A 72,089-nucleotide genomic window follows, 5' to 3' on the forward strand; every position below is an offset into this window, starting at 1 on the left:
CTCCATGCAGGAAACACATGACTGAGCACTTATTAATATTTTTAATAAAATATTTATTGGGGGGGGGGAAAATATATTAATAAATAATAAGTGATAAAAATTCTCATACTAGGGTTACCAGATTTTAGTTAAATAAAATCTACACCCATAGGCCCAACCCAAAGCCTGTTCAATTCTGCCCCATTCTACCCACATCATGCCCCAGCCCTTCCCCCCCCCAACCTGTTCTTGTTGGTCGGTCGGGCATCCGCATATATGCGGACGCAACACAATGATGTCATCAGCAAAAAGAAGTGTTTTCAGGTCTGCCTTGAACTTATCGATGGAGGTTAATGATTGTAGCAATAGAGGTAATAAATTCCACAACTATGGACCATGAACTGCAAAAATAGTAGCCCTAACGAGCTCTTGAACTATTTCCCCATAGGATGGAACGGTAAGGAGTTGTACAAGACGACAAAACCTGCAGTTCCATGTGAAAAACTGACAATAGATCACCTCCTGCAAACCCTCAACGCGGCCCCCTGAGCTGATGAAAACCTTTTAGCGTTACAGGTCAACATTTCCTTCTGCGCATTGCAGCGCTTCCGTCTGAGCATTGCGAAGGAGTATTTACTGACTTGCTAGCGTAGGAACGTAGGAACGTAGAGAGATGGGGGACATGACTGAGACATTTAAATATATCACAGGCCGCATCGAGGTGGAAGACGATATCTTCTTTCTTAAAGGACCTTCAACCACAAGAGGTCATCCGCTGAAAATCAAAGACGGGCAATTCCATGGCGACGCCAGGAAGTATTTCTTCACCGAAAAGGTAGTCGATCATTGGAATGAACTTCCATTGCAGGTGATTAACACCAGCAGCGTGCTCGATTTTAAAAAGAAATGGGATATGTATGTGGGATCTCTAGCCGGGTGAAGTCTGGGGGTGGGTCACTGGCGTGGGCAGACTAGATGGGCTACAGCCCTTTTCTGCCGTCATATTCTGTTTCTATGTTTCTATGTTTCTATGTTAATTGACATAACATAACATAAAATTGGGCTTGTTTACCGCTAACCATAGAGTTCCAAGCGGTTCACACAAGATTAATTAGAGAACAAAATAGAGGAATCGGAGAAAGACGAATTGGGCATAAATTTTGAAAAACGGTAAGTTTTTAATTGACTTCTGAAATTTAAATAAGAAGGTGATGTAAGAAGAAGACAACAGAAGACCTTATTGTGAGATGCCGCTTGAAAGGAGAGTGTACGATCGTGATATTTCTTACTTTTACAGTCCTTAACAGGTGGAAATGTGGAAAGGGCATGAGATCTGCTATTCCTCTGGGAAGTCATAAGAATATTTTAGCTTTTTTAATCTGCATATGCTGAGGAAGGTCAGACATCTCTTTCATCTTTGCCACTTCTCTATTGGAGCTCAGCCAATCATATTATCACATCTCGATTATTGTAATGTTATCTATCTCAGTATTTCAAAAACTTGCCTTCATAGATTACAACTGGTCCAGAATACTGCTGCAAAATTGATTTTCGGGAAACGCAAGTTTGATCACATGACACCGTTGCTTCAAAGTCTTCATTGGCTCCTTGTTTTCTTCAGAGTTCAATTTAAATGTGCTTGTGTCATTTTTAAAATTCTTTATGGTATCTTCACTCCTCTAGTTCCTTTATCCTGGAATTTCTATCGATTCTCTTTTGCAAGAGGCGACCAACAACTTAAACTAGAAAAGGAATTAAAGGAGTTAAGATATTTGCTCAATCCTTGATTTTTAAGTTTTCCCAACTTTGGAATAATCTCCCGTTTCTTCTAAGAAGCTCCAGTTCTCTCCCATCCTTCCGTAAGCTTTTGAAAACCACTTTATTCATTAAGCACTTTGGAAATTAACTTTTTTTCTTATTCTTTCTTCATATGGTTCTTATCTGTTTAAGTCAACTATTGTAAACCGAGTTGAGCTTTCCTAGGTATATAAAGCTAAGCATTAGATTAGCCAAATATAAAGGAACCTGACCAAAAGTGACATTAGAATATATACAGCCCAGTTTAAAAATGATACGGGCCTTTATCGGAAGTCAATGCAGCTCCCGACAGAAGGGAGTTACATGGTCAAATTTCTTTAATCCGTAAATAAGTCTTATGCAGTGTTCTGAATGACACCTCAATACAATGCAGCGATCTTTAGTACATGTGTTAACATCCTCTGATTATTCAGTACAGAATAACATACGTCATACGTGCATATCTGGTACTGACCACTTTTGAACACTGGTATTCTCAGCATCAGCTCCTGAGTGCAGACGCTTCGCTAGCCGTGGCTTCCTCCCGTGCTAGCTCTTTGCATGGACCTGGTGGCAGTCCTGGAGCAGAAAATGCAGACTAAATCCCAGCAAAGACCGACAACCACAAAGGAGACAGTCTCCTTTGTGGTTGTTGGTCTTTGCTGGGATTTAGCCAAGGCCTTCAAACCCTGGGACAATGTCTTGAGTTTTGCAGAAAATGCAGGAACACGAGACACAACTTCCAACAAAAGGCTGACTGAAAGACTTGCTCCAAGCCAGGGAAATTAAGTCTTGGTGAGTCAATGCAAAAGCTGCAAAACAAAAAAGGCCTAATCAGGTAATTTGGGAAGAATAATGACACTAATTATAGAAGCTGACACATATGTGTCTGAGTAGAAAAGCACCAGGAGTGACGACTGTCCCTTCTTCCTCCTCCTTTCAATGTCACTGCTGTTGTAAATTACCTCGATTCAGACTTCAGGTCGCTTTATTTCCGAAGCTACCAGCTGCTGTTTTGCCAGGGAAGGAAGGGAATGTCAACGGCAGTCGGTAGAATGAAATCGCATTGGTGCCCACTCTGTTTGGGATTGCCAGAACCGAGTTTAACCCATCAGATTTAGTTACTTGGACATTGATAAAGTAGGCTGTCTTGGTCTCCCCCCCTTGGCGTGGAGCTTGTTACAACTGTCCAGAGAAGAGGTTTCTATTCTGATTAACAGAGTAACCCTGCTCCTGGCCATCAGGACTTACGCAGGTCTCCACCCTTAACCAAGAAAATCACCCCCTCCCCCAAGAAGAGAGGCCCTTCTGGGAGCACCCATTATCACTGGTTCTACTGAGTGCCACAAAAATGCCAGTAGAGGTCATGACAGCCATTTTGAGGCCTCAGCAGGCAAGGACAGAAATGAGTGGGCATCGCTCCTGCTTCCAAATCACTAGGCCGCCATGGAATATGAAAGTGAGCCCAGGGGGGCTTCTCAGGATGAGATTGGGTGCTACCATAAAGGCCGCTCTGTTTAGTGGGTGCCGGAGGTCATTTTCTTGGGGGGGGGGGGGGAGACAGAGTGCCAGCTGTTAACAGGGTAGGAGGAAGCAGAGCATATAGAAGCATGACAGCAGATAAAGGCCAAATGGCCCATCCGCAGCATTTATTTATCTATTTAAAAAAGTTATCAACCGCCTATATCTAGGCAGCATTACAGTAATAACATGCACAAAATATGACAAACAGGACTTTTACAAACATGAATATCCGATAACGCATCCGCTATCTCCTCCTCTTCCTAAGAGATCCCACATGCCTGTACCACGCCTTCTTGAATTCAGAGTCTTTGTCTCCACTACCTCTACCAGGAGACTATGCTACACATCTACCACCCTTTCTCTACATAAGAACATAAAATTTGCCGCTGCTGGGTCAGACCAGTGGTCCATCATACCCTACAGTCCACTCACGCGGCGGCCCTTACCTGCGTATGTTCTGTTCCAGTAGGAACTTATCCAACCTTGTCTTCAATCCCTGGAGGGTGTTTCCCCCTATAAAAGCCTCCGGAAGAGCGTTCCAGTTTTCTACCACTCTCTGGGTGTAGAAGAACTCCATACGTTTGTACAGAATCTTTTCCCTTCCAACTTTAGCGAGTGCTCTCTCGTTCTCTTCACCTTGGAGAGGGTGAACAATCTCTCTTTCTCTACTAAGTCTATTCCCTTCAATATCTTGAATGTTTCAATCATGTCCCCTCTCAGTCTTCTCTTTTCAAGGGAGAAGAGGCCCAGTTTATCTAGCCTCTCGTTGTAAGGCAACTCCCCCAGTCTCTTAACCATTTTTGTTGCTCTTCTCTGGACCCTTTCGAGTAGTACTATGTCCTTTTTCATGTACGGCGACCAGTCTTGGACACAGTATTCCAGGTGGGGGCGTATAACGGCATGATAACCTTTTCAGATCTGTTTGTGATCCCCTTTTTAATCATTCCTAGCATTCTGTTTCCCCTTTCACCGCCGCCACACATTGCATGGACAGTTTCATTGACTTGTCTACAAGTACTCCCAAGTCTCTTTCCTGGGGGCTCTCTCCGAGTATAGCACCAGACATCCTGTATTCGTGCATGTATCACCTTGCACTTATCCACGTTGAACCTTATTTGCCATTTTGCAGTCCATTCCTCGAGCATATTTATGTCTCTTTGTAGGTCTTCGCAATCCTTCTGTGTCCTCACTACTCTGAATAACTTTGTATCGTCTGCAAATTTAATCACCTCACTCGTCGTGTCAATTTCTAGGTCATTTATAAATATGTTGAAGAGTACAGGCCCGAGCACCAAACCCTGCGACACTCCACTCGTGATGCTTTTCCAGTCTGAGTATTGTCCATTCACTCCCACTCTATGTTTCCTGTCTGCCAACCAGTTTTTAATCCATGGCTTGCAATTTTTCAAAGTAGACGTTCATGCGGAACCTTGTCGAATGCCTTCTGAAAATCTAAATATACGATGTCGACTGGGTCACTCTTGTCTATCTGCCCATTTACTCCTTCGAAGAAGTGCAATAAGTTTGTCAAGCAAGATCTTCCTTTGCTGAAGTCATGCTGGCTGGTCCTCATCAGTTCGTGTCTGTCAAGGTGATTGATGATGCGGTCCTTTATCAGCACCTCTACCATCTTTCCTGGTACCGAAGTCAGACTCACTGGTCTGTAGTTTCCCAGATCTCCCTTCGAACCTTTCTTGAAGATCGGCATAACATTCTTCACTTTCCAGTCTTCCAGAATCTTTCCTGATTTAGAACATAAGAACATAAGAATTGCCACTGCTGGGTCAGACCAGTGGTCCATCATGCCCAGCAGTCCACTCACGCGGCGGTCCTCTGGTCAAAGACCAGCACCCTAACTGAGACTAGTCCTACCAGCATACGTCTTTGTTCATTTTGATCAACAGATTGGCTATTAGTTGGAGCAGTTCAGCTATAACCCCTTTCAGTTCCTTGATTACCCTCGGGTGGATGCTGTCTGGTCCCGGGGATTTATAGTTTTTAAGCCTATCAATCTGTCTGCATACCTCTTCTAGACTGACCGTCATCCCTGTCAGTTTCCCATTTTCATTACCTGTCGGCTTCTGGTATATTGGATATATCCTCTTCGGTAAATACAGATGCAAAAAAGTGTTCAGTTTGTTAGTGATGGCTTTGTCTTCCTTTAGTACTACCTTTATTCCATGGTCATCTAATGGCCCCACCGCTTCCTTCGTGGGTCGTTTCCCCTTAATATATTGAAAGAACAGCTTAAAGTTTTTGGCCTCCTTGGCTATTTTTTCTTTTGACCCCTCTTACCGTCTTATGGCACTTGCTTTGATGTTGTTTGTGCTTTTTCCAGTTTTCGTCCGTTTTTGTCCTTTTCCATTCCTTAAACGAAGTCTTCTCGTCTCTGATTGCTTCCTTCACTGCTACATTGAGCTATGCCAGTTCCTTGTTCTTCTTCCTCTTGGAACCCTTGTTGATACGCAGTATATATAAATTTTGCGCCTCTGTGACTGTGTCCTTTAAAAGGGACCATATTTATTCCTCACCATGACTCTCATCCTTTCGTAATTCCATTTTCGGAAGTTCAGTTCCACGACTGTCATTCTGGATCAATTTTTTGTTCGTGTGTCTAGGTTGTAGTGGATCATGTTGTGATCACTATTTCCCAGTGTCCCTTCTACTTCTATACCTTGTGCTGGTCCTCATAGTCATTTAGAATTAAGTCTAGAATTGCATTTCCTCTCGTATTTTCCATGACAAGTTGTTCCAGGAAGCAATCGCCTACTCTGGAATTTCCTTTTAATTGAAAGAGACTCATCTCATGTGTATGTATGTCATGTAGGTATTTAAACATCTCTATCATACAAGCCCTCTCCCACTTTTCCTCTAAAGTATACATATTGAGATATTTGAGTCTTCCCCATATGACTTATGACATAGACCACCATAAGAAAATAAGAATTGCCATTTTGGGACAGACTTAAAGTCCATCAAGCCCAGTATCCTGTTTTCAACAGTGGCCAACCCAGGTCACAGGTATCTGGCAAGACCCCAAAGAGTATAATAGACTTTATGCTGCTTATCCTAGGAATAAGCAGTGGATTTCTCCAAGCCATCCAATAATGGTGTTTTCATGTCTCCTCGTGCTTTACAATCCAACAGTAGAAAACGACCAGCATGGTTTAAAGCTTTCCAAAACTCGGCATTCTTAAGCCATTTCTCCCGGCTTAAGAACGCCGAGATTTGGAAAGCTATAAACCACGCTGGTTGTTTTGCAACGTTGGATTTTGTAGCTTGGAACCCCCTTGGAAGTGATAATTCTCTGGATTTCCCAAGCCCTTCATGACTCAGGGTGCGTTCTAGACTATTCTTCAGTCAAGTACAGGCAGTCCCCGGGTTAAGAATGAGTTCCATTTTTTAAACCATTCTTAAGTTGAATTTGTATGTTACTCAGATTCTGTACATTACACAGTCTATAAAAACATTAAAGAACATTAAACATTAAAGCAACAGTCCTCAAAATAAAGTACTGTAGTTTAAATAGAAAGAAAAGAGAGGAGGTTTACACTTACTTTTATTCTTCAACCGTCCCACTGTTCCCTCTCCACCACCACATCCAATAGTTCTCCCTCTCATCTCTCTTCCCACCACTAGTCCAATATTTCTCTCTCCCTCCATAGGCCCAACAATTCACCTATTTCTTCATTTCCCGATATGTACCATCTCTCTTTCCCTCTCACTCAGACACCCATGTCAGAGGGAAGTCTTCTGGGTCAACCACTTGCAGGAGCCGCTGTTCACGGCTTAGCGAAGAGAAGTGTGGCTGGGAGGAGGGAGCCAGTCAGAGGAGGTAAACACCACCAGGAGGGAGGGAGGCACAAATTTGGGATGCAGAATTGAGGGAAGAATGACGAGGGGTGCATTAGGACATGGAAGGGAGGAAGAGGGTCACGTTTGGACAGGAAGGGAGGAAGAAAGGATTTGTTGGCACAGGAAAAGAGAGGCAGGACCCCAGTTCGTAAATACGAGTCTGATGTAAGTCAGATGTTCTTAATCCGGGGACTGCCTGTATGTCTTATAAGCAGTGTGAAAGTGAGAGGCTGAGATCCAGGGGGACAAATCCCCAGGCCACTGGAGCATGTTGGTCAAACAGGCTCGAAGTGTGGGAAACAAGATTCTGGCTCTAGAAGCTGTGATGGAAGAAGATGAGTTGGATATAGTGGCGATCCCAGACATGTGGTTCACGGAGAACCATGACTGGGATGTAGTTATACCGGGCTATAATCTGTTCAGGAAAGACAGGGTAGGAAGAAAAGGTGGAGGAGTAGCGTTATATGTTAAAGAACATATTAAAGCCACACAATTGCAGGATCTGCAGGGCAAGGAAGATGCACTATGGATCAATTTGGTAAGAGGGAATGGTGAATATATTTACATTGATGTGATAATCAGGCCTCCTTCACAGACGGAAGAAGTAGATAGAGATTTAATAGTAGACGTTCAGAATATATCTAAAAAAGGGGAAGTCTTGCTAATAGGTGATTTTAAATTGCCGAATGTTGATTGGGGTATCCCTATTGCGGGGTCTTCTAGAAGTAGGGAGATCCTGGATTCTCTACAAGGAGAACTGTTCCAGCAGTTGGTAATGGATCCCAAGCGGGATGGAGTCATACTGGACTTAGTGCTTAGAAATGGGGAAAGTGTTTCTGATGTTACAGTGGGTGATCATCTGGCATCAACACATCAAAAACGAAAAAGATATCCCTTCTTTTAAAAAAATCCTTGAAAACACACTTTTTTAAAGATGCTTTTAACATTTAAACCTTTTTTGACTTTTATGATATTTTTTTTATTTATTTTTAACTACCCAATTTCCTTTTGTTTTTTCCCTTATTTGTCTTTCTCGATATAACAGATGTACCTTTTACCCTCCTCCCCTTCCAACTAATGTTTGTCCTGTCTTAATCTTAATGTTCATGTATTTTGTATTTTTTTTAACTCTATCCTATTTTATTATTATGTACATTGCTTTGTAAACAGATTCAGCGATTCATCAAATATTTAATAAACCTTGAACCTTGATATTAAGATGGGTATAGAGAGGTTCTAGACTTTAAAAAAACTACTTTGTTCGGATGGGGTATATGTCAAGGAATAATTGTCTGGATGGGAACGTCTGGAAGGAATAGAAATGGAGTGGGCAAAACTGAAAGGAGCAATTGTAAAAGCGACAAACCTTTTTGTGAGGCAACTAAGTAAAAGTAAGAGGAAAAGGTCGCTTTGGTTCTCAAAAGTAGTAGCTGAGAAGGTAAAGAATAAGAGGTTAGTTTTCATAAACTACAAAAGATCACAGAAAGAGGAAAACAGGCAAAAATATCTGGAAAAGTTAAGAGAGGCTGGTCGTGTAGTCAGGAAAGCAAAGATACAAATGGAAGAAAAAATAGCTGACACGGTAAAACGGAGAGACAAGAAATTTTTTAGATATATTAGTGATAGGAAGAAGTGCAAAAGTGGCATTTCAAGACACAAAACTTGAAGGGGAGGAATATGTAGACGTTCTTCTTCACCCAGAGAGTGGTGGAAAACTGGAACGCTCTTCCAAAGTCTGTTATAGGGGGGAAAACACCCTCCAAGAATTCAAGACAAAGTTAGACAAGTTCCTGCTGAACCGGAACGTATGCAGGTAAGGCTAGTCTCAGTTAGGGCACTGGTCTTTGACCTAAGGGCCACTGCGAGAGCGGACTGCTGGGCACGATGGACCACTGGTCTGACCCAGCAGCAGCAATTCTTATGTTCTGATAAAGAAAAGGCTGAATTACTTTAAAAATATTTCTGTTCTGTGTTCACAGCTGAAGCACCAGGAGCGGGACCACAGAAGACAAATGTGAATAGGGATGGAGGAGTGGTAGCCAGATTCATCTGAGGGCGCTGAAGGAACTTAAGGAAGTTCTCATGGCTCCGCTGGCTGACCTTTTCAATGCTTCTCCAGAGTCTGGAGTGGTAACGGAGAAATGGAGAAGGGTGGATGTGGTGCAGAAAGCTTTTTAAGGAGCGCTTGAATTTTTCTAAGGAAGGTTCATTACTTAGCTATAATGGTAAATTGTTCCAAGAAGATAGTAGATCTCCTGGTCCCTATTATTTTTAGAGAAGGGATAGCTAATAAATGTCGTTGTGTTGACCTGAGTACCCTAAATGAGGAATATGGTATCAAAAGACGATCCAGAAATATCGGCGCATATGATTGTTGAATTTTAAAAGTTAACAGTAAGATTTTAAAAGGTATTCTATGTGTGATTGGTAGCCAATGTGCAGCTTGTAAAAGTGGTGTAACGTGGTCATATTTTTTTGAATTTGTAATCATTTTTATTGCTGTATTTTGTATTATCTGTAGCCTTCTTATTTCTTTATTGGTTATGCCATGGTATAAAGTATTGCAATAATCTAGCCTAGAAATGATTAAAATGTTGAGAGCTTCAGGTTTTAGAACTTTTGATAATGATCTGATGAGACGTAGCTTATAAAAATAATTCATTGTGGATATTCTGAAAACATGACTGGCGAGGGGGTATCTCCAGGACCGAGTTGAGAAGCACTGCTTTAACTGATCGAAAGATGTTAATCCCTGCTGCTTCAGCCAGCAAATTGCTGTGGCCGCCATGTTAGAAATCAGAGTCGTGAAAACAAACCTTAGGTCAAACGTTTTATTAAATTAACTTACCATCTCTGTGATTAGCGTTGGAGGCTCCTGCTCCCTTCTTCAGTTACACTGGCTGCCTGAACTCGGCTGACCTTTGTGTTATACATAATCTATGCTTTGGATTGACAGAAACATGCTTCTGTGACCATAATTTATAAAACCGTGGTGAGTTTCTCAATCCGTCCTTCCCCTGTAATGTTCTGTGGATTGGAGCCAATGCAATTTGCTATATAATTGTCAATTGCAGACATTTTGCAAATTGCTACAACCCCAGGCTGGCATTGAAAAATACTTCTCCCAGCAGGTTCTGCTCTTCATTAAGCAATTACACTTCATTGGTGGTGATAATTAATTTAATTGCCCTTGTATAATACAGTAATTTAGTTATTCAGAATCTGTGATGTGTGCCATCAACCCTGCACAGTTCCCTCTGAGTACTATGGAGCTAAAGGCCTCATAAGTACATAACCCAAGGTCCATCCATTCCAGTATCCTATTTCCAACAATGGCCAGTCCAGAATTGACTTGATTTGATGCTGCTTATATAATACCAGGTCCTATTGAGTGGTCTTCTGGTTCCATACTCTCCACAAAGAACCCTACGCTCTTCACAACAGCCATTATTAGTCGTTCCTTCATTCCGACCATAGGAATTCTTCATTCTCTGTCGTGGCTCCTACTCTCTGGAATTCTTTGCGTTTTTATCTCCGTTCAGAAAAATCATTGGCGACCTTCAAGGTACAATTAAAGGCCTACGACTTCTCCTTGGCCTTCAGCTCTTAATTGACTTCCTGTTGAGGGCTACTTCTCTCAAAAGTTGCCTTCCTGGCTTTATGAAATTTGTGTGGGCAGAACCCAATTCTTTGTTTCCTCCCTTTCCTCAACCTTTTTATTTTTATTGTCATCCACTGATTCCCCCTTTCCTCATGTTCTCAGTTGTATTTTACATTTTGTTTTACTTTTTTGTTTCTTACCCTATTTAATTTTTTTATTGTAAACCGCTTAGATTTACCTCCTGGTTTTATATTTGCGTCATATTAAATAAATTGAACTTCAACTTGAATAAGCAGATCATTTTTTCATGTCTACCTTAATAATGGCTCATGGATATTTCTTGGGAACTTCGCCAAATCATTTTTTTAAACACTGCTAAGCTAACTGCTTTTACCACATTCTCTGGCAATGAATTTCAGAGTTTAATTGCACATTGAGTGAATAAATATTTTCTCTGATTTCTTTTAAATGTTCTACTTAATAACTTCATTGTGTACTTTTGAAAAGAGTAAACAAGTGAGGCACTCTTACCTGTTCCATGCCATTCAGTATTTTATAGACTGATATCATATCTCCCCTCAGCAGTCACTTCTCCAAGCAGAACAACCCTAGACTCTTTAGCCTTTCCTCACAGGGAAGTCATCCTATTCCCGTTATCATTTTGGTCACTCCTGTCTATTCCTGTTCTAATTCTGCTATATCTTTTTTGAGATGCAATAACCAGAATTGCACACAACATATACATATTAGAATACTCTCAATTTAGTTCTCCATTCAATTCCTAACATTCTATTTGCTTTCTTAGCTGCCGCTGCACACTGAGCTGAGGATTTCAACTTATCATCGACAATGACACTTCAATTCATTTCCTGAGAGTGACTTCCAATAAGAAAAATTGCATTATGTAGCTATAGTTCGGGTTACTCTTTCCCATATGCATCGCTTTGCCCTTGATCACATGAAATGCCCAGTCTTGTAAGATCCTATTGCAATTTTTCACAATTCTCTTGTTAAGAGCCACTTATATAGGAAAGTAGTTCATTATTCCCTTGGAAAGGGTTAATTACAAGCAATGGAAGTATGACTTTGAAACCTCCACTCTTCCAACCAAACTCCACTCCAAGCTCCCACACTAGCAGCTAAATGACCTAGAAACTTAGAACATAAGACTTACCATACTGGGACAGATCGAAGGTCCATCAAGCCCAGTATCCTGTTTCTAACAGTGGCCAACCCAGGTCCCAAGTACCAGGTAGAAACCCAAAGAGTAGCAACATTCCAGAGCTAAGATTGTGATGTCATAATGCCTCATTCCACCAATGCCTAAGAGTTGAACTCATCAGTGATGTCACAATGGCTTGACTTTCCTATATTTGACTCATGTAAGAACTGATGTACTGGGACAAACCAAAGGTCCATCAAGACCAGCATCCAAAAGTGGCCAACCCAAGTCACAAGTACCTGACAAGATCCCAAGGAGTAGAACAGATTTTATGCTGCTTGTCCCAGTGGTTTAGTCCCAGTAGAAACGTTTCAATAATGGTGAAAGAAAGCCAGGAGGGTTTAAGAGGAAGGCAGAGTAAAAGACTCACATTTTTCCTGTCTTCTCAGCAGCCTGTAGTTGCAAGGAAAAAACACAATTTGAAGTGTCTGTATGCAAATGCTAGAAGAACTGAATGATGAGGTAGATAAAATAGGCATCTCGGAGCCCTGGTGGAAGAAGGACAATTAATGGGACACTGTGTTACCTGGGTACAAATTATATCGCAAGGATAGAGTAGATCAAATTGGAGGTGGGGGGGGTTTGCGCTATATGTAAAAGAGGGAATTGAATCAAATCAAATAAACATTCTGCATGAACCCTTATGGACAGAAATTCCATGTGTGAAGGGAAGGAATAGAAAGGTTGGGTTATCCTACCGTCCCCCGGGACAAAATGAACAGACAGATGAAGAAATGTTTTCAGAGATCAGGAAAGCTGGAGAATTGGGCAACAGTATTATAATGGATGATTTCAATGACACACTGATATGCACAATAAAGATGGTACATGAGACCTACTGGAACGACTCCAAAATAACAAAAAGATCCCACTGTTCAAAGCATAAGGTGTACAAAAGGGGAGGAAAAGGGAATAAACCTCAGGCAAGTCTGACAAGGTCCTACATTTCATTCATAGATCCTAAAAAACCTCCCCCTTCCTTTTGTATTCTATTTCTTTTATATCTATTATGATTGTTTCTTCTCCACTGAGTCTTCTCATAAAACTATATTCCTTTGAATTGCTGTTCAATGTATCTTCAAATTGACTTATCTCAAATGTTGCTGGCAGCCCCGGCCCGACAGGACCCGTTTCGGCAGAATTGCTGGCTTTCTCAAGGGTTCACATAGGCCGCTGCATGTTTATTCAGCAGCATTTAATCTTATGGCTTCATGTTGAATGGCAGCGTTTATGTACACCTTATAAGAACATAAGAACATAAGCATTGCCTCTGTCGAGTCAGACCATAGGTCCATCATGCCCAGCAGTCTGCTCCTGCAGCGGCCCCCCAGGTCAATGACCTGTAGTGATCTATTACTCTAAAGCGTTTTGTACTGTATAGTAACCCTCTAATTGTACCCCTGGATCCCCTTTTCCTTCAGGAACTCGTCCAGTCCCTTTTTGAAACCCAAAATCGTACCCTGCTCAACCACCCCCTCTGGAAGCGCATTCCAGGTGTCCACCACCCTCTGAGTGAAGAAAAACTTCCTAGCATTTGTTCTGAATCTGTCTCCCTTCAATTTTTTTTGAGTGCCCTCTAGTTTTTGTTGCCCCAGCCAGTCTGAAGAATCTGTCCTTCTCTACCTTCTCTATACTCTTCATGTTCTTATAAGTTTCTATCATGTCCCCTCTAAGTCTCCACTTTTCCAGGGAAAAGAGCCCCAGCTTCTCAGCATATGGAAGGTTCTCCATGCCCTTTATCATTTTTGTTGCTCTTCTCTGGACCCTCTCGAGTATCGCCATATCCTTCTTAAGGTACGGCGACCAGAACTGAACGCAGGACTCCAGATGCGGTCACACCATCGCCCTGTACAGCGGGAGGATAATTTCCTTGATTCTGACAGTGATACCTTTTTTGATAATGCCCAACATTCTGTTCGCCTTTTTTGAGGCTGCTGCGCATTGTGCCGCTGGTTTCACTGTTTTATCCACCAAAACCCCCAAGTCCTTTTCTAGGTTGCCTTCCCCCAATATCATCCCCCCCATCATGTAGTTATACATCGGGTTTCCTTTCCCTATGTGCATGACTTTACATTTTTCTATGATTTGAATTGTGGGATCTTTTTGTTATTTTGGAGTGATTTCAATTACCCCAACATTGACTGGTTAAATGTTACATCGGGGAGTGCTAAGGAGGTAACATTCCTAGAGATCACAAATGACTGCTTCTTGGAACAACTGGTCCAGGAACCGAAAAGAGTAGGAGCTATTTTAGATTTGGTCCTTAGTGGAATGCAAGGCATAGTACCGGAGTTAACTGTGTTGAGTCCACTTGGAAACAGTGATCATAGCGTGATCAACCTTGAGCTGATACTGGGAGTGACATTGCAAAGGAAATCTACTGTAGGGGCGTTTAAGATAAAATGAGGGAAATGGTTAAAAAGAAGCTACAAGGATTAGTTGCAAAGGTTAGGACTGTAAACCAGGCCTACATGTTATTTAACAACTTTGAACAGTTTAGTGTCATCTGCAAATTTAATCACCTCACTCGTCGTTCCAATTTCCAGATCATTTATAAATAAGTTAAATAGCACCGGTCCCAGTACAGACCCCTGTGGCACTCCACTGTTTACTCTTCTCCATTGAGAAAAATGACCCTTTAACCCTACCCTCTGTTTTCTATCTGATAACCAATTCCTAATCCACAACTGAACTTTGCCACCTATCCCATGACTCTTTCATTTTCTCAGGAGCCTATCGTGAGGAACTTTATCAAAAGCTTTCTGAAAATCTAGATATACTCTATCAACCGGCTCACCTTTATCCACATGTTTATTCACACCTTCAAAGAAGTCAAGCAAATTGGTGAGGCAAGATCTCCCTCGGCTGAACCCATTCTGACTCTGTCTCATTAAATCATGTTTGTCTACATGTTCTACAATTTTATTTTTTATAATTGTTTCCACCATTTTGTCCGGTACTGACGTCAGGCTTACTGGTCTATAATTTTTTGGATCTCCCCTGTAACCCTTTTTAAAAAAATTGGTGTAACATTGGCTATCCTCCAATCTTCAGGTACTACAGATGATTTTAGTGACAGGTTACAAATCACTAACAATTTCATGTTTGAGTTCTTTTAGTACCCTGGGATGCATACCATCTGACCCAGGTGATTTATCACTTTTTAACTTGTCAATTTGGCTTAGAACAACTTCCAGGTTGACCGAGATTTCTTTCAGTTCCTCGGCATCATCACCCTTGAAAACTATTTCCGGTTCAGGTAGATCTCTTACATCTTCTTCCTAAAGACCAAAGCAAAGAATTTATTCACTCTCTCCGCTATGGCCTGAGCGCCCCTTTTGCTCCTTGATCATCTAATGGTCCCACGGATTCCCTCTCAGGTTTTCTACTTCTGATGTACCTAAAAAAATGGTTACTATGAGTTTTTGCCTCTTTTGCAAGTTTCTCTTCATATTCTTTCTTAGCTTTCTGTATCAATACTTTGCATTTAATTTGCCAGTGCTTATGTCTGTTTTTATTTTCTTCATTTGGATTCTTTTTTCATTCTTGAAAGGATGTTTTTTTGGCTTTAGAATGCAGGCCCAGAGGTATGTGAGTTCTCTCTTTGTTGCCAGCCATAACTCACTGCTCTGCCGATGTCGGACCTTCCTCTCTGCTGGTCCCACCCACTTCCTGCTTCCAGGAAGGCAGGACCCGGTAAAGAGGAAAGCCCAATCCAGGCAGAGCTGGACCATGATGCTGGCCCTTGGAGCACCCCTGCGGACCCTCCCACTCCCCTCCTTGGTACACCACTGCTAGTGATGATACTCAACTGTAATTCGCTGACTATTTGCATATTGTAACTCGCTGATTGTCCAGTTCTCTTCAATGTGAACCGCCTAGAAGTCACACGATTATGGCGGTATAGAAGAATAAAGTTATTATTATTATTATTATTATTAATAAATAATAACAAACTGAAACTGGAATCAGAAATGAGAATTTTGTGGATAATATTTGATAGACTACTGACAGGGAAAACATAGGCACGGGCTCTAAGAAGGACAGTGTTTACAACAATGAAAAAATTAAGATGAATCTGTCACTGCTTTGACAAAGAAAACTTTCAGCTACTGTTTCAATTACTTCCATTGTCTCAACTAGATTACTCTATTGTTCTCTATGACGGGGTGCTGGAAAGATCTCAGCCCAACCAAGACGAGGATGACGTGGATATGGTTCAATCAATGAGAATTTTGTTTCTCATATTGGCACTTAACGAAATTAGATAACACAGTGGCAAAATAAAGCTCAGAATTTAGGAAGTTGGTTGGCTGGGCTGAGAACTATTCAGCACCATCTTTTATGTAATAAAAGTGAGCCAAGTATAGGACAATCATAGAAACCTGATGGCAGATAAAGGCCAAATGGCCCATCCAGTCTGCCCATCCGCAGTAGCCATTCTCTCTTTCTCTCTCCGAGAGATCCCACCTGCCTATCCCAGGTCCTCTTGAATTCAGGCACAGGGCCTGAGGACACGTTCCCTGAGGACCTCCTACATGATAGTGTGATCTATGCTAGTGGTCCAGCTTTTTGGGAAACTTAGTATGAAGTATTGCAAACTAAAAATGAGAAAACGCTTACTTGCTTCTTTGAATAAGGAGCAGAAAAGCAGCCAATTCTATCCAGCTTCCATATCTGTGTGTGAACCTTCTCTTTCCCTATAGAATAGCCCAAGAATTGAACCTCTTGTCTTCCCAGGAAGCATTTCTTTAGATTTTCCATCAAGACAGTTTTCCACAGGCTTATCAGGACCATTTGTACTTGGGTCAAGTTTCTCTTCCAGTCAGTACTACAGATCACAATGTCATTAACGTATGCCACTGAATAGTGTCCCTGGGGCCTGTGATCGGGCCAAGTGGTCATCACCCATCACTTCACTATCTCCAAGCACTTCTGGTCTTCTTTCTCATTCACCCACCTTTAAAATCTGATCCAGGATCCTCTGAGCTCTTCCCTGGTCACCACTGGGTTCTCCAAACCCTCCCTTGGACTTCTGGGTTTACAGGCAGCTTCTGGGACCATTGCCAGTCTCTCCACTGGTCGCAACCAGACCAGCCAGTCCCTCCACCAGTCACTGTCAGTCCAGGGTCTCTCACTCTTCACCGGGTCCTCTCCAATCCTCACTGGCCCTCTGGGTCTTTGGGCTGTTTCCAATACCATTACCATTCTCTACACTGGTTGTCACTAGCCCCTCTGGTCCCTCTGCTGGTCACTCACCAGTCACCTTTGGCTAATGCTTTCTGGATCTACAAGCTGCTTCTTTCTGGATTTTCTGGAAGCTCCTGGAACCATTACCAGTCTCTCTGCTGGTCACTTGCCATTCCCATCAGCCTAGGACAGGGGTAGGGAACTCCAGTCCTTGAGAGCCGTATTCCAGTTGGGTTTTCAGGATTTCCCCAATGAATATGCATTGAAAGCAGTGCATGCAAATAGATCTCATGCATATTCATTGGGGAAATCCTGAAAATCCGACTGGAATACGGCTCTCAAGGACTGGAGTTCCCTACCCCTGGCCTAGGGCCTAGGACCTTGGACTCCATTGATCACAGCCGGTCATCAAGCTTGAGTACTCTTCGGTCACTCCAAGCTTCAATGACAGTACTCCCTGAGGACTCTCCCAGTCACTCAGTCTTCATACTCCCTGACAGCTCTCCCACTTGCTCAATCATCATCTCTCAAACATATGCCCTAAGAACTCTTCCAGTTACTCAGTTGTTTTCTCTCAGACACATGCCCTGAGAACTCTTCTGTTCCCTCAGACATTCTCTGTGAGGACTCTCCCAGGTGCTCACTTTCCCTGAAGACCTCTTTATCACTCAGATTCCTTTTCTCCACCAAACCCTCTGCTGTTTGATCTTTTCTGGTCACTCCCAGCTCTACCAGACAGGGTGGTCTAAATCAGGCTTACTGAGTGTTGGTCAAAGTCAGCCTTCATCCCCTCAAGGGTTACCTAAGCTCCTGAAGGAGCTCTCACTCATCTTAGCTCTTTGCTCTGGAACTGTCCTTTTCAGCACCCTTTTCCACTCAGGGTGAGTGGACAGCTCCCAGGTGCCTTTGCAGGATCTTATATGTAAATTAACTCCATTCCCACTACTGGGGCTTCCCTCTGCTAGCCAGTGACAGGATCTTCAACCCATTTCAGGGCCTCAGGAGGACATCCGCTCAAGCTCAGGGGAGGGAAGTTTCGTGGAGACACCAGGAAATACTTCTTCACGGAGAGAGTGATTGAGCATTGGAACGAGCTTCCAGTGCAGGTGGTCGAGGCACGCAGCATCTCAGACTTCAAGAACAAATGGGATACCTATGTGGGATCCCTACGAGGTCATGCCAAGGGTTAGGGTCACTAGGACTGAATGAGCGGGTCAGTAGAGTGACAGTATAATTACAATTATTCTTTAGGGGGTCAGTAGATTTAAGAGGGTGGGTAAATAGTGTGGGCAGACTTGATGGGCTATGGCCCTTATCTGCCGTCATCTTTCTATGTTTCTATGTTTCTAATCTACCAATTGCTAGAATATTGGAGGAGCCCCATGAAGTCCAGAATGGTGAACTAGAACAGGACTTGAGGAGTAGAGAAGGCTATCTTCTCCTTGACACATTGTTTGAAATAAACAAGTCTTTCAATCAATTCATCAACTCGAGGCACTGGGTATGCTTCCAGTTTTGAGACTTCATTCACTTTCTAAAAGCCAGAATGGAAGCAAAAGTTCCCATCTGGCTTAGGAACTACTACAATGGGAGAAGACCAGTTGCTGTTGGACTGTTCTATTACCCTAATTTTAAGCATTTTGTTCAGTTCCATGGACATGGTTTGTTGTAGGATTGCTGTCAGATGACCACTCCTGGGTCTGTATGATATGTTTATTTATTTAAGGATTTGTTAGACCGCTCTATTGCCAACAGCATCATGGCTTTGTACAGATGAGAATTGCTGATGATTGGTCAAAAATTTACATCAGATGTTGATGTTATTCAAAAATACCATTCTAGAAGCCCAAACCAGATATATTCCATGTATCAAAAAAGGAGGAAGGAAGATCAAACAGCAGCCAGAGTGGTTAACGAGCGAGGTGAAGGAAGCTTTTAGAGCTAAGAGCGAATCCTTCAGAAAGTGGATTGGACTGAAAAGAATTGTAAACAGCGCAATGAATGGCAAGTGAAATGCAAGGCACTGATAAGGAAGTCAAGGAGAGACTCTGAAAAGAAAATTGGATTGTGGGCAAAACCACATACATAGTAAAAATCTTTGTAGGTATATTAGACACAAGAATCGGTAGATGACTGAGGGACACTCAGGGAAGACGAAGCCATAGTGATGAGATTAAATGAATCCTTTGTGGGGGGAAATAGTGCCAGAAAGTGCCATCAAGGACTGGTATTCAATGCTGATGAGTCAGTTAAACTGAAACAAATCTCTGGAACACAGGAAGATGTAATGGGATAATTTGTCCGATGATTTGCTACTCTTCAGTTTGGCCAGAGTATTAATAGAATTGATTGAAAAATGAACTTGCAGAGCTATTGTTAGTAACTTGCAATTTAAAGTCCAGCGTGACACCAGAAGACTGGAGGGTGGCCAACATTGATTTCTAAAAGGTGATCCGGGAAATTATAGACTGGCGAGTCTGATGCCCGTACTGGGCAAAATGGTAGAGACTATTATAAAGAATAAAATTACAGAGCATACGAATACATAAACATGGATTAATGAGACAAAGCCAACATGGATTTAGTCAAGGGAAATCTTGCCTCACCAATCTACTACATTTCTTCCAAGGGGTGAACAAACGTGGATAAAGTTGAACAGGTCAGTATAGCTTTTGATGCGCTCCCGAGAGAGGTGGAGGAGAGGAAAACGGTGACTGAACGGTGTTCGATGAACACAGAGGATCTAGAATCAGAAAATAATTGCACGGTCTGTGTCTGTATATGGCCGTTTGGGGGAGGATGGGCTGGAGAGGGCTTCAATGGCTGGGAGGGTCTAGATTGGCTGGAGTTGGTTTTAACGGAGATTTTGGCAGTTGGAACCCAAGCATAGTACCGAGGAAGAGCTTTGGATTCTTCCCAAGAAATAGCTAAGAGGGCCTGGGATAGGCACGTGGGATCTCTCGGAGAGAGAAAGAGATAATGGTTACTGCGGATGGGAAAACTGGATGGGCCATTTGGCATTTATCTGTCATCAGGTTACTATGTTTCTAGGAATTAACCATTTAACCAGGCTTTAGTGATTCGTGGTCACATAAATAACAGAATTTCCAAATATATGTGGATAATTATTCCCTCTATCTTCTTCCATTTTGCAGGTCAATGAAAAAGCTTAATGTTTCATGCTGATGCTATTCAGTTCTTTTTCCCTGTAGAAGACTCAGTGTTGATTGCAATGCAGAGATTGAGTGATGTGATGAATAACATGAAGGATTGGACGATTGCCAACAGATTCATGTTGAATGTCTCTAAAACGAAAATAATGCTTTTTTGAAAGAGATTTTGACCCTGATTCTAATGTTGGGCACAGTTATGCATTTTTCATGGAAGGTCATGATCTGGGTTTGATTTTGAATCCCCCCCTTCCCACTAACATTTGACCCCCCCCCCCTACGTCCACCAAATCAGTTTTTCCCACCAAAGTTTGTCCTGCTTATACTGTGAATGTACTCTTGTGACCCGTTCTGGACTCCTTTGGGAGGATGGGCTAAATTAATTAATTAATTTAAGTTACATCTGCAAAATGTGATTAAGAAGCCCTATTTTAAATTGCGACTATTAAGTAAACTTTGGATGTATCTATCTAAATTCTTCAATCTGTTGTGTTGTCTGGTTTGGACTACTACAATGCTGTGTTTATGGGAATGACATCTTCCGATATGCATGCGTTACAAGTTGTCCAAAATTCCATTATTCGGGCTTTATTTGGGATTGGAAAGTTCGAGCATGTTACTTCATATCATTGTATTGGCTGACTATGTAATACAGAGTGAAGTATACATTGTTACGGTTGGTTTATTTAAGCGTACATTAGTTATCACCAAAATATTTCTAAGATTGTGTGATGTCCTCGTGACCACTGCATTCTGCTGCACGATGCAATTTGGTCACTCCTACTCACAAGAAATTACATTTAGAAGCTATGAGAACTACCGTGTTTCCCTGGCATGATTTTCGGGGTAGGTCCTAATATAAGCCCTACCCAAAAAATAAGCCCTAGTTAAGATCCCTCCCTCCCATCCCTTTGTGCACCGGAACTCCACCGCCTTATATACCTTCAAATCCTCAAAAACAGTGGCAGTGCTCCGATTGGGCTGCTTCTTGGCTTTCCCCGTTGGGCCTTCTCCCTGCCAAGTCATCAGTGATGCGGCAGAGGCAAGGCCCCGTCGGGGAAAGCCATGAAGCAACCCGTTCAGAATGCTGCCACCGGTTTTGAGGTTTCAGAGGTATGTAAGGCAGTCAGTGAGGTTCCGATGCACAAAGGGATGGGAGGGAGGGATAGGTACACTTCTCCCTCCATATTCGCTACAATAGCGGATTAACAGACCCGTGAATACAGAAAAACTGCAAATAACTTTTTCATATGTTATTTGCTGTTTTCTATTAAAAATCATCATGAATATTTTGAAACCGCGAATAACATGGTGGGGGACCTGGCCTGTTCCTGAAGGAGAGGCAAAACATGGTGAAGAAAGTGCCGGGAATCAGCCATTTTCTCTGACAACACTTGGAATCAGTGATTTCTTTATGTAAGCTGATGTAATTTGGGGGTGGAGCCAGCAAGCTAAAAACCGTGAATAATTGAAACTGCGAATGCTGAAACCGCAAATACGGAGGGAGAAGTGTCTAACATGGTGGGAGGGTCAGCGGGGTTCCGGTGCACCAAGGGATGGGATGGGTGGGAGGGAGGGATAGGTATAACATGGCAAGTGTCAAGGGTAGATGTCGTGTTTCTCCGAAAATAAGCCCTAGTGCGTTTTTTGGAGCACAAATTAATATAAGACCCTGCCTTATTTTCGGGGATACACGGTAGTACTTTTTCATGTGTGGAACCTGTAGAGTGGAATAAGCTTCCAGAATACATCAAGCAACCAAAAGATCCGTGTAGCTTTTTTTAAAAACCTGTTAAAGCACCATCTCTTTTGTAAAATGATGTATGATGGTCTGTGGAGTGGTACGAGGATTGCAGGGCGTGGTCTTCCTAAGCGCATGATGCCCCTCCTCCTCTCCTTGCCTTCCACCAAACCTTTTTTTTAAAAAATTTATATTTATTAATTTCAATCTTAATTACCAAGCATAACTTGTACAGAAAGCAAAATTGGTCATATAAATGCTCCAACATAATAAAGAATAAGGAATTGGCTAAGGCATTGAGTTGCGGTATATATACCATCAGAACAGGGCTCAAGATTGTTCTTTTTCCAAACAAGATAAAGACAAAAAGGTTGTCAACTGGTTTGGTTCATAAAAGACATATTTAACTGTTTGAAATAAAACAATACATTTACAAGGGGGCCGCAAATAAAAAGTGGCACCCAAGGATGTAACCCCAGATTTCAGTAAGAAAAATTTTCGACAGGGCTTCTGCGTCTCTCGTGTCAAGTCAGGAAACATTTGTACTTTAAGACCTTAAAATTCTTTGTGCTTATTATTAAAGAAAAGTTTTATCAATTGAAAGAGCTACTGATGTAAGCACTGCTGCCTCTTTATCGGATAGAAACATAGAAACATAGAAAGATGACGGCAGATAAGGGATATAGCCCATCAAGTCTGCCCACTCTATTGACCCACCCCTTTAAGTCTACTGACCCCCTTAATTATACAGCCACTTTACTGACCCGCTCCTTCAAGTCTATACCCTAGTGACCCTATTCCTTGACTTGACCCTCATAGGGATCCCACATAGGTATCCCATTTATTCTTAAAGTCCGGGATGCTGCTGGCCTTGATCACCTGCACTTGAAGCTTGTTCCAATGCTCAATCACTGTTTCCGTGAAGAAGTACTTCCTGGCGTCTCCATGAAACTTCCCTCTCCTGAGTTTGAGCGGATGCCCTCTTGTAGTCGAGGGTCCTTTGAGAAGAAAGATATCATCTTCCACCTCGACGCGTCCCGTGATGTACTTAAATGTCTCAATCATGTCTCCCCTCTCCCTACGTTCTTCGAGAGTGTAGAGCTGCAATTTGTTCAGTCTTTCTTCGTACGAGAGACCCATGAGCCCCGAGACCATCTTGGTGGCCATCCGCTGAACTGATTCAATTCTGAGCACATCTTTACGGTAATGTGGTCTCCAGAATTGCACACAGTATTCCAGATGAGGTCTTACCATGGCTCTGTACAATGGCATTATGACTTCAGGCTTCCTGCTGACGAAGCTTCTCTTGATACAACCTATCATCTGCCATGCCTTAGATGAAGCCTTCTCCACTTGAGTGGCAGTTTTCATGTCTGCACTGATGATTACTCCTAAATCTCGTTCTGCTGTAGTCCTGGTTAAAGTTTCTCCATTCAAGGTGTAAGCTTTGCATGGATTTCCGAGATGCATGACCTTACATTTTTTGGCGTTGAAGCCCAGTTGCCAGATCGAGGACCAACTTTCTAATGTACGCAGGTCATGCGCCATAGTATCCTTTAGATTGCGGTCACTTACTATATTGCATAGTTTGGCGTCATCAGCGAATAACGTTACCTTACCTTGAAGCCCTTGAGTCAGATCCCCAATGAATATGTTGAAGAGGAGTGGGCCCAGGACTGAGCCCTGCGGCACTCCGCTGGTCACCTCCGATGTTTTAGAGAGGGTACCGTTAACCACCACCCTCTGAAGTCTGCCACTTAGCCAATCATTAACCCATGCAGTTAGTGTCTCTCCTAACCCCATCTTGTTCAACAGCCTGCGGTGTGGGACGCTGTCAAAAGCCTTGCTGAAGTCCAGGTATACGATGTCCAAGGACTCTCCCAAGTCCAGCCTTCTTGTTACCCAGTCAAAGAAGCTGATGAGATTGGATTGGCAGGACCTACCCTTGGTGAATCCATGTTGACTGGGATCCCGGAGACTCCCCTCATTCAAGATCGTATCTAATTTATGCTTAATTAGTGTTTCCATGAGTTTACACACTATTGAAGTGAGACTCACCGGTCTATAGTTTGCAGCCTCTGCCTTGCAACCCTTTTTATGCAGAAGAACGACGTTAGCTGTTTTCCAGTCCAAAGGAACTTTCCCCGTACTTAGTGAGAGATTGAAGAACACGGCCAACGGTTCCGCCAGAACATCTCTCAATTCTCTGAGCACTCTCGGGTGTAAATTGTCCGGTCCCATGGCTTTATTCACCTTGAGCCTTGTTAGTTCGCTGTAGACGTCTCCTGGTGTGAACTCAAAATTCTGAAACGGGTCTTCCGTGTTTTGTTTTTCCTTTAATTGTGATCCGTGTCCCAGTGCCTCGCAGGTGAAGACTGAGCAGAAGAATTAATTTAGTATTTCGGCTTTTTTGGAATCTGCTACCGCGTAGTTTCCGTGCGGACGTCTAAGGCATACTATCCCGTCCGTGTTTCTTTTCCTATCACTAATATACCTGAAGAAGGATTTGTCCCCGTTCTTAATGTCATTTGCCAGAGTTTCTTCCACTCGAAATTTGGCCTCTCTAACTGCCGTTTTGACCGCTGCAGACCTGGTCTTATATTCTACTTTAGCTTCTCCTTTCTGCGTACGTTTGTAGGAAAGAAATGCTTTTTTTTTCTCCTTAACGAGGTGCGAGATCTCCTTAGTGAACCATTGGAGTTTATTGTTTCTTTGCCATTTATCTACTGATTTTATGTAACGACTAGTTGCTTCGTGTATGGATGATTTCAGGGACGACCACATAAGCTTCCACATTACCAGTCTCTGCTTGGTCCTGCAGTGTCTGATGGATGAAATCTCCCATGCATGCGAAGTCAGTGCCCTGGAATTTGAGTACCTTTGTTTTGTGATTGATTTAGGGAAGCTTTTCCTAAGGTTGAACCATACCATGTTATGGTCGCTGGAGGATTTCAGATACATTTAACAATTCCTGATTTGGTAAAGAATTATGAGCTTGATATTTTCCAGGAAGATAATATACTGAGGAAAATGGAGACAACGTTTCTAGCAAATATCTTTGAAGCATTTCTCTAGGAGTTACAGATCTAAGCCTAGGAAAGTTAATCAATCTTAGATTATTATAACGAGAATTATTTTCAAGCATTTCCACTTTTCTTCTAAGGTTGACATTGTCTTTCATCAAGGTCTCATGCAATTGTTTAAAAGTTACTATATCTTGGTCATGTTTCTGAAGCAAAAGATTAGAGGCAGTCAATTCAGTTCCACATCTTTTAGATCTTTAGAATGTTCCAGGATTTTCTTCTCAATTTGTTGAAGATTGGGACTTATGGCCTTCACAAAACCACTGAGTGTGCACAAAAAGTATCAACTGTAGTATACCATCAAAAGTTGGAAAACCACCACTGCATATGGAGTATTATCACACTTTGGGCCTCCACAATAGAGTAGTGTGGTAGCCATCCTCACCGGAACAGTATAGTATGATCCTTTTAATAAATAATTTAGATGCTTTCATTTATAAAGTGCCAGTGCTTGTTTAAAAGGACTAACTTAGTTATGAACTAGCAAGTACATAATTGTTACTTAGCTTGGCTTCAGAACGGGTCTGCCTCGATCCCCACCGACGCGTTTCAAGATTTCATCAGGGTCGGGGAACAGAAAAAGCTATAAATAGAATGAAATAAATCAGCGACCCAAAGTTTAAAAATATATATATATTTTTTAATTTATTTATAAATTTTTCAAATTATTTAACAAGCATAATATCTTGTACAGAAAAGTGCGATCAGGAAACATATCATTAATTATTTCCAAACTTGAAAATAAACCAAAACTTCATTGAGGTAATAAAATCTTCAACTTAATCCCACACTAGTCCTCAACATTGGATCCAAGATTAAAGAATTAGGAGTGAATATATTACAAAACTGATTAAACCATATCACATTATCTGTTGCTGAAAGAGAGCTTAAATTAATTATTGAGACACAGATGTTTCTCCTCTTTCAAGGCGCTTCATGGAGAGGAAAGCAGTCAAATGAGCCGGTTCAAAGAAAATATATTTAAAGGTACAATATCTGATTACACACTTACAGGGGTATCTAAGAAAAAATAAACCCCCCTATCTGGGTCATACCTGATTTCAATAATAAAAATTCCCTCCTTCTCTTTTGAGTTTCTCTCGAAACATCAGGAAAAACTTGGATATGGAAGCCCAGGAAATCTCTAGATCTATTTTTAAAGAAAGTTTAAGGATCCAATCTCTATCCGGAGCCAAAGCCACAGTCAGTAGGAGAGTGGCTGGACTAGCCACTTCTCTATCAGATTGTTCCAATAAAGCTGGAACATCCAAAGAACTTTCCTGTGGTTTTCCATCCTCATCTTTTTTTTGAGAATCCTGATTTTTTTTAGGCAAATAATACACTCTTGACAGTGGTGGCAAAGAGTTCTCAGGAATTTTTAGGATTTCCAGAAAGTAACGTTTTATCATATCTCCTGGAGAAATTGACAAGACCTTTGGAAAATTAATCAAACGCAAATTGTTAAACCGACTATTATTTTCAAGTACTTCCAATTTTCTTCTCATATAGAAACATAGAAACATAGAAAGATGACGGCAGATAAGGGCCATAGCCCATCAAGTCTGCCCACACTATTTACCCACCCTCTTAAGTCTACTGACCCCCTAAAGAATAATTGTAATTATACTGTCACTCTACTGACCCGCTCATTCAGTCCTAGTGACCCTATCCCTTGGCATGACCTCGTAGGGATCCCACATAGGTATCCCATTTGTTCTTGAAGTCTGAGATGCTGCGTGCCTCGACCACCTGCACTGGAAGCTCGTTCCAATGCTCAATCACTCTCTCCGTGAAGAAGTATTTCCTGGTGTCTCCACGAAACTTCCCTCCCCTGAGCTTGAGCGGATGTCCTCTTGTGGTCTTGTCCTCTTGATATCATCTTCCACCTCTACCCGTCCCGTGATGTACTTAAATGTCTCAATCATGTCTCCCCTCTCCCTACGCTCCTCGAGAGTGTAGAGCTGCAATTTGCTCAGTCTTTCTTCGTACGGGAGACCCTTTAGCCCCGAGACCATCCTGGTGGCCATCCGCTGAACCGATTCAACTCTGAGCACATCCTTACGGTAATGTGGCCTCCAGAATTGAACACAGTATTCCAGATGCGGTCTCACCATGGCTCTGTACAGTGGCATCATGACTTCAGGTTTCCTGTTGACGAATCTTCTCTTGATACAACCTATCATTTGCCGTGCTTTAGATGAATCTATGTTTCCACAATAGCAGGGACTGTGTAACAATGGAGTCAGAAAAAGTGTCAAATAGCAAAATACAGACTGACTCAATCAATATAGCCAACATATGAGGAGGACGAGCACTGCTATCTTCAGAGCTCAGAGACTTGTAACTCTGAAGAGGGGAAATAAATCCTCTCTTAGGATAAGAGTTTTTCATCCAATCATAGCTAGACATGCAGTAAGCAGGTCCAACTCAAGAAGGCAATAGGTTTATGATATTTGCAATACTAATATCTGAGATAATTCTTTGTTCAATTATGCTTTTTCAAAAATTGGAAGATTGCATTCAGGTTGTACAGAAAATGAACTTATCTTGTAAGCATAAAGCTATATTCAGGGTCCCGACGCGGCCCCGTTTCGGCGTCTGCTTCAGGAGACCCCGCCACACACACAAAATGCTTGCAAAAAAGACACACTGATAATGGAGTTCAAACTGCGGTCTGAAATACAAAAACCAAAAGGCAAAATGAAATGCTGCAGATACAGCCTCTGACACTCAAAAAGCTGCTGGACCTGTGCAATTTTCATAAAAGTAAACGGCTGAAGTACATGAGAGGCACATTAAGCATACATACCAGTCAAACAATAGAAAACTTCTGTGCAACAAGGAACGCCGACCTCCCGCTCCAGTATTTAAAAGCAGGAGGGGGAGGGGAGCCCCGTGCGCACGAACGTGATGACGTCATCGAATCACAGCTGATGCAAGAAAGAACTGTCAAACGTACTGCACGGGCAGCTGAAGTCAAAGAAAAGCAGCCCATTCGATTTCGCCATTAAGGCCATGAGGGTGCAACGTGTTCAGATTGAAGATCCACTTCTGTTCTCTCCTCCACAACAGTCGAGCAATGTCACCACCCCTAGGGCACTCCATGCTGTCCAAAACTGTAAAAGTCAGATCTTCCAATACATGGTGTGCTTGTTGCCAGTGTTGAACCAGAGGGGCTTCCTGCACCCCTGTGCGAATGCGACTCATATGCTCCCCAATCCGTAATTTTAGTTGACGTGTAGTACATCCCACATACACCAGATGACACGGACATGAAATTGCATACACTACATGGTGTGAATTACAATTAGTGCTGAGACGAGTATACTTCAATTGAGGAGGTAATGACATTTGATGAATTGGTACACTGAACAAACAAACCTTGCAATGTCCACACGGAGAGTGATGTCCCAGAGGAGATAGCTGGGAGGGTTGACTCAAAAATTGAGAATGGGTCAATCTCTGTTTAAGGTTCATGGTTTTGGAAAATGCAAACATGGGAATCTCATGAAAGGCATCATGAAACTGCAGAATGGGCCAATGACTTTTGATGATCTTTTTGATGTGGAACGCGTGTATAGAATATGGTAAGACACACACCAAAGGACGTGATAAAGGAGCAGGATGCGACTGTAACAGTAGAGAACGGTTGGCATATAAACCTCGCTTATAGGCCTTCTTAAGGACTGATGATGGATAACCCTTCTGAAGAAATCTGTTCCTTACTTCCTCAGCCCTGTACACATATTCTTCCACTGATGAGCATAATCTCCTAAGACGCAAGAACTGTCCAGTAGGAATGTTGTCTCTTAAGTGCTTAGGGTGGAAGCTGTCATACTGTAGTAAATTATTTCTGTCCGTAGGTTTACGGTAGATGGATGTCTGAAAAATACCCTGATGTAGGGTGACAGTAATATCCAAAAAAGCAACCTGAAAACAGTCCCTGGTCATGGTGAACTGGAGATTCGAGTCACATGTGTTAAGCCAATCAACAAAAGATGATAATTCAAGCTCTGTGCCAATCCAAACCGCAAAGATGTCGTCGATGTACCTTTTCCAAAATAACAGGTGCTGCCAATGCTCTGAAGGGTACAAAAAACGATGTTCAAATTGTGACACATACAAACATGCTATAGAAGGAGCCATTTTTGACCCCATAGCAGTGCCTTTGACCTGTTTGTAAAAGTCCTGATCAAATTGGAAATAATTAAAACTAAGTGCCACATGCGCCACATCAAGCAAAAATGAAATCCTGGATGCTGAAAAATCCATCTGTTGTAGCTCTGCACGGATTACTTCAATGGCTTCTCGTTGTGGAATGTTGGTGTAAAGAGCTGCTATATCAAAGGTAAGTAATACAGCATCATTAGGCACATCCTGAAAAGCTGACAAAAACTGGATCATGCTGGTGGAGTCCAAAACATAGGAGGGAGCCAGAGGCACCCTTTCTTTGAGATGAAAATCTATAAAAGCAGATAAAGGTTCAAGAAGTGACCCAATGCCGGAAACAATGGGTCTACCAGGAGGATGGGACACAGATTTATGAATTTTTGGGACGAAATAGATTACTGGTATCCTAGGGTGAGGACAGCTCAAAAATCTGAATTCTCTCTCCGTAATAACCCCAGTTTCTAATGCTTGCAACAATAGCTGAGAAATGATATCCTGTATGGATTGTGTTGGGTCCCGCTGTAAAAGTTCATAATATGTGGCGTCACTAAGTTGACGCTGTGCTTCAACAACATAATCCTGGGTATTTTGAATGACCACCCCCCCTCCCTTATCAGCTGAACGTATGACTATACTTGCATCCGTAGCGAGTGCAGTGACTGCCAAAAATTGTTGTTTAGATAAGTTGAACCGGGTAGATGGGGGCATCTGCTCCAAAGTACTAATATCCCTCAAAACCAAATCTTCGAATGTTTGAATGTGTGGGTCAACAGTGCCTGGAGGGCACCAAGAAGATTTAATCTGTAGGGTATGTGAGCTGTCATAAGGCTGTGAAGGAGTACCTTCATCTGTGTAAAAATATTTTTTGAGTTTGCAGGAGCGAATGAATTTGAACAGAGCTACTCTGGTATCAAACGGGACATACAAACTTGTAGGTACAAAAGATAAGCCTTTATTTAATACTGAAGTCTCCACAAGAGACAACGGCCGATGGGATAAATTGAAAATATTGGAAATTATGGAGGTGCTTTCGTGGGTCGGGCCCTTACTGGTCTTTTGCTGGTAATTTTGGTGCCCCCTTGAAAATGGACATTATGAGCTGGGTTTGAACCAGGACCCTGCTGTGTTTTCTGATTGTCCTCCGAAGAATCGGACGATGTATGGGTATACGTGGGGCGTTTCTGACGTTTGATACTACGAGCTTTGTCCATCCAAATGTAAACAAAACCTTTTGTGTAATCTGTCTCATCTCTACGTAACTTCTTGATTTTGGTCTTCCTCAAGTCTGCCTTAAATGCATCAATTTTAAGATTTAATTCTTGTAATGATTTGGTGTATTCATCATGGTTAACACCTTGCTGTAAAGCAGTTTTTGCTAATTGATATTCCTCCTGATAGGAATCTAGCTCTGTTTTAGTTGTTTCTATAATAAGGAGCATCAGGTCCAGGGAACATTTATTAAGTATCGCGTTCCATTTGTCTAGGAACGCTGAATTATCCAAAAAAAGTCTGGGTTCTGTTCTCATACGGAGCCCCCGGGGGATCCTTTTTAGTCTACAATATTCAGCCAATGTGGCAGCATGCAGTTCAGCCCGCACGATACGTTTGTGTAAGTTTTCTACATGCTCCCAATCTGTGGGTAAAGACATATTTTCATCTGCTGTGAATAGATGAAATGTAGATAATAAGTCAGATGCCTGTTCTTCATTATATGAATGTGCCTCCCAGCCTATAGCAGCCATAATCTCACCCTGTAATATAGGTGCAACTATGTTTCCACAATAGCAGGGACTGTGTAACAATGGAGTCAGAAAAAGTGTCAAATAGCAAAATACAGACTGACTCAATCAATATAGCCAACATATGAGGAGGACGAGCACTGCTATCTTCAGAGCTCAGAGACTTGTAACTCTGAAGAGGGGAAATAAATCCTCTCTTAGGATAAGAGTTTTTCATCCAATCATAGCTAGACATGCAGTAAGCAGGTCCAACTCAAGAAGGCAATAGGTTTATGATATTTGCAATACTAATATCTGAGATAATTCTTTGTTCAATTATGCTTTTTCAAAAATTGGAAGATTGCATTCAGGTTGTACAGAAAATGAACTTATCTTGTAAGCATAAAGCTATATTCAGGGTCCCGACGCGGCCCCGTTTCGGCGTCTGCTTCAGGAGACCCCGCCACACACACAAAATGCTTGCAAAAAAGACACACTGATAATGGAGTTCAAACTGCGGTCTGAAATACAAAAACCAAAAGGCAAAATGAAATGCTGCAGATACAGCCTCTGACACTCAAAAAGCTGCTGGACCTGTGCAATTTTCATAAAAGTAAACGGCTGAAGTACATGAGAGGCACATTAAGCATACATACCAGTCAAACAATAGAAAACTTCTGTGCAACAAGGAACGCCGACCTCCCGCTCCAGTATTTAAAAGCAGGAGGGGGAGGGGAGCCCCGTGCGCACGAACGTGATGACGTCATCGAATCACAGCTGATGCAAGAAAGAACTGTCAAACGTACTGCACGGGCAGCTGAAGTCAAAGAAAAGCAGCCCATTCGATTTCGCCATTAAGGCCATGAGGGTGCAACGTGTTCAGATTGAAGATCCACTTCTGTTCTCTCCTCCACAACAGTCGAGCAATGTCACCACCCCTAGGGCACTCCATGCTGTCCAAAACTGTAAAAGTCAGATCTTCCAATACATGGTGTGCTTGTTGCCAGTGTTGAACCAGAGGGGCTTCCTGCACCCCTGTGCGAATGCGACTCATATGCTCCCCAATCCGTAATTTTAGTTGACGTGTAGTACATCCCACATACACCAGATGACACGGACATGAAATTGCATACACTACATGGTGTGAATTACAATTAGTGCTGAGACGAGTATACTTCAATTGAGGAGGTAATGACATTTGATGAATTGGTACACTGAACAAACAAACCTTGCAATGTCCACACGGAGAGTGATGTCCCAGAGGAGATAGCTGGGAGGGTTGACTCAAAAATTGAGAATGGGTCAATCTCTGTTTAAGGTTCATGGTTTTGGAAAATGCAAACATGGGAATCTCATGAAAGGCATCATGAAACTGCAGAATGGGCCAATGACTTTTGATGATCTTTTTGATGTGGAACGCGTGTATAGAATATGGTAAGACACACACCAAAGGACGTGATAAAGGAGCAGGATGCGACTGTAACAGTAGAGAACGGTTGGCATATAAACCTCGCTTATAGGCCTTCTTAAGGACTGATGATGGATAACCCTTCTGAAGAAATCTGTTCCTTACTTCCTCAGCCCTGTACACATATTCTTCCACTGATGAGCATAATCTCCTAAGACGCAAGAACTGTCCAGTAGGAATGTTGTCTCTTAAGTGCTTAGGGTGGAAGCTGTCATACTGTAGTAAATTATTTCTGTCCGTAGGTTTACGGTAGATGGATGTCTGAAAAATACCCTGATGTAGGGTGACAGTAATATCCAAAAAAGCAACCTGAAAACAGTCCCTGGTCATGGTGAACTGGAGATTCGAGTCACATGTGTTAAGCCAATCAACAAAAGATGATAATTCAAGCTCTGTGCCAATCCAAACCGCAAAGATGTCGTCGATGTACCTTTTCCAAAATAACAGGTGCTGCCAATGCTCTGAAGGGTACAAAAAACGATGTTCAAATTGTGACACATACAAACATGCTATAGAAGGAGCCATTTTTGACCCCATAGCAGTGCCTTTGACCTGTTTGTAAAAGTCCTGATCAAATTGGAAATAATTAAAACTAAGTGCCACATGCGCCACATCAAGCAAAAATGAAATCCTGGATGCTGAAAAATCCATCTGTTGTAGCTCTGCACGGATTACTTCAATGGCTTCTCGTTGTGGAATGTTGGTGTAAAGAGCTGCTATATCAAAGGTAAGTAATACAGCATCATTAGGCACATCCTGAAAAGCTGACAAAAACTGGATCATGCTGGTGGAGTCCAAAACATAGGAGGGAGCCAGAGGCACCCTTTCTTTGAGATGAAAATCTATAAAAGCAGATAAAGGTTCAAGAAGTGACCCAATGCCGGAAACAATGGGTCTACCAGGAGGATGGGACACAGATTTATGAATTTTTGGGACGAAATAGATTACTGGTATCCTAGGGTGAGGACAGCTCAAAAATCTGAATTCTCTCTCCGTAATAACCCCAGTTTCTAATGCTTGCAACAATAGCTGAGAAATGATATCCTGTATGGATTGTGTTGGGTCCCGCTGTAAAAGTTCATAATATGTGGCGTCACTAAGTTGACGCTGTGCTTCAACAACATAATCCTGGGTATTTTGAATGACCACCCCCCCTCCCTTATCAGCTGAACGTATGACTATACTTGCATCCGTAGCGAGTGCAGAGACTGCCAAAAATTGTTGTTTAGATAAGTTGAACCGGGTAGATGGGGGCATCTGCTCCAAAGTACTAATATCCCTCAAAACCAAATCTTCGAATGTTTGAATGTGTGGGTCAACAGTGCCTGGAGGGCACCAAGAAGATTTAATCTGTAGGGTATGTGAGCTGTCATAAGGCTGTGAAGGAGTACCTTCATCTGTGTAAAAATATTTTTTGAGTTTGCAGGAGCGAATGAATTTGAACAGAGCTACTCTGGTATCAAACGGGACATACAAACTTGTAGGTACAAAAGATAAGCCTTTATTTAATACTGAAGTCTCCACAAGAGACAACGGCCGATGGGATAAATTGAAAATATTGGAAATTATGGAGGTGCTTTCGTGGGTCGGGCCCTTACTGGTCTTTTGCTGGTAATTTTGGTGCCCCCTTGAAAATGGACATTATGAGCTGGGTTTGAACCAGGACCCTGCTGTGTTTTCTGATTGTCCTCCGAAGAATCGGACGATGTATGGGTATACGTGGGGCGTTTCTGACGTTTGATACTACGAGCTTTGTCCATCCAAATGTAAACAAAACCTTTTGTGTAATCTGTCTCATCTCTACGTAACTTCTTGATTTTGGTCTTCCTCAAGTCTGCCTTAAATGCATCAATTTTAAGATTTAATTCTTGTAATGATTTGGTGTATTCATCATGGTTAACACCTTGCTGTAAAGCAGTTTTTGCTAATTGATATTCCTCCTGATAGGAATCTAGCTCTGTTTTAGTTGTTTCTATAATAAGGAGCATCAGGTCCAGGGAACATTTATTAACTTTTTTTGGATAATTCAGCGTTCCTAGACAAATGGAACGCGATACTTAATAAATGTTCCCTGGACCTGATGCTCCTTATTATAGAAACAACTAAAACAGAGCTAGATTCCTATCAGGAGGAATATCAATTAGCAAAAACTGCTTTACAGCAAGGTGTTAACCATGATGAATACACCAAATCATTACAAGAATTAAATCTTAAAATTGATGCATTTAAGGCAGACTTGAGGAAGACCAAAATCAAGAAGTTACGTAGAGATGAGACAGATTACACAAAAGGTTTTGTTTACATTTGGATGGACAAAGCTCGTAGTATCAAACGTCAGAAACGCCCCACGTATACCCATACATCGTCCGATTCTTCGGAGGACAATCAGAAAACACAGCAGGGTCCTGGTTCAAACCCAGCTCATAATGTCCATTTTCAAGGGGGCACCAAAATTACCAGCAAAAGACCAGTAAGGGCCCGACCCACGAAAGCACCTCCATAATTTCCAATATTTTCAATTTATCCCATCGGCCGTTGTCTCTTGTGGAGACTTCAGTATTAAATAAAGGCTTATCTTTTGTACCTACAAGTTTGTATGTCCCGTTTGATACCAGAGTAGCTCTGTTCAAATTCATTCGCTCCTGCAAACTCAAAAAATATTTTTACACAGATGAAGGTACTCCTTCACAGCCTTATGACAGCTCACATACCCTACAGATTAAATCTTCTTGGTGCCCTCCAGGCACTGTTGACCCACACATTCAAACATTCGAAGATTTGGTTTTGAGGGATATTAGTACTTTGGAGCAGATGCCCCCATCTACCCGGTTCAACTTATCTAAACAACAATTTTTGGCAGTCTCTGCACTCGCTACGGATGCAAGTATAGTCATACGTTCAGCTGATAAGGGAGGGGGGGTGGTCATTCAAAATACCCAGGATTATGTTGTTGAAGCACAGCGTCAACTTAGTGACGCCACATATTATGAACTTTTACAGCGGGACCCAACACAATCCATACAGGATATCATTTCTCAGCTATTGTTGCAAGCATTAGAAACTGGGGTTATTACGGAGAGAGAATTCAGATTTTTGAGCTGTCCTCACCCTAGGATACCAGTAATCTATTTCGTCCCAAAAATTCATAAATCTGTGTCCCATCCTCCTGGTAGACCCATTGTTTCCGGCATTGGGTCACTTCTTGAACCTTTATCTGCTTTTATAGATTTTCATCTCAAAGAAAGGGTGCCTCTGGCTCCCTCCTATGTTTTGGACTCCACCAGCATGATCCAGTTTTTGTCAGCTTTTCAGGATGTGCCTAATGATGCTGTATTACTTACCTTTGATATAGCAGCTCTTTACACCAACATTCCACAACGAGAAGCCATTGAAGTAATCCGTGCAGAGCTACAACAGATGGATTTTTCAGCATCCAGGATTTCATTTTTGCTTGATGTGGCGCATGTGGCACTTAGTTTTAATTATTTCCAATTTGATCAGGACTTTTACAAACAGGTCAAAGGCACTGCTATGGGGTCAAAAATGGCTCCTTCTATAGCATGTTTGTATGTGTCACAATTTGAACATCGTTTTTTGTACCCTTCAGAGCATTGGCAGCACCTGTTATTTTGGAAAAGGTACATCGACGACATCTTTGCGGTTTGGATTGGCACAGAGCTTGAATTATCATCTTTTGTTGATTGGCTTAACACATGTGACTCGAATCTCCAGTTCACCATGACCAGGGACTGTTTTCAGGTTGCTTTTTTGGATATTACTGTCACCCTACATCAGGGTATTTTTCAGACATCCATCTACCGTAAACCTACGGACAGAAATAATTTACTACAGTATGACAGCTTCCACCCTAAGCACTTAAGAGACAACATTCCTACTGGACAGTTCTTGCGTCTTAGGAGATTATGCTCATCAGTGGAAGAATATGTGTACAGGGCTGAGGAAGTAAGGAACAGATTTCTTCAGAAGGGTTATCCATCATCAGTCCTTAAGAAGGCCTATAAGCGAGGTTTATATGCCAACCGTTCTCTACTGTTACAGTCGCATCCTGCTCCTTTATCACGTCCTTTGGTGTGTGTCTTACCATATTCTATACACGCGTTCCACATCAAAAAGATCATCAAAAGTCATTGGCCCATTCTGCAGTTTCATGATGCCTTTCATGAGATTCCCATGTTTGCATTTTCCAAAACCATGAACCTTAAACAGAGATTGACCCATTCTCAATTTTTGAGTCAACCCTCCCAGCTATCTCCTCTGGGACATCACTCTCCGTGTGGACATTGCAAGGTTTGTTTGTTCAGTGTACCAATTCATCAAATGTCATTACCTCCTCAATTGAAGTATACTCGTCTCAGCACTAATTGTAATTCACACCATGTAGTGTATGCAATTTCATGTCCGTGTCATCTGGTGTATGTGGGATGTACTACACGTCAACTAAAATTACGGATTGGGGAGCATATGAGTCGCATTCGCACAGGGGTGCAGGAAGCCCCTCTGGTTCAACACTGGCAACAAGCACACCATGTATTGGAAGATCTGACTTTTACAGTTTTGGACAGCATGGAGTGCCCTAGGGGTGGTGACATTGCTCGACTGTTGTGGAGGAGAGAACAGAAGTGGATCTTCAATCTGAACACGTTGCACCCTCATGGCCTTAATGGCGAAATCGAATGGGCTGCTTTTCTTTGACTTCAGCTGCCCGTGCAGTACGTTTGACAGTTCTTTCTTGCATCAGCTGTGATTCGATGACGTCATCACGTTCGTGCGCACGGGGCTCCCCTCCCCCTCCTGCTTTTAAATACTGGAGCGGGAGGTCGGCGTTCCTTGTTGCACAGAAGTTTTCTATTGTTTGACTGGTATGTATGCTTAATGTGCCTCTCATGTACTTCAGCCGTTTACTTTTATGAAAATTGCACAGGTCCAGCAGCTTTTTGAGTGTCAGAGGCTGTATCTGCAGCATTTCATTTTGCCTTTTGGTTTTTGTATTTCAGACCGCAGTTTGAACTCCATTATCAGTGTGTCTTTTTTGCAAGCATTTTGTGTGTGTGGCGGGGTCTCCTGAAGCAGACGCCGAAACGGGGCCGCGTCGGGACCCTGAATATAGCTTTATGCTTACAAGATAAGTTCATTTTCTGTACAACCTGAATGCAATCTTCCAATTTTTGAAAAAGCATAATTGAACAAAGAATTATCTCAGATATTAGTATTGCAAATATCATAAACCTATTGCCTTCTTGAGTTGGACCTGCTTACTGCATGTCTAGCTATGATTGGATGAAAAACTCTTATCCTAAGAGAGGATTTATTTCCCCTCTTCAGAGTTACAAGTCTCTGAGCTCTGAAGATAGCAGTGCTCGTCCTCCTCATATGTTGGCTATATTGATTGAGTCAGTCTGTATTTTGCTATTTGACACTTTTTCTGACTCCATTGTTACACAGTCCCTGCTATTGTGGAAACATAGTTGCACCTATATTACAGGGTGAGATTATGGCTGCTATAGGCTGGGAGGCACATTCATATAATGAAGAACAGGCATCTGACTTATTATCTACATTTCATCTATTCACAGCAGATGAAAATATGTCTTTACCCACAGATTGGGAGCATGTAGAAAACTTACACAAACGTATCGTGCGGGCTGAACTGCATGCTGCCACATTGGCTGAATATTGTAGACTAAAAAGGATCCCCCGGGGGCTCCGTATGAGAACAGAACCCAGACTTTTTTTGGATAATTCAGCGTTCCTAGACAAATGGAACGCGATACTTAATAAATGTTCCCTGGACCTGATGCTCCTTATTATAGAAACAACTAAAACAGAGCTAGATTCCTATCAGGAGGAATATCAATTAGCAAAAACTGCTTTACAGCAAGGTGTTAACCATGATGAATACACCAAATCATTACAAGAATTAAATCTTAAAATTGATGCATTTAAGGCAGACTTGAGGAAGACCAAAATCAAGAAGTTACGTAGAGATGAGACAGATTACACAAAAGGTTTTGTTTACATTTGGATGGACAAAGCTCGTAGTATCAAACGTCAGAAACGCCCCACGTATACCCATACATCGTCCGATTCTTCGGAGGACAATCAGAAAACACAGCAGGGTCCTGGTTCAAACCCAGCTCATAATGTCCATTTTCAAGGGGGCACCAAAATTACCAGCAAAAGACCAGTAAGGGCCCGACCCACGAAAGCACCTCCATAATTTCCAATATTTTCAATTTATCCCATCGGCCGTTGTCTCTTGTGGAGACTTCAGTATTAAATAAAGGCTTATCTTTTGTACCTACAAGTTTGTATGTCCCGTTTGATACCAGAGTAGCTCTGTTCAAATTCATTCGCTCCTGCAAACTCAAAAAATATTTTTACACAGATGAAGGTACTCCTTCACAGCCTTATGACAGCTCACATACCCTACAGATTAAATCTTCTTGGTGCCCTCCAGGCACTGTTGACCCACACATTCAAACATTCGAAGATTTGGTTTTGAGGGATATTAGTACTTTGGAGCAGATGCCCCCATCTACCCGGTTCAACTTATCTAAACAACAATTTTTGGCAGTCTCTGCACTCGCTACGGATGCAAGTATAGTCATACGTTCAGCTGATAAGGGAGGGGGGGTGGTCATTCAAAATACCCAGGATTATGTTGTTGAAGCACAGCGTCAACTTAGTGACGCCACATATTATGAACTTTTACAGCGGGACCCAACACAATCCATACAGGATATCATTTCTCAGCTATTGTTGCAAGCATTAGAAACTGGGGTTATTACGGAGAGAGAATTCAGATTTTTGAGCTGTCCTCACCCTAGGATACCAGTAATCTATTTCGTCCCAAAAATTCATAAATCTGTGTCCCATCCTCCTGGTAGACCCATTGTTTCCGGCATTGGGTCACTTCTTGAACCTTTATCTGCTTTTATAGATTTTCATCTCAAAGAAAGGGTGCCTCTGGCTCCCTCCTATGTTTTGGACTCCACCAGCATGATCCAGTTTTTGTCAGCTTTTCAGGATGTGCCTAATGATGCTGTATTACTTACCTTTGATATAGCAGCTCTTTACACCAACATTCCACAACGAGAAGCCATTGAAGTAATCCGTGCAGAGCTACAACAGATGGATTTTTCAGCATCCAGGATTTCATTTTTGCTTGATGTGGCGCATGTGGCACTTAGTTTTAATTATTTCCAATTTGATCAGGACTTTTACAAACAGGTCAAAGGCACTGCTATGGGGTCAAAAATGGCTCCTTCTATAGCATGTTTGTATGTGTCACAATTTGAACATCGTTTTTTTGTACCCTTCAGAGCATTGGCAGCACCTGTTATTTTGGAAAAGGTACATCGACGACATCTTTGCGGTTTGGATTGGCACAGAGCTTGAATTATCATCTTTTGTTGATTGGCTTAACACATGTGACTCGAATCTCCAGTTCACCATGACCAGGGACTGTTTTCAGGTTGCTTTTTTGGATATTACTGTCACCCTACATCAGGGTATTTTTCAGACATCCATCTACCGTAAACCTACGGACAGAAATAATTTACTACAGTATGACAGCTTCCACCCTAAGCACTTAAGAGACAACATTCCTACTGGACAGTTCTTGCGTCTTAGGAGATTATGCTCATCAGTGGAAGAATATGTGTACAGGGCTGAGGAAGTAAGGAACAGATTTCTTCAGAAGGGTTATCCATCATCAGTCCTTAAGAAGGCCTATAAGCGAGGTTTATATGCCAACCGTTCTCTACTGTTACAGTCGCATCCTGCTCCTTTATCACGTCCTTTGGTGTGTGTCTTACCATATTCTATACACGCGTTCCACATCAAAAAGATCATCAAAAGTCATTGGCCCATTCTGCAGTTTCATGATGCCTTTCATGAGATTCCCATGTTTGCATTTTCCAAAACCATGAACCTTAAACAGAGATTGACCCATTCTCAATTTTTGAGTCAACCCTCCCAGCTATCTCCTCTGGGACATCACTCTCCGTGTGGACATTGCAAGGTTTGTTTGTTCAGTGTACCAATTCATCAAATGTCATTACCTCCTCAATTGAAGTATACTCGTCTCAGCACTAATTGTAATTCACACCATGTAGTGTATGCAATTTCATGTCCGTGTCATCTGGTGTATGTGGGATGTACTACACGTCAACTAAAATTACGGATTGGGGAGCATATGAGTCGCATTCGCACAGGGGTGCAGGAAGCCCCTCTGGTTCAACACTGGCAACAAGCACACCATGTATTGGAAGATCTGACTTTTACAGTTTTGGACAGCATGGAGTGCCCTAGGGGTGGTGACATTGCTCGACTGTTGTGGAGGAGAGAACAGAAGTGGATCTTCAATCTGAACACGTTGCACCCTCATGGCCTTAATGGCGAAATCGAATGGGCTGCTTTTCTTTGACTTCAGCTGCCCGTGCAGTACGTTTGACAGTTCTTTCTTGCATCAGCTGTGATTCGATGACGTCATCACGTTCGTGCGCACGGGGCTCCCCTCCCCCTCCTGCTTTTAAATACTGGAGCGGGAGGTCGGCGTTCCTTGTTGCACAGAAGTTTTCTATTGTTTGACTGGTATGTATGCTTAATGTGCCTCTCATGTACTTCAGCCGTTTACTTTTATGAAAATTGCACAGGTCCAGCAGCTTTTTGAGTGTCAGAGGCTGTATCTGCAGCATTTCATTTTGCCTTTTGGTTTTTGTATTTCAGACCGCAGTTTGAACTCCATTATCAGTGTGTCTTTTTTGCAAGCATTTTGTGTGTGTGGCGGGGTCTCCTGAAGCAGACGCCGAAACGGGGCCGCGTCGGGACCCTGAATATAGCTTTATGCTTACAAGATAAGTTCATTTTCTGTACAACCTGAATGCAATCTTCCAATTTTTGAAAAAGCATAATTGAACAAAGAATTATCTCAGATATTAGTATTGCAAATATCATAAACCTATTGCCTTCTTGAGTTGGACCTGCTTACTGCATGTCTAGCTATGATTGGATGAAAAACTCTTATCCTAAGAGAGGATTTATTTCCCCTCTTCAGAGTTACAAGTCTCTGAGCTCTGAAGATAGCAGTGCTCGTCCTCCTCATATGTGTGCTTTAGATGAAGCCTTCTCCACTTGAGTGGCTGCTTTCATGTCAGCACTGATGATTACTCCTAAGTCTCGTTCTGCCGTAGTCCTGGCTAAAGTTTCTCCATTCAGGGTGTAAGTTCTGCAAGGATTTCCGTTGCCGAGATGCATGACCTTACATTTCTTGGCGTTGAAGCCCAGCTGCCAGATCAAGGACCAACTTTCTAAAGTACGCAGGTCTTGCTCCATAGCATCCTGAAGATTACAGCCGTTTACTACATTGCATAGTTTGGCGTCATCAGCGAATAAGGTTACCTTGCCTTGGAGCCCTTGAGTCAGATCCCTAATGAATATGTTGAAGAGGAGTGGGCCCAGGACCGAACCCTGTGGCACTCCGCTGGTCACCTCCGACATTTTAGAAAGGGTACCGTTGACCACCACCCTCTGAAGTCTGCCACTAAGCCAATCTTTAACCCATGCAGTTAGAGTCTCTCCTAATCCCATAGATTTCATCTTGTTCAGCAGCCTGCGGTGTGGGACGCTGTCAAACGCTTTGCTGAAGTCCAGGTACACGACGTCCAAGGACTCTCCTGAGTCATAGTCAGGTTATCTTTTACAACTAAATCTTGGTTACTCTTAACCATTTTTAAGTCCTTCTTTTCTTCCTGAATTTCAGTTTTTATTACTACAATGTCTTGTTTCACGATTTTAATTTCTTCTTTCTGGATTTCTAATTCCTTTTCTAAATTCTTTATCTGAGGGTTGAGGGAATTTCCCAAAGTGGAAACCAAATCCCAAAGCGAATCCGGTGTAACCTCTGGGGGCTTAACTGGAGCAAAGGAAAGTCCTTGTGCAATGCTAATTTGTTCAGTTGAGTGCTTTACCTCCCCTGTGCCTTGTTGTCCCTTGAGCACAGTTGTCCCAGGCGCTGGTTCTTTCAAAAGGAGAAATTCCCCTTGTGTTGTTCCCTGCAGCGAGCCCTCCAATTCGCTGGCCTCTCGGGAAGAAAATTCTGCCTCTTCGGACATACTTTCCTCCCGCGGAGAGCTGGCTCCCAGCGGCAGCGGCTGTAGGGGAGGCGTCCTGACGTCGGGGCTCAGCGTAACGTCTAGCCCGGGGCTATCTGCCGTAGCACTCCTCTCAGCCGGCGCTCCCAACGGGCGAATCCCGAACGACTTTGCTCACTTTGAAGACATCGGAAAATGTCATCGACTGTGAGAACCACCACGGGTCCCGAGCGCTGGGAGGCTCCACCAACGCCCCTACCCCTTCTTTTCGGCATTTCCTAACGGTAACTCTCCAGCGTCCTGCCATCAATCAGATAGCGGCAGCCATCTTGGATCCTCCCAAAGTTTACAAATATTTAAGCTATGCTTACCAGAACAGTTCAGAGCTTTAGCAGAACGCTAATTCCCTGCATTATTCACTTTTTCCGTTCCCCCACCCTAATGAAATCTTGAAACGCCTCGGTGGGGATCGAGGCAGACCCGTTATGAAGTCAAGCTAAGTAACAATTATGTACTTGCTAGTTCATAACTAAGTTAGTCCTTTTAAACAAGCACTGGCACTTTATAAAACAATATAAATGAAAGCATCTAAATAATTAAAAGGATCATACTATACCAGGGATCTCAAAGTCCCTCCTTGAGGGCCGCAATCCAGTCGGGTTTTCAGGATTTCCCCAATGAATATGCATTGAAAGCAGTGCATGCACATAGATCTCATGCATATTCATTGGGGAAATCCTGGAAACCCGACTGGATTGCGGCCCTCAAGGAGGGACTTTGAGACCCCTGTACTATACTGTTCCGGTGAGGATGGCTACCACACTACTCTATTGTGTGGCATTCTGAGGAACAAAGTATGATAATACTCCATATGCAGTGGTGGTTTTCCAACTTTTGATGGTATATTTCACAAAACCAGCCATAAGATCCCATATAGACTTCTTCAGAGTTACTACTTCAGGTCTTTCAGGCATTATCACTGGATTAATAACAAAGAAAGTCTCACCGGTTTTCAAACCTTCCTGTTGTCTTCCAGCTTGGTCTAATCCATCCACCAAGGTTGAAATAGGCCCATCTGGAATCCCTTGTATTGGAATTCCAGCCTCCAAACTCCCCACCAAAGTCTCTCTCACCTCTGGGGAAGAGAAAACACCAATCTCCAGGGTTTCCTTGCCCCTGGGAGAGCTGGTGCTCTGAAGCTGCAGGGGTGGGGCCCTAACATCGGGGCTTAGCGTTGTTTCAAGCCCAAGAGGAACTGCAGTGGCCTCGCCTGTTCCCTGCATCCTTAGTGGGCTGTCTCCCAACTCTACCGATGCCAACTGCAACCACCGAAGAATTTCATCAATATTGCCGACAACGGGCACGGCAGGGCGTCGCGAGGTGGTAGCGGCGCTCCAATCTCTCCGTTTCGGCATCAGGTAAGAAATCTAATTTTTGCAACTGAACTCTAGAACAGAGCTCTCAAGGCACTACCAGTCACGCCGCCATATTGGATCCAGGTCCCACCATACCTTTTCTACTTCTCCGGCACGGGGTGGCATCGGCACTCTCTCCGACGTCCTTCCGGGACCCTTGTCTAGGAAGTGACGTCAAAGAGTGAGCCAATACTGACATGGGTATGCCGCTCACGCTGGAGAACTTAAAAAGGTACGGGGAGAGGGAAGGGGGTGCACGCGGCGGGGAAGAGGGCAGAGAAGGGGCACCACCGCCTCAGGCGTTACTCACCCGTGCCACGCCACTGATGATGGCTGATGCTTTTCACAGTGTCTCACAAACTTTCCAGCCAGCAGCACACTAGATCCATTGCCCCGGCTGGAAGGCACCCGGAAGTGCATGAAGACCTATCTAGTTGCGACCCGCTTCAGTGGAGGGATCCAGGAGGTGCAAGAAGAGGAGGAGAGTCATCTGCGCTGACTGACTGCCTACAAGACATGCCTCGCCATGAGAGGCACGTCCTGTAGGCAGTCAGCCGGCATGGACGACTCTCCTCCTCGACAGTGTGTGTCGCGGCACACCTGAAATCTCAGGAGGCATACTGGTGTGCCACGGCACACAGATTGCGATACACTGACTTACTACTTTTTGCTAATTTTGATTTTTTTTTTTTTTTTCTTTCATGCATTGTTGTTCAATGCATTGTTTTTTTCTTTCATGCATTGTTGTTCAATGCATTGTTTTTTTCTTTCATGCATTGTTGTTCAATGCATTGTTTTTTTCTTTCATGCATTGTTGTAATCTACCTTGTTTAAAATAATAAACTATAATTTCAGGATGAAGAATGCAGCTATTTTTGTGCCTTTGAGAAATATTCAAAGGAAAACTACTCAAGGAAATTGTCCGCATTTTGCCACCGGTTACACTGGTGAAAACGGCTCATTTATAACTCCTTGGATTCCACTGGTTGCAAGTATTGTCATCGTCGTCATCATTATTTGTTTTCATAAGTATCCAAAGTTCTGCATACATGAATCAACGAGACCGAGAGGCTTTTAAGCCTCACTTGTTTGTTTCTCCTGGGGTTGCCAGGTTTTATAACCCAAAACATCGGGATTAAATGCGCCACCTGCTCATTTTCTCCTTCAAGAAACAGCCTAATTTGATTTAGAAAAGGCTCTGCCCTCTTCGCTCGACATACGCACCCTTATCTCAGCTTAGAGTTCTCTCATTAATGCATTATATCAATGTACTCATAATTACCATCGGCTCCTTTGTAGCACAGACAGACAGGGCTTTAGTGAACCATCTCATTCCCGGTGAGAACTGACGGCTTGGTTTGGCACGTCTAGAAAGGCTTAACAAGACAAAATTTGCAAATGCTTTTGTACAGGTCAGTGAGGATCTCCCATCCGGAATTTGATCTAATTCTGGAGCTACTAAAATGATGCAAATATCCACATAAGCCCTGTGAGGTTGACTTATGCTCCTAAATATAGAGGAGAGGGAGAGTCCTTCAAATACTGTAAAGGTACAAATAATGATTAAGAACAACATCATGCTATGAGGCTGAGAAGGGCAATACTCAAGTTGTCCCCATGTCAACGGGGCTTATACAAATTGAGAGGAAATACCCTACCACTAAGGGAGTAGACATTATAACTCCGTCAAAAATTGCAAAGACTAGGGGGACACTCGATGGAGTTACAGGGAAATACTTTTAAAACCAATAGGATGAAATTTTTTTTCACTCAGAGAATAGTTAAGCTCTGGAATGCAATGAGGTTGTGGTAAGAGCAGATAGTGTGGCTGGTTTTAAGAAAGGTTTGGACAAGTTCCTGGAGGAAAAATCCATAGACATGGGGGAAGCCACTGCTTGCATGGAATGTTGCTACTCTCTGGGATTCCGGAATCTTGTTATTCTTTGATATTCCGAATGGAATGTTGCTACTTCCTTGGGTTTTGGCCAGGTACTAGTGACTGGATTGGCCACCGTGAGAACAGGCTTGAAGGACCATTGGTCTGACCCAGTAAGGCTAGTCTTATTTTCTTAAATCAGATGTCATAATCAAATCCTACATGAATTGGGAAATTCATCCCTATAAAGCTGAGAACCCTAACACACTCAATGTAAAAATAGACCTTGTGTCTTTCGGGAGCCAATGAAGCCTATATTATTTTCCTTTACGCATCATACCAATCCAATCCAATTCAATCTTTTTGTTTCTATACCGGATCATCCTCCAGACAAGAGAGGCTCAACTTGTCTTACCCAATATGAGGTTGTAATAGTTTCTTCAAATAGAATTACTTATGTAACAATTTTTTGAGAGAAAAGTCTTCAGGTAGCTCGTTCCAAATAGAAGTAAAGATGTATCCAAAGGAGCGAGAGACATAACCTAATGCCTTTATTCCCTTAATTGAAGGGAAAGAAAGTTTATACAGTTGAGAGGTTCTTGGTCGTATCTTATGTATTATATAATTTAGTTAGTTTATGTAAACCCGCAGTCATAATACCCACCTGTTTACCTTCCTGTCCCTAAAGGGCTGTGTCTACAAGAGATTCCTTGATAGATCTCTGGCATTCCAAGCAGGCAAATGGAATCAATATCTTACCACTTTCATCTCTAGCTCACCCTCCTACCAAACTTTCAGGAAATCAATCAAATCCTATCTCTTTGACGAATTTCTCTGACTCCCTCCCCGCCTTGTAACCCTGCCTTGTATCTCTGACATACCTCCGGATTTCCTGACTACACCCGACTTACTAAGCCAAGCTGATTGACTTGTTTGTAACATCGCTTTCTATGTTCAGTCTCTTACTCTGTTAACCGCTCTGAACTGTTATGGTACTGCGGTATACAAAAATAAAGTTATTATTATTAAGTTATTTTTTACCCCATTTTTTAAAAATTGTACACTGCTCAGTTATATAATGAGCGGTATATCAAAACCAAAATAAACTTGGCCTAATAAACAAGGGAGAACTCTTTCAGACGTGCTTTGATATTTTGTATGGTTCTCCTGGCAAGCCACATGTAACATATCACTAAGATCAGATCAATAATTGATCAATATCAAGACAACTGCGAACATGCCTTCAGACCGTTTCTTGAATCATTACCTGAATCTGGAGTTCTAGTGAAAAAATAATATCCACTATCACAGCCAGAATTGTCAGCTGATATCCCAAAACATGATTATAACCATCTAAAGTCAGTTCCAAATGAGGAAGAAAATTATAAGAAATGTTCAGTAGCATAAATTGATCTTGCCTTTATTGGGCTCATAAGAGGACCTGGCCAAAACCCAGAGAGTAGCAACATCCCATTCAGAATCCCAAAGAGTAACAAAAGATTCCGGAACCTCAAAGAATATCAAGATTCCAGAATCCCAAAGAAAAACAAAAGATTCCGGAACTTCAAAGAGTATCAAGATTCCATGCAGAATCTCAGAGTAGCAACATTCTATGTTACCGATCCAGGGCATAGTAAGGGGCAGACCGCCCTGGGCGCCATGTAGGTGGGGGCACCAGCTCCTCTCCACTCTATCCCACCCCACCACATCATGCCATGCTTGCGCCATCCCCTCCCCCGTACCTCTGTAGATCTTCATTAACGCAAGCAACTTCTCCTGCCTGCAGCTTGTGCCAGCCTGGTTCCCCTCTGAATCACTTCCAGGTCACAGGGCCTGGAAGTGACATCAGAGGGAAATGCAACACTGGCGTGAGGAGCAAGCTGGAGAAAAGTCACTTGCACTGGCAAAGATTTAGAGGTATGGGGGAAGGGTGAACGCAAGTATGAATAGGGTGTGGGTGGGGGGGATGCCTGTGAGGTACCCCAGGAAAGGACGGAGTACAGAAATAGGAGGGCAGATGCTGGGAGGCCGTGAAGTTGAGGAGAGATGTTGGATGTGGGGTAGGTGAAAAAAAACCTGTATTTTTTTTTTTGTTTTATATCTCCAGAGTGAGGGTGGGGGGTGGGGTGGCCCATCCAAAATACTATGCTATGCTACTGTCATCCACTCAGACAAAAACCTATGTGCTTACAGACAAGTTACTATAATCACTGGAATTTCTCTGGCTGTATATTCCCCCTATGAGAGCCTTCCGGATGGGAATTACTCCCATGCATAACTGCCCCAAATGTGCACGGGCTCAGGCCACTCTGGACCATATGTTTTGGTCCTGTCCACGTATTCTGCACTTTTGGACTTGTCTAGGACACTACACGTCTTCATTATGGGTCAGACGATGGTTGCCTACGCCTAGAGCACTTTTTGGATTTTATCAGATTACGTCTCCTAAAGCCAAAGGGATGTCGAGTTTTGTTGGAAGAGTTTGTCTACTTGGCTGTCTTCTGATCCACCGACTTACAGTCATTGGAGAACATTGTTGATCATTCATGCTGCTTTGGAACGTAGACAATTTGTAGATATTGAAGGAGGTCCGGGTCGTCGTTTCCAGACCATTTGGGAACACTTTTGGATGGACCTTACTCCTCGTGCCCAGAGTAGACTTTTGAATGTTTGAATGGAAGTTCTTTTTGTTTTGGATACTCACGATCTGAGTTTGTTCGGAGGGATGGGAGGGTGGGAAGGGATTTTGGGGGGGGGAGGGGGTTATCTTGTGCAAGTATATCAGAAAACTGTTTAATTCTGTCATTTTTGTATGCGTGCACTTTGATATTCAATAAATATATTTCAACATAATCACTGGAATTTCTATCAGCATGTTTGTCTCCATGAAAAGTATCTCTTAAGCCAGGGCATGCAAAATAGTGTTCAGGGATTTATGCAAATGGTGAGCACTGAGCAGCGGGAAGCCTGGGGAGAGGCAGGTGGCTCAGTTGCGCAGTGTCACCTCTTGAGGCCAGTCTGGCTCTAACTGGGAAGTAAAATTCCTAAGCCCTGGGGACGGAGCTCCTGTGGAAACACACGAACAGTAATGCGCTCTCTCATTTCTAGCCATTAGCTCCGATTTGTATGAAAATACAGAGGAAGTGAAATATTGTTGAAACTTTGGCATGAGCTGAATCCAAGCCCCTGGAGTACAGTGAATCTGTCAGGAAGACACAGCTTCAGAGACTAAACTCTTCTAAGAGGCTTTTATACAGCAGCTGTGGGCTGGAACATAAGAATTGACATATTGGGACAGACCAAAGGTCCATCAAGCCCAGTCTCCTGTTTCCAACAGAGGCCAACCCAGGTCCCAAGTACCTGGAAGAAACCCAAAGAGTAGCAACATTCCAGAGCTGAGATTGTGATGTCATAATGCCTCATTCCACCAATGCCTAAGAGCCAACCTCAGCAGTGATGTCACAATGGTTTCATTATCCTAGACTTGGCTCACATAAGAATTGCCATACTGGGGCAGACCAAAGGTCCATCAAGCCCGTATCCAGTTTCCAACAGTGGCCAAGTAGTAAAACAGATTTGATGCTGTATTTTAAACCTATTTTCTCATAAACAATGGCCCCCAGATTCTCTAACCAGTGCCCATGTCAGTGGCCGCCTTAAAAGCAGCCGCCGAATGCATGTCAGAGACTGCAAATTACAGGCCGGTAAGTCTTACATCAGTAGTGTGTAAACTTTTGGAAACATTTATTAAACACAAATTAGATATGGTTCTGGACGATGAGAGGCTGAGGGACCCCCATCAGCATGGATTTACAAAGGGAAGGTCCTGCCAATCCAATCTAATCAGCTTCTTTGACTGGGAAACAAAAAAACTAGATAAGGGAAAGTCCCTGGATGTAGTGTATCTGGACTTCAGTAAGGCTTTTGATAGTGTCCCACACCGTAGATTATTGAACCAGATGAGCTCGTTGGGACTAGGAGAAACATTAACTACATGGGTTAAGAGTGGTGGTAAACGGCATTCCCCTCTGAAACGTCGGAGGTGTTCAGTGGAATACCGCAGGGTTCGGTCCTGGGTCCAATCCTATTTAATATCTTCGTAAGGAATGTACCTCAGGGACTTCAGGGTAAAATTGCATTATTTGCCAATGACGCTAAATTATGCAATGTAGTGGGCGGAGGTACCGTACCCAACACTGTGACACAGGACCTACTTTTATTGGAGAAATGGTCTACTATTTGGCAGCTGAGTTTTAATGCCAATAAGTGTAAAGTTATGTACCTTGGTAGCGGAAACCCTTGTAAAACATACACTCTGAACGGTGAGACCTTAACTAGAACTGTTACAGAACGGGACCTGGGAGTAATCATTAGTGAAGATATGAAGGCTGCCAATCAAGTGGAGAAAGCTTCATCCAAGGCTAGACAAATGCTGGGTTGCATCCGGAGAAGTTTCATCAGCTGAAAGCCCGAAGTGGTAATGCCGCTATACAGGTCCATGGTGAGACCACATCTGGAATACTGTGTTCAATTTTGGAGGCCACATTATCAAAAGGATGTGCTGAGAATGGAGTCGGTTCAGAGATTGGCCACTAGGATGGTCTCAGGACTCAAGGATCTCCCATATGAAGAACGTCTAGGTAGGTTGCAGCTATATTCTCTCGAGGAACGCAGAGAGAGGGGAGACATGATAGAGTCGTTCAAATATGTTACTGGCCATATGGAGATGGAAGAAGACATCTTTTTCCTTACAGGACCTACGGCGACAAGAGGGCATCCGCTAAAAATCAGGGGTGGGAGATTCCATGGGGACATTAGGAAGTATTTTTTCACCGAAAGGGTGGTTGATCGTTGGAATGATCTTCCACTTCAGGTAGTAGAAGCCAACAACGTGCTCGATTTTAAGAATAAATGGGTTCACTTCAAGGAAGTGCTTAGGGGGGAGGGTTCTTAGAGTGGGCAGACTTGTTGGGCCGTCGGCCCTTTTCTGCCGTCATAATCTATGTTTCTATGTCATGTGACAGTGCCGGATATGGAATTGTGCCTGATTCTCGCAAAGATAGAAGGCCTACATTTCCGCTACCTATCTTTGCTGCGGGATCCCAAAACCAGACTGCAGCTGCCCCGAAGAATTATTAGGAAAGGAATAGAGAATAAATCAAAGAATAGAGGCTGTACCTTGAGTACTGTGTACAATTCTGGTTGCAGCATCTAAAAACCCCCCCAGCAGAATTAGAAAAGACAGTGAGAAAGGAGACCAGAATGATTAAGGGATGGAATGACATAAGGCGTTAGGCTCTTCAGTTAGGAGAAGAGATGGATGAAGGAGAGCTAATGAAAGTCCATAAAATCCAGGGTGGAGGACTCGTAGCACGGATACAATGATCAGGGGATTCCCCCCCCCAACAAATAAAAAGACTACCCATGCACTTTTTCCTTATCAAATTGCATTGCTAGTGGAATTCTTTGTCCGTGAAGATTAGATTAGTTTCTAATTATCTGCGGTTCAGCAAAAATCTGAAAACTGACATATTTAAGTCAATAATGCATTGTTAATTAGCTCTTTTGCTAACTGTGAAATATTTGGACTCCTGCCTTTCTTTTCTCTCTCTTAGGATTGCTGCCGCGTCTAGCATATGCCTGCTTCATATTCGGATCTGCATCGTACCATTTACTAGTATAAGCTCTTGTATCATGAAATGCAAATTGATTGTTTACTTTTTTCAAAAAATACAAAGACCAGAGAATGTGCCCTGAATTTTCTAAGGAGTAGATTTAAGTGCAAACACTTTTTATTGAACGCTCAACAAATACAGAAAGACTCCCAACCCAAACCCCTCCCATTAAGCAAAACAATTATTATGGATGATAAAAGACCAAGAATAATAATAATAATAACTTTATTCTTCTATATTCAAATATGTTTTATTAAATTTCCAACAAAAATGCACGTAAACATACAAAAACAGTCAGCAGAATCATCCATTAGAACATAAATCCCACCCCCCACCCCCCATCCCCACCCCTTAGGAGTCCAAAGCCATGTCGAGAAGCATAGAGTCAATTTCACAAATGTAATAATCTACTAAGGGCATGAGGGGTAAGGTCCAGCCAAAAACGTTCCCAGGTCAGGCAGAATCAACGACCCGGACCACGGTCCAGCTCTCCCACCAGTCTCCGCTCCAGCGTAGCACGTATCATCATCAAGGCTCTCCATTGAGTATAAGAAGGGGGATCCCGGGACAACCAGTTAGTTAGTATCCTTTATTCTTCTATACCGCCAGAGTCGAAAAGACTTCTAGGCAGTTTACAGCGGAAGCAGAAAGGTACACTCGTGTATTTATTTCATTTTCTCTACTGTTCTCCCAGGGAGCTCAGAACGGTTTACATGAGTTTATTCAGGAACTCAAGCATTTTTCCCTCTGTCCCAGAGGGCTCCCAATCTATCTAATGTACCTGGGGCAATGGGGGGATTAAGTGACTTGTCCAAGGTCACAAGGAGCAGCATGGGATTTGAACCCACAACCTCAGGGTGCTGAGGCTGCACCACTCTAGAAATCAAAATGTAGTAGAAGTGAGCCAAGTCTAGGACAATGAAGCCATTGTGACATCACTGATGAGGCTGGCTCTTATTGGTAGAACGAGGCATTGTGACATCACAATCTCAGCTCCGGTCACTAGAGACAGAAACTTTTCACACTATTTATTTATTCAGTTTTCTATACTGTTCTCCCAGGGAAGCTCAGAACAGTTTACATGAATTTATTCAGGCAGTAAAGCATTTTCCCTGTTTGTCCCAGTAGGTTCACAATCTTTCTAATGTACCTGGGGCAATGGGGGGGATTAAGTGACTTGCCCAAGGTCACAAGGAGAAGCGTGGGTTTGAACCCACAACCCCAGGGTACTAAGCCTGTAGCTTTAACCACTGCACCACACTCTCCCACACAGTCATGGCATCAACAATTTTCCACACTTGTTCCAAACTAAGATAGAAACCCCCCTCCCCCCAACACATGTCCAGTCCCACATCCCAAAGGCCAGTAGCAAGAGAAAAAAAAAAAGGGACCAGAAAGGAAATAACCAAAAAAAAACACCTAAGTTCCGCCCAACACTCCCCAGAATAGAGACGAGGTAGAAGAAAACCAAAAAGCAGTGGAAAACAGGGTAGACTTAAAGCAAATTCAAAATTTGGCTGCGCTTTTGAGGTGGTAGAGAGTTAAGATAGGGATCCCAAACTGCTAAAAACCGCTTTGTCCGCTTAGAGGTACCTCATGCATCCTTAGCCTCCCAACCCCACACTTTCAAAATCGTTTTCAAATACCAAGCTTCTGAACCCACAATCAAGCTCTAAGCAGTAGATTTAAAACAAATTAGAGAACAAATTTTTTTCACATGACGCGTAAAATTCATTGCCAGAGACAGTGGTGTAGTGAGAGTCAGAAGCACCCCGCCCTCTTATCTGTGTCCCGCTCCTTCCCTGCCCCCACCCCTGCCCTCTTCTCTGCCTCCCGCTCCTTCCCTGACCCCGCCCCCGCCCTCTTCTCTGCCTCCCACTCCTTCCCTGCCCCCACCCCTGCCCTCTTCTCTGCCTCCCACTCCTTCCCTGACCCCACCCCTGCCCTCTTCTCTGCCTCCCGCTCCTTCCCTGACCCCGACTCCGCCCTCTTCTCTGCCTCCCACTCCTTCCCTGCCCCCACCCCTGCCCTCTTCTCTGCCTCCCACTCCTTCCCTGCCCCCACCCCTGCCCTCTTCTCTGCCTCCCGCTCCTTCCCTGCCCCCGCCCCCGCCCTCTTCTCTGCCTCCCACTCCTTCCCTGCCCCCACCCCTGCCCTCTTCTCTGCCTCCCACTCCTTCCCTGACCCCACCCCTGCCCTCTTCTCTGCCTCCCGCTCCTTCCCTGACCCCGACTCCGCCCTCTTCTCTGCCTCCCACTCCTTCCCTGCCCCCACCCCTGCCCTCTTCTCTGCCTCCCACTCCTTCCCTGACCCCACCCCCGCCCTCTTCTCTGCCTCCCACTCCTTCCCTGACCCCGACTCCGCCCTCTTCTCTGCCTCCCGCTCCTTCCCTGACCCCGCCCCCGCCCTCTTCTCTGCCTCCCACTCCTTCCCTGCCCCCACCCCTGCCCTCTTCTCTGCCTCCCACTCCTTCCCTGACCCCACCCCTGCCCTCTTCTCTGCCTCCCGCTCCTTCCCTGACCCCGACTCCGCCCTCTTCTCTGCCTCCCACTCCTTCCCTGCCCCCACCCCTGCCCTCTTCTCTGCCTCCCACTCCTTCCCTGCCCCCACCCCTGCCCTCTTCTCTGCCTCCCGCTCCTTCCCTGCCCCCGCCCCGCCCTCTTCTCTGCCTCCCACTCCTTCCCTGCCCCCACCCCTGCCCTCTTCTCTGCCTCCCACTCCTTCCCTGACCCCACCCCTGCCCTCTTCTCTGCCTCCCGCTCCTTCCCTGACCCCGACTCCGCCCTCTTCTCTGCCTCCCACTCCTTCCCTGCCCCCACCCCTGCCCTCTTCTCTGCCTCCCACTCCTTCCCTGACCCCACCCCCGCCCTCTTCTCTGCCTCCCACTCCTTCCCTGACCCCGACTCCGCCCTCTTCTCTGCCTCCCACTCCTTCCCTGCCCCCACCCCTACCCTCTTCTCTGCCTCCCACTCCTTCCCTGCCCCCACCCCTGCCCTCTTCTCTGCCTCCCGCTCCTTCCCTGACCCCACACACTGCACCTCTTTAACTCTATACCAGCGCGGGTAGCATCTCCAACCTGCGCTCGCCTCGGCTCTCCCTCCAACATCACTTCCTTGTCCTGTTGTCAGGAATGATTTAGGAGGTAATGCCGAGATCAGCGCAAGATGCAGGTTGGAGATGCTGCTCCTCTCGGTGAAGATCCAAAGAGATACAGGGGCGGAAAGGAGCAGAGGTGCCATCACCCCCATGACAATGGTGCCCAGGATGGTCCGCCCCCTTTACTTCGCCACTGGCTGGAGGATATGGTAAAAGCAGTAAATGTAGCTGAGTTTAAAAATGTTTTGGACAAATTTCTGGAGAAAAAGTCCATAAGAAAAAAATCTCTGCAAACAGTCCCAGGACAAAACAGAGTGGAAGTGGTCAAAAGACAAAGATCTACGAGGGTCATTTCATAAATAATGCACACTATTTTTTTTAATTTAACTTCTTTTTTTTTTTTTTTTTCCAAGTATTTCTTTACAATCCTTCAATATAGTATCCCTGCTTTGCAATGACCAAGTCCCAACACCCGGGAAGCTTCATTATTCCACCATGTTGTTCAGTTGCTGAATGGTTTGGATACTGGCAGAAAAAAGCTCTTTCAGAGATGCAAAACGATGTCCATGCATAGGTTGTTTCAACTTTGGAAAAAGGTTGAAGTCTGGTGGACTCATGTCTGGACTATAGGGAGCATGAGGTAAGACCTCCCAGCTGTATTTGCGGAGTTGAAATCATAGTCCAACGAATAGAGAGCTCCATCTTCCCCACGAAAAAAAAAAATTTCGACAAGCTCAATCAAAAGTCAAAAAATGATGATTTTTGCTTATGATCATGAAGGTATCATCATCACAGACAAAGTTCCATGTGGAATAAGTGTCACAGCAGTGTATTATTGTGATTTTTTGCAAAAAAAATGCACAAAATCCTACCTCAGTTGCTCTTGGCTGTGCCACTCATTTTTCACAACAATGCTCGCCCGCACATAGGAAATGTCGTCATTGAAAAACTATGCAAATACGGCTGGGAAGTGTTACCTCCTGCTCCCTACAGTCCAGACATGAGACCACTAGACTTTGACCTTTTTCCAAAGTTGAAACAACCTATGCGTGGACATCGTTTTGCATCTCTGGAAGAGTTTTCTTCCACCGTTACCTGAGCCATTCGGCAACTGAACAAAAACGGTGTCTTGGATGGAATAATGAAGCTCGGTCATTGCAAAGCAGGGAGACTACATGGAAGGATTGTAAAGAAATACTTGGAAAAATAACAATAAAACATGTAAATGAAAAAAAAATAGTGTGCATCATTTATGAAATGACCCTCGAATATTAACAAAATGACCCTATACAGCCGTATTTCAGTGTAATGCCTGCAACAGGGAGTCCGTAGACTGAAGAATAGTTATCCAATAGATATATTGATGTTCAGCCACGAGTGTGTATTACACGTGAGAGGCAGAGCAGAGCTCAATGGCATCGTTCCTTGTGAAACCCTGCTGTGCCCAAATGCCAAGTGAAGGTTAACTTTCCCTGATGCAAGCAATACCAAAACACAGCCAAGGCATGTCAGTTTGTTACGAAAGATACACGTATGCCCTGTTTTCACGCCAGTCTTTTCTGCTCCAACCTGCCAGCTGTTCATCACTTCTGCTTCACCTCTTCCGCCAGCAAGACCCGGCGACTCCTACTGGCTCTTCAGTCCTGATGCACTTCCTGTTCCAGCAGGACTTGGAGACTCCCACTGGCTGCTGCGTGCTGCCGTCGGTCTCTTCAGTAGGCAATAGCTGGTTCTTCACCTTTCCCACTGCTGTTTACAGATGCATGCACAAACAGATGCAAATGGGCAAATGAACAGACAGACCTTCTCCAGAAGGTTCTATTGCTCAAGCTTTCCCTGCCTAAAAATGTGCAAGCTTTTTGTAGCCCCCATGAGTGAAATGGTGTGGTGGCCATGTTAGTCCACTCTTCAAGGTAATATCTATAATAATAAAACGCTAAGTGCGCATGTGCACTCTTAACGCCGTGTTGCCTGATCTGCAGTTCCGTGGCCGGCAGAGTGCGCAAGCGTGCTTACCACGCATTTCTCTGTCTCGCAGCGGGCTTGCCAGCTCCGGTCAGACCAAGTTCATTTTTTTTGTTCAAAGCCCTCGCCACGGCTCCTCTATCGAACCTCACCAGAGTCGGAGAAGACTTCCGACTCTGGCGGGGATCGAGAGAGGAGACGCAGCGTCGGCTTTGAACTAAAAAATGAACTTTGGCTGGCCGGAGCCGGCAAGCCCGCTGCGAGACAGAGACATGGCTCCCTTACTGCCCCCCCCTTCCCTTCCCGCGGTCCAGACTACAAAACTGCTGATTCCAGCAGCGTGTGCAGCACTCTACACACGCTGCTTTGGGGCCTTCTACTGCCCAGAGTAAATCAGGGCAGTAGAAGGCCCAGAAGCAGCGTGTGTAGAGTGCTGCACACGCTGCTGGAATCGGCAGGTTTGTCGGGACCGCGGGAAGGGAAGGGGGGGGCAGTAAGGGAGCCGGCCAGACCGTGGGAAGAGAAAGGAGAGGTAGGGGAAATGCTGCTGCTGCACAGGGAAGAGGTGTGGGGGGAAGGAAATGGAGGGGTAGGGAATGCTGCTGCTGTGGCTGCTGCACAGGGAAATGGAGGGGGAGGGAATACTGCTGTGGCTGCTGCACAGGGAAGTGGGGGGAGAGAAATGCTGCTGCATAGGAGGCAGGGAGAGAAACAGATAGATAGAAAGAAAGACAGACAGCGGGAGGAAGGGAGACAGAAAGAAAAGAAGAAAGATACAGGGGCAGGGAGAGACACAGAAAGGCAGGCAGACAAAGGGGGCCAGGGAGAGAGACAGACAGAAAGAAAGACAGCGGGAGGGAAAGAGAGAGACAGAAATAAAGACAGACAGACATATATTCTAGCACCTGTTAATGTAACGGGTTAAAATACTAGTGTAGAAATAAAAGCCTAAAGGAGAACAATAAAACCTCTTTTATTGGACTAACTTAATGTACTTTATGATTAGCTTTCAAAGGTAACCCCTTCTTCCTCAGAACAGAAATAAGCAAATGTTGGCAAAATCAGTATATATATATATATATATAAGGGAAATATGAAAGCATTTCAGTGATAGTTGGAGGTAGCAAAGCAGTTTAACTTTCTTTGTAGTGGGAAAGAAAGCCAAGGTCCTTGTAAGTCTTGTCCGATAGGTATCAAAATATTTTATCATTTTGATTTCAAAAGTCTAACACTCCTGGATTGTCTTAAAATTTCCTTTTGGTATTCTCTCCATAAAATCATTAGGGCAGTGGTCAGTTTTTCCAAAGTGCTGTCTGACAGATGTCTGGCCGGCATTCTAATTTTTAATATAATAACTGCGGAAGGTGATCCTGGCCTGTTTTACCAGTGTCACACCCTTCTTTTGTAGCGCCTATGAAAATGTTTTAGATGGAGGAGCTGGGCTCAAGTACGCTACAACGAGTGTCAAGGTCATATCATTGATTCTGAATTTTTAAAAACTTTAATTCAGTATTCCTTTGCCTTTCCAAACTCATGAGAAATTAATCGATGGAATCTTTTTCTTAGCATAGCACCAGCAACATCACCAGAGGGGTTATCGAAGGGATAGACACTTGCATTATGGTACAACACCACGGGAGATGATTCTGCACTCAATCTCAAATTTTGTATTTGAATAGACGATTTTGTACTGACAGTCTGCCACACATATAATTTCAAATAAAACCTTTACAAATAAATGACTGATGTGGTCTTTGGAAGGCTTTCATAGGAATGCCAGCAAGGTAAATTTCATCTGACACTCACCTGCAAGAGAAGAACCAGAGGATGCTTTAAAAATAGGTTTCCATGCCAACAGGAAAATATTTCACACACACATAATGGTTTGTTGAACTGCAGAACTGGGTATTTAAAAGTGAGCCCACAGAGCTACTTATTTAACAAGTCTCTCCATGGAGTGACTTGTTAATGCGAGAAGTATTGTCAAAGCCTCCTGAAAATAAGGCAGATGACAGGACACGCCACAAGCTCATCTGGACAGCTTGGGGGAGACAAGGTATTGGCTTGGGGACCCCCCCAGCCAGTCGGGTTTTCAAGATATCCCTAATGAATATGCATGAGAGAGATTTGCATATAATGGAAGTGGCAGGTATGCAAATCTCTCTCATGCATATTCATTAGGGATGTCTTGAAAACCCGACTGGCTGGGTGGGGTCCCCAGGACAGGGTTGAGAACCACTGGTTTAAATGAATGAATACAGAACTTGACGGCAGAAAAGGGCAATAGACCACCAAGTCTGCCCATTCCAAATACCCGCCCCCCTGACTTTACTCCCTTAGAGATCCCATGTGAATATCCCATTTTCTCTTAAAATCTGACACGCTGCTGGCCTCAATCACCTGCAAACTCCCATTGCAGGTGATTGAGGCCAGCAGCGTGTCAGATTTTAAGAGAAAATGGGATATTCACATGGGATCTAAGAGAGTGAAATCAGGGGGCGGGTCTTTGGAATGGGCAGACTTGGTGGGCTATAGCCCTTTTCTGCCGTTAGTTTCTATGTTTCTATGTTTCTAACTTGATGAATGTTGTTTATGATCACTGGCTTTATAACTAGGCCTGTGTAAATAGTTCAATAAAACCTGTTTCATTTATTAGCCAACCTTGGATATTTCCTGGAGTAGAAGAGGGTAATCCCACCCACTGCGTCTGACCGCTAAATGAGTGAGAGAGACTGCCTTCGGGGGACTCCAGCCAGGTCCTTAAGAGGGCATTATAGTGAACCCCAGGTTGTATGGTTTGTTTTCTTTGTTATTAAAAGCAGTTGGACTATAAAATTTGACCTTGATTTTCGTTACCACCCACCACCAAACCCTTCTATCTAATTTGATTCAGCTAATTGGTGGGTGGGTCTTTATAGCAAGATTTAAAGGATGGGGTGGGTGAGAGTTGGGAAGAGGGGAGCTAAAACCTCAGAAGTGCTTTCGCTTTGCAGAATATAATAAGCCTGTCTTCCCTTTAGAACAGGGGTCCCCAAAGTCCCTCCTTGAGGGCCGAATCCAGTCAGGTTTTCAGGATTTCCCCAATGAATATGCATTGAAAGCAGTGCATGCACATAGATCTCATGTATATTCATTGGGGAAATCATGAAAACCCGACTGGATTTGGCCCTCAAGGAGGGACTTTGGGGACCTATACAATGATTGAATCTTGAACCTATTTCAAACCAATCCATAGCTTGATACATGAAAGTCCATTCCACTCTATCAAAGGCTTCTCTGCATCCAAGGACACAGGTGATTAAAAATAATAAAAATGCTCTTTATTATGACTTTTCATTTAACAAGCTGTGTTTCGGCCTTCATCAGGAGTCCAATTCAGATCATACAATGTCAGATCATACATACATATAAAGAGCTTTCTATTGAACACACTCATAGCTGTTGTTCCACTCGAAATAGCTTCTACCAAGCAGTTTGAAAAAGTGTTAAGTGACTTGCCCAGAGACACAAGGAACTGCACTGGGAATCAAGCTCGCAACCTCAGGGTACTGAGGCAGATATGTAGCCAGACTGTGTGACTCCTGATGAAATCAATTCTGCCGAAACATTGACCACTATCATGTCCCAGGTTTGCCCTTTTATCTATGCAACACCCAACATAATCATTTCTCAAGAGACATCGTAAATGTTGAAACATAAAGATGTGGCCTCGCTAATTCCCTGAGACCCAGGGCTTCTTCTCAAAACTGTTTTCTTCATCCCTTAGCAAGGATAGGAGGCTCCCAGGGCAATGGCACCCCGCCAACCTCTTCTCCATGCCCCACTCCGAGTGCCATTGATAGAATAAAGTTCAGTGAGATTTTTGTTCAGCGCCCAAACCGGGACTAATTTATAGCACTGTCACCTAACTACAGACTGTTCTGAGGAGACCATCGCCCAAGGTTTCTAAATACGAGTCCAGAAATTCCAGTGAGGAGTTCCGACTAGGGTTACCATATGGCTCCAGAAAAAGGAGGGCGGATTGAGACATCCAGGTTTTACTTCCACTGAAAGCAATGGAAGTAAAACCCGGATGTCTCAATCCGTACTCCTTTTTCTGGAGCCATATGGTAACCCTAGTTCTGAGATATCAGGTATTTCCTCAAGGTCACCACCATAATTCTGTGGTCGTCAACCATTACGTCAAAAAGGCACCGATAAATACATCAAGTGTCATAAACCCAGAATAGCAGCTGAGAAACATTTATTTTTAGTATTTATAGATCACTTATAGCCTAAGCAGTTTACATTCAGGTACTCAAGTATTTCTCCCTATCTGTCCTCGTGGACTCACACTCTATCTAGTGTATCTGGGAAATGGGGGATTAAGTGACTTGCCCAGGGTCGCAGGGAACAGCGCTGGCCTTGAACCTGCAACTTCAGGATGCCAAGGCTGCAACCCTAACCACTAGGCCACTCCTCCGTTCGTTTAATTTCATGTTCCTCTGTTTTTATGCTGCTGTGAGGTTTTGAGTGTAGAGGAGTCACACAGATGGCCAGAGAAAACTCAATGTGACTGCCAAGGCATGGGTTAGCCAATCTGCGTCAGCTTATTAGGAAGGCTGCTTCCTGGGCTACGTCTAAGGCAGTGGTCTCAAACTCAACCCCTTTGCAGGACCACATTTTGGATCTGTAGATACTTGAAGAGCCTCAGAAAAAAAGAGTTAATGTCTTATTAAAGAAATGACAATTTTGCATGAGGTAATAACTCTTTCTAGTTTATAAATCTTTCCTTTAGACTAAGTCTTAATAATAATATTGTCATTTATATGATCAAGAAACTGTTTTATTTTACTTTTGTGATTATGATAAACATACCGAGGGTCCTGGCGGGTCGTGAGTTTGAGATCACTGAGTAAAGGGGAACAGTTAGTCTGCTGGCTGGGTTGGAGGGCAGAGGGGACAACAGGACAATCAAGCCATTGTGACATCACTGATGAGGCTGGCTCTTATTGGTGGAATGAGGCATTATGACATCACAATCTCGGCTCTGCTTCCCACAGGCAAACAGGATGTCATGGATACAGTTAAGGCAGTGGTCTCCAACTCTAACCCTTTGCAGGGCCACATTTTGGATTTGGAGGTACTTGGAGGGCCTCAGAAAAAAGAGTTAATGTCTTATGAAAGAAATGACAATTTTGCATGAGGTAAAACTCTTTATCGTTTATAAATCTTTCCTTTTGGCTAAGTCTTGATAACAATATTGTCATTTATATGATCAAGAAACTGTTTTATTTTACTTTTGTGATTATGATAAACATGCCGAGAGCCTCAAAATAGTGCCTGGCAGGCCGCATGTGGCCCCTGGGCCATGAGTTTGAGACCACTGGTCTAAGGCATACACTCCTGTATATGAGGCAGATGTTTGCAGCCTGTGGACGCAGAGTTTTAAAAAAGCAATCTCACCGTTTATAAAGCAAATAATGAAGAAAACTAAGCTATGAAGGCAGCATCTGCTGAAAATGCCACATAGTCCAATCTCTGTCCAAGGACAAAAAAACACAGGCCTAATCTTTACTTAATAAGAAGTATATTGGCCTGTCACTCCGAATTGCACGAGGTGAAAAGCAGGAATCAATAACTATTCAAAATGTTGGCACTGCAGAGAAAGACAGCTGTGCTATTCGTTTAATAAGTAATCAATCAACAATAGCTGCCTGAACATATCTAGAAAAATACAGCAAACACCAGCTCTTTCAGAACAATCCTGCATTCTCACAAAATAGCCACGACGCAGAAACCAACTACCACAAGAACAGACTGGTCAGCTGGCGTTAATACAGCCTATATGCTTGTCATGGGCTTCAGGTTTTTGCAACCCAAATGCATGACCTTGCATTTCTTTTAGCTGCCAAATTTCAGACCATTCTTCATGTTATTCACACCATCCGGGGTGTCTACTCTATAGCACATTTTGGTATCATCCGCAAAGAGGCCCAAGAAAAAACCCTTGAGGCACACCACTTATAACATCCCTTTCCTCAGAGCAATCTCCATTGATCATTACCCTCTGTCGCCTTCCACTCAACCAGTTCCTGACCCAGCCTGTCACTTTGGGACCCATTAGACGTCTATGTGGAACAATGTCAAAGGCTTTGCTAAAATCTAAATACACCACATCTAGGGAACATCCTCTATCCAATTCTCTGGTCACCCAGTCAAAGAAATTGATCAGATTTGTCTGACAAGATCTACCTCTAGTGAATCCATGTTGCCTCTGGTCCTGTAAGCCACTGGATTTCAGAAACTTCACCATTCTCTGTTTTAAAAGCATTTCTATTGATTTGCTTACCAAAGAAGTCAGACTTACCAGCCTGTAATTCCCTACTTCTTCCTTACTTCCACCTTGTGGAACCTTCTCAAGTCTTCCGGTACCACTCCTGGCTCTAGAGACTCATTGAAATGGTCAGTCAGGGGAGCTACCAGAACTTCCCTATGTTCCTTCTGCACCCTCGTATGTATACCATCCAGCCCCATTGCTTTGTCTACCTTTATTTTAGCTAGCTCCTCACGAACACAACCTTCCGAAAATCGATCAGGATCTATTACTCCTTCATCCCTATTCACATTTGTCTTCTGGGGTCCCATTCCTGGCGCTTCAGTCGTGAACACAGAACAGAAATATTTGTTAAGCAATTCAGCCTTTTCTTTATCAGCTTCTACATATTTCCCCCCTTTACCTTAGAGTCTCACAATGCCACTTTTGCACTTCTTCCTATCACTAATATATCTAAAAATGTCTTGTCTCCCTGTTTCACCATGTCAGCTATTTTTTCTTCCATTTGCATCTTTGCTTTTCTGACTACTTGACCAGCCTCTCTTCACTTTTCCAGATATTTTTGCCTGTCTTCCTCTTTTTGCGATCTTTTGTAGTTTATGAAAGCTAACCTCTTATTCCTTACCTTCTCAGCTACTACTTTTGAGAGCCAAAGCTTCTAGATCCAGAATTTTAACATAGTAACATAGTAGATGACGGCAGATAAAGACCCCGAATGGTCCATCCAGTCTGCCCAACCTGATTCAACCTAAACCCTTCAATTTTTTTCTTCTTAGCTATTTCTGGGCAAGAATCCAAAGCTTTACTCTGTACTGTGTTTGGGGTCCAACTGCCGAAATCTCTGTTAAGACTTACTCCAGCCCATCTATACCCTCCCAGCCATTGAAGCCCTCCCCAGCCCATCCTCCACCAAACGGCCATACACAGACACAGACCGTGCAAGTCTGCCCAGTACTGGCCTTAGTTCAATATTTAATATTATTTTCTGATTCTAGATCGTCTGTGTTCATCCCACACTTCTTTGAACTCAGTCACAGTTTTACTCTCCACCACCTCTCTCGGGAGCGCATTCCAGGCATCCACCACCCTCTCCGTAAAGTAGAATTTCCTAACATTGCCCCTGAATCTACCACCCCTCAACCTCAAATTATGTCCTCTGGTTTTACCATTTTCCTTTCTCTGGAAAAGATTTTGTTCTACGCTAATACCCTTCAAGTATTTGAACGTCTGAATCATATCTCCCATACTTCGAGCATTAGTATATACCACTTTCCAGAAATTGCCCGCTTTTCCTATCCATGTAGAGGTATTTAGTGATTTACTTACCTGAGGGCTTATACTCACCCGGTGGCTTTGATCACCCTGACCCATCACTTCTAGAGTAAAGCCCTCTTCAGTAGATTAGCTGTCCTACTGCTGAAGACAAATCTTCCCTTCTTTGATAGATGCACACCATTCCTGCTCAGCAGCTCTTGGAAAATTATCCCATGGTCCAGGAATCCAAAATGCTCTCAACGACACCACCAACTCAGCGTATTCATCTCCAGGATGTGTGCTTCTCTGACCTGGCCCTTACCCTTGACAGGAAGGATGGATGAGAATATCACCTACGCACTTGACTACTTCACCTTCTCTCCCAGAGCTACAAAGTCACTTTCCATGGACCTAGCCTGCTCACCACTCCTGGTCTCCTTTACTGATGAGAACCATCATAATGAAAACACATGGTCTCGCTCTATTTCTTATGAAAATGGATTAATAATTCATCACTTTTTGTTTAGCTCCCAATTTTATATACAAAAGCAGGGAAAAGCCAAGTGAAATTAAATAAATTCCCTCTGGTGCTGCTCAAAGTACTAGGTCAAAGTACTTAAGTTTTAAAATATACATTTGTTTATACTTTAAGAAGAGGTAAATTGAAGAACACATTAAAAATGTACTTGCGTGAAAGCAAAATCGTTATTTGCGAAATTATACTTTTTGAGAACAAGCAGAAGTACAGTAAACACAATGAAAAGAACTATTGTCAGCATTTTGATTCCAACAACTTTATGGCTTTGCAATTCAGTCCACTTTACTTTTAATAAAGCTAAATTTTCAAAATGACTGTCACTAATGGAGTGTGCTTGTGAGTCATTACTAATCCAGCACAGCTAAAAAGGCATTTAGCAACTCCACTAGTATACATAAGCATTGCCATACTGGGAGAGACGAAGGTCCACCAAGCCCAGTATCCTGTTCCCACTGTAGCCAATCCAGGTCATAAATACCTGGCAGAGACCCAAAAGAGTAGTAACATTCCAGAGCTGAGATTGTGATGTCATAATACCTCAAACCACCAATGTCTAAGAGCCAACCTCATCAGTGATGTCACAATGGCATGACTGTCCTTGACTTGGCTCACATAAGAACATAAGGGACAGACCGAAGGTCCATCAAGCCCAGTATCCTGAGATAGGCATTAACTCCACAGTCCTTGACTGGTTCTCGAAGTTCTTACGCTCCCGCCCCTACACAGTCAACATGAAGGGCACTTCTTCCTCCCCTGGAACCCAATATGTGGAGTCCCACAAGGCTCACCTCTCTCTCCTATCCTCTTCAACATGTCCTCCCTTAAACTCCTCCATCTTTCCCCACTTGAAACACTTTACACTTATGCAGATGACATCTTTGTTCTCCTCGAGACTGACCGGAACCTCACCAACCTCTCTGCGAACATATCCTCATGTATATCGAACCTTCAATCCTGGGCTCACACTGTGCAGATGAAACTGAACGAATCCAAAACAAAACTTCTCTGGCTCGGCTCAAAACTGGACCAACTACCCACCTCCATCCCACTGTCCTCTGGCCCCACCCTGCATCTTGAATACTCAAGTAAAATTCTGGGAGTCATCATTGACTCTACACTTTCCTTCAACGATCACCTCAACTCCCTAATAAAAAAATGTTTCTTCAGCCTTCACATGCTAAGGAAAGTGAGAACCTGTTCCAATCAAAAATACTTTGCCATCCTTGTCCAATCCACCATCCTTTCCAGACTGGACTATTGCAACTCTATCTACCTAAGCCTAACAAAGAAAAACCTTCAAAGACTCCAGCGGATTCAAAATGCCGCTGCTAAGCTTAACTTCGCATAAAGCAAATTCGACCACATCTCACCACTTTTGTCCAAGCTCCACTGGCTGCCGATAATCTCCAGAGTCCACTTCAAATGTGCCTGCCTTACTTTCAAGATCCTACACGGCATTCTCCCCCCTTTTATTCCTCTTTCTTGGAATTCCTCTAACCCCAATTCCACCAGATCTACCCAAAAACTGAAACTTTCCTTTCCCTCTCGAAAAGGCGTTTCCCTTGTAGGAAAACTAGGTTCCTCCCTCCCTTTCAGAATCACTGAGCTCTGGAACAATCTTACCTCACCTCTTAGGAATCTGAGCTCCCTCCAAATCTTCCGTAAACATCTGAAAACCTGATTATTTTCAAAAATGTAACTCTTCCTCTCTCTGGTTACTCTGTCCTAAATTTTCTCTTCATTTTGTCTTTTCCTTTCACTGAAGTTCCTTTCTACCCTAACCCTTGTTAACCGTGTCGAGCTTTGCGAATGTAGAGATGATGCGGTATACAAACCCAAGGTTTAGATTAGTTTAGTTTCCAACAATGGCCAACACAGGTCACAAGCACCTAGCTAGATCCCAACTAGTAAAACAGGTTTAATGCTGCTTATCCTAGGAATAAGCAATGGATTTTCCCTAGTCCATCTTAATAATGGTTTATGGACTTCTCTTTTAGGAAATTATCCAAACCTTTTTTAAACCCTGCTAAAGCTAACTGCTTTCACCACATTCTCTGGCCATGAACTCCATAGTTTAATTACATATTGAGTAAAGAAATATTTTCTTCAGTCTGTTTTAAATTTACAACTTAGTAGCTTCATTGCACCATTCCCCCTTATCCTAGTATTTTCGAAAAGACTAAAAATGTGATTCATATCTACTCCACTCAGTATTTTATAAACTTCTATCATATCTCCCCTCAGCCATATTTTATCCAAGCAGGGAGTGGATTGTTCAGTCTTGCTTTCAATGGATCATATCATTATTAGAAACGGAGAAGTTTCCAAGGGAATTAGGCAAGATTTTAATTACTCCAATTAAGGAAGGATCTATTACTAATATAGCTAATTACTAATATAGCTAATAAATTAGCTAATATAGCTAATTACTAATATAGCTAATTTTAGACCAGTTGCCTCTATTCCATTATTTACAAAAGTGATAGAAGGTCTAGTCAATGTACAACTTGTGGATTATTTAGATAAATTTGAAATTTTACAAAATTATCAGTCTGGTTTTCGATCAGGATTTAGTACGGAGACAGTACTGGCCTCATTAATTGATCACATACATACCTTGTTTAAAACGGGCTCAAGTGTAATAATTTTACAACTGGACTCGAGCAGTGCTTTCGACTTGGTTGACCATGACATTTTCTTATCATATTTGGATTCGATTGGAATCTCGGGAAAGGTATGGAATTGGTTCCAAGGTTTTCTAAAAAAATAGGTCATATCAGGTTGTTAGTGCTGGTCAGTTGTCCACCTGGTGGGTAAACGAAAGTGGGGTTCCTCAGGGATCACCACTTTCGCCAACTCTCTTTAATATTTATTTAGCTCCACTGGGTCATTTTCTCTATAGTTTACATGTAAAATTTTTCATTTATGCAGATGATATTTCAATACTAATTCCTTTAACTGCATTTACACCAGAAATTTTAAATCTGATTTATTTCATTCTTAGAAAAGTGGAATTTTGGACTTCTAGTTTCAGATTGAAATTGAACCCAGATAAATCAAAGTTTTTTCTAGCTAACCCTAATGATAAGCTTACGGAAACGATGCTTACGGTAAACTGTCAAACTTATCCAATAGTTCCTACTTTTGAAATATTAGGAGTTACTTTGGATCATACTCTATCATTTAAGGCTCATACAGATTTTCTGGTCAAAAGATGGACCTAAGGTCTGATCCGGTGAAGGCATTTCTTATGTTTTTATGTTAAGATGTTTTATCACTCTTTGGAAGTTGCGTACCATTAGAAAATATTTTGATTTTATATTATTTAAAATACTGGTTCAATCATCAATTCTTTCAATGCTGGATTACTGTAATGTTGTTTATTTGGGTGCTCATAAAAAAACAATGAATAGATTAAGATTAATTCAAAACACATCAATTCGTTTGATTTTTAATCTAAAAAAACACGATCATATCAGTTCATATTATCAAAGGCTCCATTGGTTGCCGTTTGAGGCTAGAATGTTGTTTAAATTTGGATGTATTTGCTACAAAGTCTTATTTGGGTTGGCCCCATCTTATCTTGTTGCTCATTTTAGATTTTTTATATGTAAAAAAAATATATACGTAGAACTGGCTGGTTTTATTTTCCTTCAGCGAAAGCGTGCCGTTTTAAGAAATTTTTAGATAGGACTCTGGCGTTTCAAGCAGGAGTAATGAATACATGCTTGAATGTTCTTATTAGCAATTTCGGAATGATTTTAAGACTTATCTATTTAAACAGTAAAATACTTAATAGATATCAACATCAATTTGATAAATGGATTTTTATTATTTTTATGGAATAAGGCTTATAGAAGCTTATCTATTTTAGTATAAATAATTGTATTGTGCATTTGTTTGAATGAGTTAGGGTCATACTTTGTCAGTTAGTATCTTTTATTGAATTGTGTTATTTCCTTTTATAAGACACTGTTATCTGGCTCTTTATTTTAAATACTTTGTAATTTATTGTGTAAACCAGTGGTTCCCAACCCTGTCCTGGAGGAACACCAGGCCAATTGGGTTTTCAGGCTAGCCCTAATGAATATGCATGAAGCAAATTTGCATGCCTATCACTTCCATCATATGCAAATCTCTCTCATGCATATTCATTAGGGCTAGCCTGAAAACCCGATTGGCCTGGTGTTCCTCCAGGACAGGGTTGGGAATCACTGGTCTAATAAATAAACTGAATGCCTTTGGGCTGGGTCCCATAGTGACGAGCTAGGTCAGGAACTGGTTGAGTGGAATGTGACAGAGGGTAGTGGTCAATGGAGATCGCTCTGAGGAAAGGGATGTTACCAGTGGTGTGCCTCAAGGTTCTGTTCTTTTAACATTTTTATAAATAATATTGCTGAAGGGCTGTCAGGTAAGATTTGCCTCTTTGCGGGTGATACCAAAATTTGAAATAGAGTAGACACCCAGGATGGTGTGAATAACATGAAGAAAGACCTGGCAAAGCTTGAAGAATGGTCTGAAATTTGGCAGCTAAAATTTAATGCTAAGAAATGCAAGGTCATGCATTTGGGCTGCAAAAAACAGAGGGAACGGTACAGTTTAGGGGATGAAGAACTTATGTGCATGACGGAAGAGCGGGACTTGGGTGTGATTGTATGTGATGATCTTAAGGTGGCCAAACAGGTTGAAAAGGTGATGGCGAAAGCTAGAAGGATGCTGGGTTGCATAGGGAGAGGTATGGCCAGTAGGAAAAAGGAGGTATTGATGCCTCTGTATAAGACTCTGGTGAGACCTCATGTGTACAATTCTGGAGGCCGCACCTTCAAAAAGATATAAAAAGGATGGAGTCGGTTCAGAGGAAGGCTATTAAAATGGTGCGTGGTCTTCATGATAAGGCATATGGGGGGAGACTTAAAAATCTTAATCTATATATTTTGGAGGAGAGAGGAGATATGATAGAGACGTTTAAATACCTATGTAATATACATGTGCATGAGTCGAGTCTCTTTCATCTAAAAGGAAACTCTGCAATGATAGGGCATAGGCTAAAGTTAAGAGGTGATAGGCTTCGGAGTAATCTGAGGAGGAAATGCTTTTTTACGGAAAGGGTGGTAGATGCATGGAACAGTCTCCCGGAAGAGGTGGTGGAAACAGAGACTGTGTCTAAATTCAAGAGAGCCTGGGATAGGCACATTGGATCTCTCGGAGAGAGAAAGAGATAATGGTTACTGTGGATGGGCACTGGATGGGCCATTTGGCCTTTATCTGCCATCAGGTTTCTATGTTTCTAAATCAGGCCAGGTTGCATTATTATTAATGTCTTCTGCTTGGTCTGCAGATATTGATCAAGGGAATCTGTGTCCAAAGCATTTGATTTACTTATAGCAAAGAATGTTTTATCATTATATCATCATCATGTCAGTCTAATTCATCATTCAAAGGCAACGAAATAACACTTCAAATGAAGATCAGACTTGTTCAAACTCTCATTTTCTCAGTGGTCAATTACAGATGTGAAAGCTGGACACTACGGGGCTCATAATCGAAACACATCTAAAAATCCACCCAATTTGGCACTTGGACGACCTATAAGGCAGGTCATCCAAGTACCGATAATCAAACCTAATTTTTGGATGGATCCAGGGACTTTTTAGGCTTCTGAATGCCGTTGTGCGCCCAGAGCTATAAGGGGCATATCTGGAGGAGGAGTTAGGGCAGAATGGGGGCCGACCTACACTTAGTCGTCCTCCAGAGATAACTGAAGGTTTTACGAGACTTCCTGGACGGAACTTATACGTTGTGAGTTAGACAATGTTAAAGCAGGTATAAGTGCCAAAAAGGTATCCAGAGTGACCAGATAACCACAGCAGTCAAAATAAAGACCCCTTCCCAGTGTTCACTGACCCCCCTCACACTGCTACAAAGATCAGAATAAAAATGTACATACCTGTCTCCGGAACATCAGCATCTGCTATAGGAAAGCCTACTAGAGCTGCACACGGGTGTCTTAAGTAGTCTGGGGGGGGGGGGGGGGTTAGTAGTGAACCATAGAGAGGAGAACCCAGGCCCATAAGCCACTCTAACTATTACAGTCATGGTAGTAAATGTGAGCCCACCAAACTCCCCCCCAATCCCTACTGTACTGCCATATAGGTGCCACCTGCAGCCATAAGGGCTATTGGGGTTGTGGACAGGTGGGTATAGTGGGGTTTGGGGGACTCACCATATCCTATAAGGGAGTTATGGTGAGATGTTTATGTGGCACCATTTTTGTGAAGTTCACAGCAGTGCCCCACTGCTCTGTTGCCATGTCTAGGTGGCCAGTCCATCACAATGCTGCCCCCCCCTCCCCAAATGGTATTTTTCTGGGCATTTGGTACTTAGATGAATTTTTGGTTGAAAATGTGGTATAAAGAGAGACGTATTGGCAGTCTGGATGATCAACGGCTTGGATGTCTAGATAGATGATTTTTGGGAAAAAAAAAAAATTCTAGACATATTTATCAAGAATGAACATTTTACCACTGCCAACTTTGGGCGTCTAGCACCATGTGTCCAAAGCAGACTTAGACATTTATTTTGATGATGCCCCTCCATGGAAACAAGACAGAAAGAAGTTTGACTCATTTGAGCTTTGGTGCTGGAAAAGGATTTTATGCATGCCATGGTCCACCAGAAGAACTAACAAACTAGCTACATCACTCAAAGCCTAAATAATGAAGTTACGACTGTCTTATTTTGGTCACACTGTCAGAAGAGAAAGATCATTGGAGAAGGACATCATGTTTGGGAAGATTAAAGGAACCAGGCGAAGAGCATGACCTGCAACCAGATGGCCGGACACGTTGAAAACAACCATGGGGATGAAGTTGAAAGACCATACTGGACTAGCACAAAACCAATTTCTTTTTAGATCTGTAATTCATCAAGTTTCTAGGACTCAAACATGAGTCAATGGCAGCTAACTTATTTATTTGCATGTTCATCTTTATCATGATGTCCAATTACAGAGAAGGTTTTCACAAAATTGGAATCATTGTCTATTCTAGTTTTAACAATTTGTCAACTGATGGTACACTTTGAATATCTTCGAGAACTGATGCAAGAGCCATCAAATGTGTGGGAACCCTTCAGGTACCGATGTCACTTTAACTTGCTTCTATTCTTTGGTGACTCCCCCCCCCCCCCCAAACCTACTGTACCTACATTAAGATGACACCTGCAAGCCAAAGGGCTATTGTGGTGTACAGGTGAGTACAGAAAGTTTTGGATTGGTTTTGGAGGACTCACCTTACAATGGAAGCAGTGTGTCTGGGACTTT

The sequence above is a fragment of the Geotrypetes seraphini genome, chromosome 4 (assembly GCF_902459505.1).
Source record: "Geotrypetes seraphini chromosome 4, aGeoSer1.1, whole genome shotgun sequence".
NCBI classification, from domain to species: Eukaryota; Metazoa; Chordata; class Amphibia; order Gymnophiona; family Dermophiidae; genus Geotrypetes; species Geotrypetes seraphini.